At 36.8% G+C, this 72,089-nt stretch overlaps 1 long non-coding RNA gene and 1 pseudogene across 1 annotated transcript, besides 1 other annotated feature; one reads left to right on the plus strand and one right to left on the minus strand.

Moving 5' to 3' along the window:
• Positions 1,076-7,896, plus strand: FMO7P (flavin containing dimethylaniline monoxygenase 7, pseudogene; annotated as a pseudogene).
• LINC01675 (long intergenic non-protein coding RNA 1675) lies at positions 2,103-16,370 on the minus strand. The gene is made up of 3 exons (NR_146890.1): positions 16,192-16,370; positions 3,212-3,300; positions 2,103-2,535 (listed from the first exon to the last, which is right to left on the minus strand). It is a non-coding gene; the product is annotated as a long intergenic non-protein coding RNA 1675 (long non-coding RNA).
• Positions 16,373-16,542: an enhancer, noted in NCBI's record as "active region_2026". NCBI's record gives its function as "activates an Ori minimal core promoter by ATAC-STARR-seq in GM12878 lymphoblastoid cells {active_cell/tissue: GM12878}" and the evidence as "EXISTENCE:reporter gene assay evidence [ECO:0000049][PMID:35858748]".

Here is a 72,089-nt window from a genome sequence, read left to right on the forward strand (position 1 = left end):
GTCTCTTTGCTAAAACATAGCAAGAGTCACCTTTACTCCAGTTCCCGACAAGTTCTTCATCTCCATCTGAGACCACCTCAGCCTGGATTTCATTGTCTGTATCATTATCAGTATTTTGGTCAAAGCCATTCAACAAGTCTCTAGGGAGTTCGAAACTTTCCTACATTTTTTGCCTTCTTCTGAGCCCTCCAAACTGTTCCAACCTCTGCCTGTTACTTAGTTCCAAAGTCGCTTCCACATTTTTGGGTATCTTTTCAGTAGCACCCCACTCTACTGGTACCAATTTACTCTGTTAGTCCATTTTCACACTGCTGATAAAGACATACCTGAGACTGGGCAATTTACAAAAGAAAGAGGTTTATTGGGCTTACAGTTCCACATGGCTGGGGAGGCCTCACAATCATGGTGGAAGGTGAAAGGCATATCTCACATGGATGGCAGCAGGCAAAGAGAGAGCTTGTGCAGGGAAAAATCTCATGAAACTTATTCACTATCAAGAGAACAGTACGGGAAGATCTGCCCCCATGATTCAATTACCTCCCACCAAGTCCCTTCCACGACATGTGGGAATTCATGATGAGATTTTGGTGGGGACACAGCCAAACCATATCAGGAGCTCACCACCAGTACTCAGCTGAGACAAGAGCTGGGAAAAAAATGCACTGGCCAGAGCACAGCTGCTTAGGACACTAGGGGATCTGTACAGGAATTCCCCAGAAGGAAGCATGGGTGGGTGGGCACCTTGAAATATGGCAGCAGGTTACAGGAAGTGCTTCTAGTTAGATGCCAAGCTATTCTGTGCTTTGCCTCTGAACTTGCTCATATTGCCTCTATTTTTGAAATTGTACATAGATAAATCCCCAAAGGAATCATATTTGTTCAATGCTTAGCTGTCTTCCTAGCATTTTACTAAGCTTTTTACTTTCAATGTGGTCCTTACAAAAAGTAGATAGAGCCAGTATTACTGCAACCCCATTTTCCTGACAGCTCACTGAAGAACAGTCACTTGTTCAGAGAATGCAAGTCCCAAATAGTGAAGCTAGGCCAAGTACATGGGCAGACAGAAGAAGGAAAGCCCAGCATCTACCAATCTTTGACCATCAACACTTAGAAGTAAATGACCTGCTTCAGTGACTTCTCATACTCCATCACTTTCCAAATAACATGTAAAACCCATAGCTCCTGCAGCATTTGAGGATATATGCCAAGCACTTTTAAAAACAGTTTTATTTTGAATTGATAAACAATTATTCTATACATATTTGGGTCACAATATGATGTTTCAATACACTCATAAATTGTGGAATGATCAAATCAGGCGAATAAGTGTGTCTATCACCTCAAATATTTATCATTTCTTTGTGGTGAGAACATTTAAAATCATATTCTTTAGTTATTTTGAAATATATAATACATTGACCTTGTGAAATACATCTGTTTCTGGGTAAGCTTTAAAGTTTTTTATAATTATTATTATTTTGACCTTTGAGCGCAAAGCTGATGAGGGCAATTGTCACCTTTCTCCAGAAATGGGCACATAAATACAATATTTTTCATGAAATTTCAGAAGATTAAATCTCCTGGTTTAGAAATACTGCTCACTGATTTAGAGGCAATAGTGTGTTTATTTGCAAAAGCTTATTCCCTATATAGCGGTCTTTTGTGAATATGTGTGTATATCAACAATACAACTTTCTCACTTGGCATTTTCTTTGCAGAAAGGCAGAGTATTGTTAAAATTCCCTTTTCGGAGCCATCTCTTTCTGGATTAAATGAGTTAGTGCAGATAGAATACTTAGATTGGTGGCTTTCCTAAGGTAAACACTAACCATTAACAGTCATTATCCTCATTTCTCTACACTCATGGAACCTTAAATTTGGAAAGGCTATGCCATATCTCTCTAGAAATTCATTTTTTCTGATAGATGGATATCTAGTCCCTGCTTGATTACTTCCCACAACAGGTTGCTTACAACCTCACAGGAAAATCTAATTTAGTGTTAGACAGCATTTGATGACTCTGTGGCATAATCCCCAAAACAACAACTGTTGAACATGTATGTGTCCGTACATTTATCCATCTCTCATGTGTCAGTTTATCCCTATGTTCTTCTATTTGAAAGACTTAAAATCAAGGGTGTATTGGCATATATATCTGCTTCGTAAGCTATATTACCAAGGGAAAAAAGGTCAAGCATCAGCTATAAAGAAAAAAAATAACTTATTTATTACACATCACTCAATTTTCACAAAAATTGTGAAAGAACTTTAAATGAGATGGTAAATCTCACCAAAGATTTTTACACATAGGAAGATCTAAAAAAAAATGATTACTCAGAATTCACTTTTCTTGAAATCTGTGAAGTAAACAGCATGATCTCTGTTGGTTCCAATCCAGTCCTCTGGTTTCAGAAGGAGGTAGAAGGAGCTGGCATGTGACACCCATATTTGTCCTTTGGTTCTCAGATAAAGATGTGCAGTATGAGGAAGCATCCTGGTTTCTCTTGCACTGGCCAATGGAACATTGTGGTGAGGCTGAGGGGAAGCAAAGGTCATCTGTCTCTGGCACAGTTATGGGCTGCAGTGGTCATCAGACTGACCCTCATTTACCTAGGTATGTAACTTTCCTATCTTGGGGAATCCTAATGGTGGAGGGATGATTTATGCAAAGCAAAGGAAATGCCTCTCCTTTATAACAGTCTGTGGTTAAGTAAAACAAATTTAAAATTATCTTGACAATGTCAAACAATAAGTCACTAACCCAAATAAATAACCCCTTTTAGAAGAAAACCTGACTTCTGTAGAGATTTCAGTTTTATAAAGGAAAAAGCCTGTTAGAATCAGAATGTCCAAGCCCAAACCAAAAATAGCACTTACTTTTCAACAAAGGTATCTATCTGTTTTACCCCCCTCTAAGTGTTGTCAGACTACACTTAAAGGATTATGTTCTGTTCTCATTTTAAATTTATTTTTAAAAATTTATTTATTTATTTTTTATTGTACTCTTTGAAGTGTTTCACTTTGAAGGAATGGTGACAAAAGGGAACTTCATTAAAGGAGAACAATAAGAATATTAAAGAGATAAATGCAGCTTGGTGAACATTTAAAAACCACTAAAGTTATTTAACCTGAGAGGGACATTCACTGGGGGAGGAGGACACTCACGGAGGGAGGAAGAGGAGCAGGATAGCTGTGTTTGACCACAACTCACCATCATATAAAAGATGGAGTCAACACGATGTGTGTTCTTGTTGAGCAAAACAAGTAGTGGATAGAGGCTCCAGGAAGGTCGACTTGGATCTAAATAAGAAGGGATTTCCAACAAGAAGTAATGATCTAAAATGAAACGGTCTGCCTTGTGAAGTAGTAGATTTCCTAATTAAGGAAATATTTAAGCAGAAACTAATGATCATTAATGAGGAGTTTATAGATCAATGGTTCTCAAACTTTAGTATGGCAAGAATCACCCAAAGTCCTTGTTAAATCAGATTATTAGTTCCAACTCCCCAAAATTCCAATTCAACATGTGTGGAGTGGGTCCTCTGAATTGAATTTGCCTTTGCCTAAGTTCTCTGGTGCTGCTGCTGCTGCTACTGCCGGTCTGTGGGTTAATTTTGCATAGCAAGTCTCTGCTAATATATGATGTAAAATTGGACCAGATGGACTCATTTTCCAATTTTGAGAGTCCATGATGATAATGATAGAAAAAACATAGTATGCTGTATGGATTTGGGTATTACCAAAATGAACTTGCTCTGTGAAAATGTATATAAAATAACTTCATGTGTTTACTATGGTAAATAAGATTTCTGTTAGTATCAGTTAATGTTGGTGTAACATAGAGCAGTGGTCTCCAATCTTTTTGGCACCAGGGAAGAGTTTTGTGGAAGACAATTTTTCCACAGAGTGGGGTGGGGTGGGGATGATTTGGGGAAGATTCAAATGCATTACACTTATTGTGCACTCTATTTCTATTATTATTACATTGTAATATATAATGAAATGATTATCCAATTCACCATCATGTAGAATCAGTGGGAGCCCTGAGCTTGTTTTCCTGAAACTAGATGGTCCCATCTCAAGGGATAGGAGACAGTAACAGATCATTAGATATTAGATTCTCATAAGGAGCATGCAACCTAGATCCTTCACATGTGCAGTCCACAATAGCGTTTGCACTCCTGTGAGAATCCAATGCCACCACTGATCTGACAGGAGGCAAAACTCAGGCAGTAATGCAAGCAATGGGCAGTGGCTGCAAATACAGATGAAGCTTTGCTTGCTAGTCCACCGCTCACCTCCTGCTGTGCAGCCCAGTTCCTAACAGGCCACAGACCAGTACCAGTCCATGGCCCACGGATTATGGATCTCTGACACAGAAGGACCAGTAGTAAAAGAAGTTGAACATGGTACTATATATAAATTCTAGTTATAAAATGGGTTTACTGTTAGACTGCACAAATGCAATGCAAAAGCTAAAGTAACCTTTGCATTTCTTGAATCTAAACAATTATTTTCCATTTATTTTCCTTAAATAGAGATTGAGAAATTCAAAGGCAAATATTTCCACAGTGAGAAATATAAAATTTAGAGGGATTTATGGGAAACAGAATCCTCATGACTGGCATTGGAAATTCTGGCTCTGATCTGGCTGTGGTGCTCAGCCACACTGCAAAGCAAGCCTATTTTCTTACAGCTGCATCTTGTTGTTGTGGTAATCCTCCACCTGCATGGAGAGGCACAAAGTATAGGATAACCAAGATTCAGGGGTTATTTTTATGGCTTCCCACTGAAAACACCTTATCTACACACAAGAGACAACAAAGGATTAAGTGTGTTGGCTGGGCCAAATGGATTCCCAGTAATCAGATCAGAAATATTCAGGTCGTTTGCTCTCTGCCAAGATCTCTACTAGTTAACACAGATATATTGTAGATGATTACATGGTTATTAAAAAAAATTACATTATAGGACTCCAGGCATTTGTGATCCCATTTATGGTTAAAAAAAAAAAAACCTATATATCTATGGTTATATGTGCATATGCAATTTCAAAAAAGATTCAAGTAACCGTTAACAGTGGCTTCCTCTGGGCATAAAGAATGGATATGCATGTGTGTGGCGGGGGGGTGAGGGGGTTATATATATTTTGTTAACAGATCGAGAGTGAGATTACAATACTTAACTAGTGAAACAAAATATTCAGCAACTTTGATAATTAATTCAGACCATCACTCTGCTACTCCTAATGACAAGGTTTAGAAATATAGCTACAACTGGCAAAGAAGATTTGGGGAGATTTAGAGTGATCTAGATAGGCGGTTTAAATACTGCAAATTTTCCAAACTGTTATTTGACAATGCACTGACTTTGAAGTCTCTGAACAATCTGTGAACAGTAGTTGTGTTCATTTAATGTGGTTAACAAGGGGTAGATAGATCAGCTGTTGGCTATGTGCTAAACAATTTCACAATAATTAATTTGTACCAGGGGAGCTAAGACACCAAGGTAATTTACCTAAACCAAGGGTCAGTTTTGTCAATGTGCAAGTCCGCCCTCTGCTGGCCATTCTGGGAAAATCACAGCTATTTTATAGCAACTGTAGTTATCTCTGATGGTCCAGATCATTCTTTCAAGAGTACTTATTATTCACCTACTGTGTGCCAGGTACATTATCATACATGATACAAGTGTCTGTTGTATGATTCTCTTTACTTTTTTGCATGTGTAAAATATTTTATCACTAAAAATATCCAATGTAAAGAGCAAAAAAAGTCTGAAAAATACGACAAATAAAACAATATTATTTTAAAGAAATTCTGATAGTAGTTCTTTGAGCCAATTAAATGAGGTTAAATTCCTGTAATCAATAAAATATTATAGCATCTTAAAGCTTGGCATTGCTGAAGAAATTATTTAGTTCAACCCCCATATTTTACAGCCAAGAAAACTGAGGGTCCAAGACATTAATAGTTAGTGTAAAGGAAGGCAGGAAATTACTTAAAAGGCTCGTACTAAAATCGACATCTCCTTCCTAGAAGATTTGCTTACATTTCAACCTAAGAATAAAAGAAATAATCAACTTTTTTTTTCTTTTTACAGATGTAAGCAATGATCACTGACTTGACAAAGGAAATGCATAGGGATTAATTTAAATGGTTTGTGTAGAGATATTTATTTAGGGTTCATTCACACAGAAGCAAATTGCTTAAGCATGAAATTGGATGAGGATACTAGAGAGTGAATTGAGAAGTAAAAGTGAGGGAAGCTGATCCCAGCCCTTTGCAAATTTAAGATTTAGGATCCCCAGCTTGGAAATGGTTATGCTAATTAAGGACTGAAGACTGGCAGAGTTTAGAAGATCAAGAAGGTGAGAGAGCCCAGGAGCACCAGGCACTGCTGGGGTTTAGATAGGTAAAGGACAAAGTACTTGATCTTGTGAAGCCTATAGATTAGCAGGAAAAGTACATAGTCACACCACCAAAGATTGTAAAGTGTTAGTTTTCCAAGTCTTTTTTTTTTGAGACGGAGTCTCTCTGTTGCCCAGGCTGGAGTGCAGTGGCGTGATCTCAGCTCCGCTCACTGCAAGCTCCGCCTCCCGGGTTCACGCCATTCTCCTGCCTCAGCCTCCCGAGTAGCTGGGACTACAGGCACCCGCCACCACTCAGTATTTATTGGCCCTTACTTTACAGATAATTCTAACCATGGGTTGTCTGGTTTGACAGGCCAGAACCACAAGTGAGAAGGGAAATACTGCTGGCTGCAGATTCAGTGACAAGAGCTATAATAATGAACAACACAGGGAGGAGTCATTAAAACTGCATTATAGCATTTGAGCAGTAATTAAGGTGCTTAATGATCAGAATAAGCAATAAAAAAGGTTAAGTTATGTTCGTTGCACACTGTTTAAGAAATGAGACAAGAGCTTAATCAATTTTAGAAATATTTTAATCAAAACAAAGTGAAAAAGTAAAGAAATTGTAAAAGAAGTATTTTCTTAACTGTATAAATGTAAGTTTCCTCAACATCCTGATAATATGACAGTGCCAGACAAATGAGACTTTGCTATATGCTATATGATTGTGTGCCAATCATCACCACTATGTGAAATTCAGCTAAATATCTCAGAACAAAGAGAACCAGGGGTTGTGATAAATGCTAGATCAGAGCTGAGAATGAGTCCCCAGAGCCAGCTTTTATAGGTGCCTCTGTCTTGTGCTAGTGTAGACAGGCTGTGCTTAAGGCCCTACCGTGGAAAGACAGGTGAAGATGTTTCCAGTGGAAGACCAGAGCTTTGCCTTCCTGGCTTTTTACTTTTCTTAGTATGAGATCAACCTCATATAGGGAGAGTGAAGGAAGAGGAAAGGAGGAGGAAAAGGAGAACCCTGGAGTCCAAATCTTTCCTAGAGACCATTTTTTAATACATCTGTAGAAACAGAAGGGGAAAAAAGAGTATTCAATAACATTTTCCAGAATGAATAAATGGATAAGTAAATGAAGTGAGACAAATACTAATATGAGCCATCTTCCCCAGTTTTGAAGATTTCTCAACTCTCAATGACAGTGAGAGCTTAGCGACAACCTTCCCAAAACATCCATTTCTGTCAGAATAATGATCAAACCCAATGTGAAAGAATTCACGGAAATAGCTGCCACTTTTTAACACCGTAGCACTGTGGAGAATGTTGATGTCATCTTTGCCAAATAACACACCTTCTCATTTCCTTTCTTTGAAGATTCTGTGAATATCACTGATAACCAGATATTCCTATACAATTAGGTATTCCCACTTCATGTGGAAAAAGTGACTTTGGTTGTTGTTGTTAATGCAGCCATCGGGAGCTGTAATGCCAACAAGGAAATTCCAAACTCTCTGGGCCACCTGAGTGTTAAAAGGTAACACAGTTAAAAGGAATGAATTCTTGTGGCTTCCTTTTTGCTACAGCCAGCCACCTTGAACCAAAGGAGCATTAAAATTGAGTCAGTTTAAATGAAAGAATGGGTCAATTACAACCGAAATTACTGTTCACTAACTTTGTTTAAAATAATTTTTTTATCCAGATAAATTTTATTTAGCTTAAAGGCAATAACAGGGACACATCTTCCTTTTTTAAAATTATTTTTGGAGAATTTAGAAAGGCCCGAAAAGCCTAAAAAATTGTTATCAAGGGTGGGAAACTCATTCATAACAATTTTTACAAAACTGAGAGAATCCCCCATCCTGGTACACACTTTCTGGGCTCTCCCACAGCACAAAACCAGGATAGTCCAGAATCAGCCGCCAGCATCAGCATCACTCCAGGGCCCTGGGTTCCATTTAGAACTTGTACTAAAATTATTTTGGGGATGAGATTTCTCCTTCATTCTTTTTCTTTTTATCTATTTTGTGGAACAGACAGTAATTGAGGAGCCAGAGAAGGAAAAACATGCCATTCTCAGCAATTCTCTTTAAAAATATAGGAATAAAAACTCCCATTTATATTGCTAACAGGGAAAGAAAAAAGTCAGGTCTTCATTTTCTTTCTAGAACTCTTCTTTTAGGTCCTTTCAATTAGCTTTGGAGAAGCTCAGAACTCGCACTCCCACGCTTTTACTTTCCTGGAACTATACTCCTTGGCCTTTCCTAAACCTTTCCTTATCCTGTGTTTGCCTTCATAGGACTGAACACAGTCCGGTCCTCCATGGAGAGGATGGCTGACATGGTCCAGAGAATAGAGGCCACAGGGAAAAGTAGGGTCCTTCACCACAGGCAATTACTGAATTTATGGGCTTAGGGGTGTGTGGTCAAATCCATAAGTCAGATTTTAGATAGAACTTCTAATGTCAGGAAGGCAGTTTTCAGGAATGCTAAAAAAAAAAAAAAAAAAAAAAAGAAAGAATACAAAACTCCTTATTGCAGACACTTACTCTGCCCTTGGTTTTTATATTCAGGTATAATTTGACTATCTTACAAGCCAAGAGAAAACTTTTTTCATAATGCAGAAATGATAGAAATAAAGAAGAAATTCACTTATGAAACAAATATGAGTGCTTACTGTGTGCTGGGAACTGTGTGGAGGAAGTTAGCCTGATTGCCCCAGGTAGTGTAATAAATGTGGTTCAGCATTTGAACCTACCAGATGCCAAAGCCAGTGTCCTTTGCTGTACATCATACTGTCTTCCATTCGTGCTCAACTGATGTTTTTCAGGAGTTTATAAACTGAAATATTTAAAACCCTACCAATGTGACATGTTTTTCTTTATTGCTGATTGCTTGCTGAAGCAAGCAAATTGTTCTATTGTACATAGGCAAAAGACGTATTTTTCTAACTACATTTATAAATATTTATAACAGAATGCCTTCTTGCAAGTTGTTTCCTTAATGTAATTTACAAATTGCATATTACAATGAGTGAAGCCAGAAATATTTTTCAATCAAACTGTATTTCCTAATGTGAAAATGTTTATCATCTTGATCCATTTAAACTATTTGAATAAAAGAATATGCATGTTAAAGAATTTTCAGTTAAAAGCCTTTCTTTGAAAGATTAGTATCATATACATCATCAAGTCCCAATTTCTGGCTCACAAGTGGAATCTGAGGTAATAATAATAAAAATATATTTTAACATTATAAAAGATTTGAAAAAGCATCTGTAATTTTATCAATCTTATTGAGCGTGTTAGTGTCATTCAAATATATCTGGTTCTGTTTCTGATCACCTAGTAGGATTTAGCTTCCCTGTCCCCTTTGGAGTTGACATGCCAATGTGACTTGCTTTGGCCAAATAAATGTAAGTAGAAGTGACATATTTCACTTCCATGTACAATCTTTTAGATATAGTACCAACCATATCTTTCCTCTGCCAACATTGAGACAATTAAGGAAGGATGTGTAAAGATGGAACCTTCTTCAGCCGGAGTACCAAAATGATTACAATGAGCAGAGTCTGATCGGGTAGCATGAGCTTTTGTTGTGAGTCACTGATATATAGGTATTGTTTGTTACCATAGCATAACCTAGCTTATCCTGACTGATATACCGACACAACCAATGGTTTCTGTTTCTTCATGTTCCCATCCACACTTTGTCCATATAGACATAGAGTTTTTACGTGGACATAATAATAGTATATAATATACTTTTCTTTGTTGTACACTTTTCAAAATATTATATTATAAACATTTCCCCAGCTTTTTCATGGACAGCATATTTATAATTTTAATAGTTATAAAACAGCCTACCATATTAACATTCAACTACTTATTAATTGTTCATTATTTGATCTTTTTATACATATAGCGTTTTTTCTTTTTCAAAAGTACTTTCTTGGGCTAAAGAAAATAAATAAATGTTTTTCTTTCAGTTTTGCAGTAAGGCATTTACAGTCAAACTTACCCTTTTCTTGAAATTGGTGCAAGAATTTTAGTACTAATGAAATTAAGAAAAGATATTCATGCTTTTCTCTTTATTTTGTCGTCCTTTGAAATTATGGTGCTAATTAGTTTAAAAGATAATACCCAGAATATTCTGGAACCACATCCAAAAAGATATCTTTCTGAGATTAAATCAGGTCACACTCTAAACCTGACACCCTGATAAAATAAATTACTTGATCATAGAATTTTTTTACTTACTATACAAGTTTGTGCCCCAAAGACAGATGAATTGTTCTTGCTGAGATTAAATTAGCAGTGTTTCATCCTCATGCTGAAGAAGAGCCGCAGTATTTCTATAGACTCTTTTATTAGTGATAAATATGTTTATACCACATTAATCCTTATGAAACCCAGGCTGGTTACTCTGCCAAGGGGAAAAAAAAAAACTCTGCTTTCTTCACTTTACAGTGATTATTTTTTGATGAATAATTTTATTTCTTTTCACACATAGACTATATATCTGAGGTTGTCTTCCACTTTTATGCACCCAGTATTTTATATTTATCTAACACTGTTTTCAAAGGCACTCAAAGGGCTTTTTAAATATTATTCCATAAAACACTTATAGAATGATGAAGTCAGCACTTTACACAAACATTGGAAACAGCCAAAGCCACCATTTGTGAAATGTTTAACTACTGCTAAGGTTTCTTCTCTTTTCCTTCTCCTGTTCTTTCCTTTCTCTTTCTCTCCCATCTTATGAATTATTTTCAGTTTTCCCTTAAGTTTCAGTGACACCACCACCAACATCCTGACAATAAAGATGAGGACTGGATAGAGAGGTGGGGCACTTTTTTCTCCTAATGCTCACTAATTTACGAGTGCCAATTATAGACTAGAGACCTACTGACCCTATCTGATCGGCAGCTGCACAATGATTCCCCAAGCTTGAAATTATCTCCAGCTTCGAGATGAGGAAACTCAGTGTGTAAATGGTGCTCCTGAGCAATTCTGAGCGAGCCTGCATTGGTCACGTAATCTTTCTAACACCAGATTCTTATGTCTAAAATGAAGCTAGTCATTCCTGTTTTACCATTCTCAAAGAGTGGCGAGGAGAATCAGATGAATAATGTATGCAAAAGTGCTTTGAAATTGTCTAGGTGAATACAAAGCCACATCAGTCTAATAAAATATAAATGATCATATTGTTAAACACCCTATCACTGCAGGAGAAACCAAAATATTTATTTTAAAAGCCTATTTCTCCAAATGAGAAATCTTATATCCTACTGCAGGAGAAGAGGATGTGGCAGAAAAACCTATTATTTTGATAAATATATCAAAGATATTTTGTGCTGAAAGGCATTTTTCATAAACAAAAACAATTGTTCTTTAGAGGCCCAGTTCTTAAGTAGTTTTGTGCCACCTGCCCCAGGTACTCCCAGCAGCTCTCAGGCACAGGATTTGCCTGCCAGAAGTCCTGGCTTCAATTCTTGGGTTACTTCTCTTGTGACTTTGAGAAAAATTACCCTATTGTTTGAAGTCGGCTTCACAGATAAAGTGACAATACCAACAACGTGCATGCCTAAGGATCAAGTGCAAAATTGTACATTGAAAACACTACATAAATTTAAAAATAAACCAGCCCTCATAGCATCTATTTCCATAAACTCAAAACAAGATTTTAACAAGAATGCCACTAGCTGACTCAGGTACATTTCTAAGTGAAAAAGAATTTGATCACCATCATATGTTAGTAACAAGAAAAGTATTCAACCATCATAGCTGATAGGAATGTGGAGGTCAAGTTTGCCTTCATTTTACAGATGATGACTTTGGGATGGGGAAGAGACTCGGCCTGTGTTGTAGGTGAGACTTGTTGCAGAGCCTCACTAGAAAGGAGTTCAACAGCTCAGGGTTCCTCCACTTTGCCAGCCTCACCCTGAGCCAACTGCCCACATCAGCCCTCCCACTTCTTGCCCCTAACTCACTTTTCAGCCCACCCCTCTTCCCCCTGAGCACCCACCAACGAGGCTCTAAAATCACCAGTGAACTTTCAACTGCCAAAGCCAATAGGCACTTTCTGATTTTAGTCTTTCTTTAGCATCTGCCACATAATTGCTCCTGCCTTCTTTACACTGTCTCTTCCTTGGTCATTGATGTTCCCATAGTTGCCTGATTTCCTCCTACCATTCTTGTCATACCTAGTTTACTGATTTTCTGAGTCTTTTTCCTCTGTCCACCATCAAATATTAGTGTTTATATATTCATTTTCACACTTACTTAGACCTTAGTTCATGCCAGGCACTGCTGTCTTATAAATATACATTCATTTTATATAACACATGACAACCTTAGAAAATAGATTGGGGAAACTGAGGCACAGGAAGGCCGATCAATTTGGTGTGCTGCTTCCTACCATGTTATGCCATCTCTGAGATTACTAGAGCTCCCCTTGTGGCCCTCCTGGCTCCTGACTCAGCCTGTTCTCATGAGGTATGGTCTTAGTATGATCTGTATCCCAAATTTGTATGTCTAGACTTGACCCTTCTCTTGAACATCACATTCCAACAGCACATTGGATATGATAATCTGCATTTACCACCACAAGCATCACAAATGTAATGGCATCCAAACTGAATTCATCATCTCTCCATCCCCAACTTGCCCATTACTCTGTCTTATTATCTCAGGTGTGTGACGTTGGACAAATATCTTAGTGCTCTGGGCCTCAGTTTCTTCATCTGTATAATTACCAGGTTGAACTAAATAATCTCCATGAATGTTTTTACTTTAACATTCTTTAATGCTCTAAACTTCATGTCCCTGCACTGTCTCCAGGTTTTACTCTCTCTCTCCCTTTTAGACTTCCTTTATTCATTCACCAATTCTAAAAGCAATAATTGAGCATATTCTGTAAGCCAAACACAGGGCAGGACACTTGTTGAATAAGATAAGACCCCTGACCTCAGAACTGGAGAGAGGAATGTGAGTGAAGAAAGGCAGTTCATACACTCCAACAGGGTGGCCATTGTTGTCACATGTGTCCAAACAGAGGCCTGGAGGTTGGAGGGGTCACCACTGAGCCAGCCACCAAATCAGAGCCTGCCACCCAGCTTGTTGCTTCATTCTCCCTTTCTTCCACAACCAAGCAATCCAGCAGTCCCTGAGCTCTGTATCTCTGCCTCCTAAATGCCAGTGTTGTCTGCCTCCTCCATCTTTGCACGCCCTTACCTTCACTTGTCACTTACCCCCTTTCATTCTGATCACGTTTACTGCTTGATCTTTTCTCCACTATTTATAGGGTGATATTTCTAAAACCCCAACCTGACCATGGCACTGTCTTGTTTGAAAGCCTCCAGTGATGCTTCATGTCAGTAAGAAAAGTCTTCCTTATGACAAATACCACCTTCGCCAGCAGACCCCTGGGAACCTGTCTTCTCTCAGTACCTTGGCTTTTGTGCTGCACTCTGAGAATGCTTTAAGGACCTGTGGTTCCCTGCACATGGGTCTACTGCGGCTCACTTCTGTGCCTGTGCATGTGCAGATTCCTCAGTTGTTCTGACTCTTATCCATGTGATAAATTTCTATTGATTCTTAGAAACCTAGCTCAGATAACATCTCTTTTGAGAATCTTCTCTGTTCCTGCCTCTCTTGAAGTTATACATTTTTATTTCTTGTGACACTTACATTTCTTAAACGTATTTATGTTACTGCCTATAACATACTGCATTGTAATTATTGCTTAATGCTTGTCTCCCAGCTAGAGTATTGAGTTTGTTGGGTTTGGACGGTGCCAGGTTAATATTTGTTCCTTTAGCAATGCCTGGAGAGCAGCCTATACTAGGCTCACAGTAAAGGTTTGTTGACTGGATGACTGAGGGAAAAGCCACAAAAGCAAGGACTGGAGTATGTTAGAACATCCCTACAAGAGTCCAAAATCTGAAGTGACAACAATGCAGGCAGTTTTGGCTACATCATTGGCATAAAAAGAAAGGACAGCAGAAAGCAGCTCCAGGATTTGGAGTGAGAGGTGATGGTCCACTCCCATATATGCTGAGCCCTTCTGCACCTTCTCTTCTCACATGCATCTGTGTTTGCCCCAGGAGATGCATCAGATCACACTAGACTCTTTAGAGACACCTACAGAGCAATGTCAGCCACCTTCTCCCAGTGTTTTACTATTTGCCATTTAAGGACAGCATCAGGAAATGGAAATCTGTTTATGCAGCAAGATAGGTCTGTGAAGGTAGATAATTGACTGACTCAGGCCCTTAAATATATAATTCGAGAAATAAATCTTCTGCAAATGGAGGGTGTTCCGAAGGCTTTGTATGTTTCAGAAGGGATGGGCAATGTTTAATTTGTTGTCTTCCATTTCTCATGTCCTCCCCTTGCCTCAAGTTAGCTTCCTGGGAAATTCTCCAAACATCAGTCAGAAGCTGTCCTAAGGTGGCCCTTGGGTGAGCAGGGTAGAGAGTGCTTCAGCCAGCAATCTTTTTTGCTTGCTCACTCAGGTAGGCATCAAGCCAGAAAGACAGGTTGACCCCAACTGTAATGAGCTAAGCCTTTTGTAGAAGCCTCATCTTCTCTGTATGTTTTGTAGCAGAGATGGGCTAGCGTTTTGCCACTACTACAAATACTACAGCCACAAAACCAGAACTCTGATACCAGAAAACTGCTAAAATCAATAGCCTTCTTTATTATAGAGGGTCAGCTTCTGGATTTCCTGTGCATTATGCAGCCATGAGTGAAGCCCAGCCCCATCCTCTTCCAACTTCCCCACCATCTCCCACCGGCACCCAACATACACTCAAGGCTCTGGCCTCCATAGGACAACAGTGACCACCTTGTTGAAGTATATGAGCTGCCTTTCTTCACTTACCTTCTCCCCCGTGGAAATTCTTATTTTATTCAACCGTATATCCTCAGGGCTCAGACCAGGGATTGGCCCATTGAATATGCTCAATTATTGCTTATAGAATTGATGAATGGATAAAGAACATTTAAAAGGGAGAGAGATAGAGAGTAAATCCCAGAGACAGTGCAGGGACAAGAGGTTTAGAGAATTAAAGAATACTAAAGTAAGAATGTTTATGGAGACTACTTAGTTTAACCCATTATTTATACACATAAGAGAACTGAAGCCCAGAGAGATAAAGAGATTTGTCCAAGAATATTCATATGGTCAGCAGTTGTTTACATTTGAAGGGAGTAAATGTAAATCATTTAGGTCTTAAGCCAATTCTTTCCCCCTTCCCTCCCTGTAACCACTGTTTCTCAATGAAGGATGAAGGTCCATAGAATTAATAATTTCATCTATACCACTAATATTTATTGAGCCTATATCATGTGCCAGGCCCTGTTCTAGGATCTAGGAATAGGGAAATACACAAAACCAACAAAAGCCCTTATGTTTCTGGAGCTTACAGATTCTGGCGAAAGAGGTTTATATAAAGTAAAATAGACAATTATATAGTTAGAAGAGATTGTGACATGGGAAAGAAAAGGGCGTAATAAGAAAGAGGAAGAGCAGGGGGCCAGAAAGGGACTTGGAAAGTGGCATTTGAGAAAGAGCAAAGACTTGAAGGTAGAGAGGGTGCATTGGCACTATTTAGGGGAAGGATGCCTAGGTCCAGGGAAAAGCAAGGGCAAAAGCCCTGAGTCAGGAGTGTGCCTGGCATGTCTGAGGTGTGGCATGTTCAGTGTGTGCAAGGGGAAGAAGTGAAGGGTGAGGTCATTGAGAGAGAGAGAGAGAGAGAGCAAGAGAGAGCTAGAGAGCCAGTTAAACTGTGAAGCTCCTCGTGGGCCACTGTAAGCAGCCTGACTTACTCTGTGAGATGAGAAGCCACTGGGAGGCTTTGAGCAGATGAGTGACTTATGAGTTCAGCAGGTAACTCTGACTGCTATGTTTTGAAGAGATTATAGGTGGAAATAAGACGAGAAGTCTTCTCCCAATGGAAGGTCTTTTCTCGATCGAAGGGTTCCTGGTCTCACGGGCTTCCAGGAATGAAGCCGTGGGCCGCAGTGGCGAGTGTTACAGCTAGATTAGAGAAACCCGCGGACCCAAAGAGGGTGCGGTGGCAAGATTTATTAGAGCAAAAGCGAAAGTAAAATGAAAGCAAAAGTAAAGCTTCCACGTGGTGGAAGGGGACCTGGAAGGGCTGCCGTTTTTTTGCTTCTGTCTTATGCTTATGTCCCCTTATGACCCCTCGTCTTTTCCTTTTTCTGTCCTACATAACTAGCTTATTTTCAATCCGCTTGTGGGTTGACGGGCCTGATTGGTTAAAAACATCAGGCTGCAGCTAGAGCTTAAACTCCCTATATGATTGGTTGAGGTTTCAATCCCTTAGCTTGCAGCTGTGACTCATTTTGGCTTAGGGGAAAGTCCCCTTAGGGAAGTTCCTATTGGCCCAGGAAGTCCAGCCAACTTAGCCACTTAGTCCCTCACAAAGGGTGAAAGCAATAGGCCCAGTAATGAGACTGTTGTGCTAATTCAGGAGAGAGAAGATGGGGCTTGGGCAGGGTGGTGGCAGTGGGGGTTGAGAAGTGGTCAGATGCCGCATATTTGTGGAACAGCTGGGAAGATTTGCCGATAGACTGGATGTGAGATATGAGAGAAACAGGAATTAAGGATAATTCCAAGGCTTTGGCCTGAGCAGCTGTTAGGAATTGAGACTGGAGACAGTTCCTCCCTTGGGAGGGAAGATCAGGAGCTCCGTTTTGACTGTTAAGTTTGAAATAACACATTTAAAGGTCTAGTATATAAATCCATATACATGGCAGAGAACTGGACGAGAGTTATTAGTGTAGATGTCGTCAGCATAGGAAAGATCTTAAAGCCTGGTTTAAGACTGGTTACTATCACCAAGGGGTGAGAAGAAGGCCAAAGGGCTTAGCAGTGGGGCTCTCCAACATTTAGAGACTGGGAAATGCAGAACCAAGGAGAGTGAGAACAAACAGACAAGGAGGTAAGAGAGTCAGGAAAATGTGGTGTCCTGGAAGTGCGCAAAGAAAGTACGCCAAGGGGAGCCATTTACCAATGGTGTGAGACAAACATTGCTGATAGGAAAAAAAAAAAAGAGGATGGCTGGGATCTGGGTGTAGACTTAGCAGTGAGGATGTTCTTGATGCTCTTGACAAGAGTCATTTATGTGGAGAAGGGAGAACAAAAGCCTACTGAATACAATGGTGAGAGAAGGAGAGAATTAGAGACAACTATGAGCACCAGCAGTTATTTCAAGGAGTTTAGCTAAAACAGGAGCAGAGAAATTGGGAGGTGAGTTGATCAGAAAACAATGGAGGTCAAAAAATGTATTTAGCTTTTTGTTTTTGATGAGAGAAATAAAAGCATGTTTGTCTACTGATGGAAATGATCCAGTAGAAAATAGAAGGTTTTGGATGTGCCTGTAAGTAAAAATGTGAGAGTGACAGTCTTTTCATTCAATAAAATCCAATTCAATTCGACTCAATTCAATTCAACTCACTTCAATTCAATTTCAACAAATATTTATTGAGAATTTACCCTTGGCAAAGCACTATTCTTTATGGATACATTTGTGAACAACATAGGCAGAGAACATTGTCAATGTCTGGCAGGGGAAGTCAAATAATAAGTAACAAACATAACAGATAAGTACATTATATAGGATGTTAGAAGATAATAAATACTAGGGAGAGGAAAATGTAGAGCAAGCTGCTACTGAGGATTAGGGTCACCAGGCATGAGTTGCAATTTTAAATAATGTGGTCAGTGTGGGCCTTATTGAGAAGTCAGAGTCAGCTATGTCCACATCATTGAAAGAGCATTCCAGACAGACGGAATAGCCAGTGCACTTTAAGCCGGAGCAGTACCAAGGAGCACATCAAGATAATTAAAAATATATATGCAGACAACTCTTATTAGCCTTGGGTTGGCTAGAGAGAGAAATAGCCAAGGAGAATTCCAGTTGGGTTGAGAGAAGAAAATAAGAGACACTGACAAGATCATAATGTGAGACAGGTGGGAGGAAGGTTGTCCTGTGTGCCAGGAAATGAGGAAGAAGTTCTGAGAGTGCTAACACTTTAAAAAGGAGAGGTTTCAGCTAAACAACCCACACCAGCTCCTGTCCCAACAATTGTCTTACTGTTTTTCTGGTTGGGACACCTGAGTTTGGCACCTGAACCTACTCCATCCAGACACACCTGTTTGCTTATCCCTCTTCCTGGCATGAAGGACCTACTCTTTACTTGCCATCCCTGAGGCACCTCGGCAGCATGGAGGTTTCGTGCCCCAATATCCTAAGAACCAACAAAACCTCCAACCAAGTTTCTCTCCTGAGTGGAATGGAAAGGACAGAAAGTAGAGACAAAAAGAGGCATCCAGATTAGTCAGAACTGCTTTCCTTTACCATTCACTGATGGTCTCCATAGGTCTCTTGCTGAAAAATTCAATAAAGGGAGTGCTCCTAACACTTTAATATTGGAAATCTTGTTAAAATGCAGATTATGTGGCTATTACTAAAAAGTCAAAAAATGACAGATGCTGGTGAGGTTGTAGAGAAAAAGAAACACTTATACACTGTTGGTAGGAGTGTAAATTAGTTCCACCATTGTGGAAGACAGTGTGGTGATTCCTCTAAGATCTAAAGAAAGAAATGCCATTCAACATGTATACATGTGTAACAAACCTGCATGCTGTGCACATGTATCCTAGAACTTAAAGTATAATTAAAAAAAAAAAAAGAAAAGAAAGAAATGACATTCAAGCCAGCAATCCCATTACTGGGTATATACCCAAAGGAATATAAATCATACTACCATAAAGACACATGCACATGTTTGTTCACTGCAGCAGTATGCACAATAGCAAAGACATGAAATCAACCTAAATGCCCATCAATGAGAGATTAAAGAAAATGTGTTATATATGCATCATGGAATACTATGCTGCCATAAAAAAGAATGAGATCATGTCCTTTGCAGGGACATGGATGGCACTAGAGGCCCTTATCCTTAGCAAACTAACACGGGAACAGAAAATCAAATCCTGCATGTTCTCACTTATAAGTGGGAGCTGAACAATGAGAACATATGGGCACATAAGAGGGAACAACAAACACCAGGTCCTGTTGGAGGGTAGAGGATAGGAGGAGGGAGAGGGTCAGGGAAAATAAGGAATGAAAATAACTAATGAGTACTAGGCTTAATACCTGGGTGATGAAGTAATCTGTACAACAAACCCCCATGACACAAGTTTACCTATGTAACAAACCTGCACATGTACCCCTGAACTTAAAGTAAAAGTTAAAAAAAAAGGATAAATACTTGAGGTGATGAATACTCCATTTATGTTTATGTGATTATTATGCATTACATGTCTGTGTCATAAAATCTCATGTAACACATAAATATATATACCTACTATGTATCCATAAAAATTTAAAAATTAAAATAAAAAACAACTGTCTTGTTGCAAAAAAATGCAGATTCTGGAATTTATCCATTTCTTCTATGTTATCCAATTTGTTGGCACACAATTGTTCATAATACTCTCTCATGATCCTTTGTATTTCTGGGGGTATCAGTTGTAATGTTTTCTTTTTCATCTCTAATTGTATTTATTTGAGTTTTCTCTCTTTTTATTTTATTTTATTATTATTATACTTTAAGTTTTAGGGTACATGTGCACAGTGTGCAGGTTAGTTACATATGTATACATGTGCCATGCTGGTGTGCTGCACCCATTAACTTGTCATTTAGCACAAGGTATATCTCCTAATGCCATCCCTCCCCTCTCCCCCCACCCCACAACAGTCCCCAGAGTGTGATGTTCCCCTTCCTGTGTCCATGTGTTCTCATTGTTCAATTCCCACCTATGAGTGAGAACATGTGGTGTTTGGTTCTTTGTCCTTGCGATAGTTTACTGAGAATGATGATTTCCACCTTCATCCATGTCCCTACAAAGGACATGAACTCATCATTTTTTATGGCTGCATAGTATTCCATGGTGTATATGTGCCACATTTTCTTAATCCAGTCTATCATTGTTGGACATTTGGCTTGGTTCCAAGTCTTTGCTATTGTGAATAGTGCTGCAATAAACATACGTGTGCAAGTGTCTTTATAGCAGCATGATTTATAGTCCTCTGGGTATATACCTAGTAATGGGATGGCTGGGTCAAATGGTATTTCTAGTTCTAGATCCCTGAGGAATCGCCACACTGACTTCCACAATGGTTGAACTAGTTTACAGTCCCACCAAGAGTGTAAAAGTGTTCCTATTTCTCCACATCCTCTCCAGCACCTGTTGTTTCCTGACTTTTTAATGATTGCCATTCTAACTGGTGTGAGATGGTATCTCATTGTGGTTTTGATTTGCATTTCTCTGATGGCCAGTGATGGTGAGCATTTTTTCATGTGTTTTTTGGCTGCATAAATGTCTTCTTTTGAGAAGTGTCTGTTCATGTCCTTCGCCCACTTTTTGATGGGGTTGTTTGTTTTTTTCTTGTAAATTTGTTTGAGTTCATTGTAGATTCTGGATATTAGCCCTTTGTCAGATGAGTAGGTTGAGAAAATTTTCTCCCATTTTGTAGGTTGCCTGTTCACTCTGATGGTAGTTTCTTTTGCTGTGCAGAAGCTCTTTAGTTTAATTAGATCCCATTTTTCTATGTTGGTTTTGTTGCCATTGCTTTTGGTGTTTTAGACATGAAGTCCTTGCCCATGCCTATGTCCTGAATGGTATTGCCTAGGTTTTCTTCTAGGGTTTTTATGGTTTTAGGTCTAACGTTTAAGTCTTTAATCCATCTTGAATTAATTTTTGTATAAGGTGTAAGGAAGGGATCCAGTTTCAGCTTTCTACATATGGCTAGCCAGTTTTCCCAGCACCATTTATTAAATAGGGAATCCTTTCCCATTTCTTGTTTTTCTCAGGTTTGTCAAAGATCAGATAGTTGTAGATATTTGGCGTTATTTCTGAGGGCTCTGTTCTGTTCCATTAAGCATTCCCTTTGAAAACTGGCACAAGACAGGGATGCCCTCTCTCACCACTCCTATTCAACATAGTGTTGGGAGTTCTGGCCAGGGCAATTAGGCAGGAGAAGGAAATAAAGGGTATTCAATTAGGAAAAGAAGAAGTCAAATTGTCCCTCTTTGCAGATGACATGATTGTATATCTAGAAACCATCGTCTCAGCCCAAAATCTCCTTAAGCTGATAAGCAACTTCAGCAAAGTCTCAGGATACAAAATCAATGTGCAAAAATCACAAGCATTCTTATACACCAATAACAAACAAACAGAGAGCCAAATCATGAGTGAACTCCCATTCACAATTGCTTCAAAGAGAATAAAATACCTAGGAATCCAACTTACAAGGGACATGAAGGACCTCTTCAAGGAGAACTACAAACCACTGCTCAATGAAATAAAAGAGGATAAAAAGAAATGGGAGAACATTCCATGCTCATAGGTAGGAAGAATCAATATCGTGAAAATGGCCATACTGCTCAAGGTAATTTATAGATTCAATGCCATCCCCATCAAGCTACCAATGACTTTCTTCACAGAATTGGAAACAACTACTTTAAAGTTCATATGGAACCAGAAAAGAGCCCGCATTGCCAAGTCAATCCTAAGCCAAAAGAACAAAGCTGGAGGCATCACACTACCTGACTTCAAACTATACTACAAGGCTACAGTAACCAAAACAGCATGGTACTGGTACCAAAACAGAGTCTTCTCTCTTTTTCTTAGGGTAGCTAAAAGTTTGTTGATTTTTTTTCTATCTTTTCAAAAAATCAAGTCTTAATTTTGTTGATTTTTGTATTTTTTAAACTCTCTATTTCATTTATTTCTGTCCTGCTTTTATTTCCTTCCTTCCAGTAATTTTGGATTTAGTTTGTTTTGTTTTTCTACTTCCTTGAAGTACAACATTAGGTCGTTTATTTGACTTTTCTTTTTTTTGGTGTATGCATTTATTTATATAAACTTCACTCCTAAAACTGCATTTGCTGTATCCCATAGGTTTTGGAACATCGTGTTTCAATTTTGTCTCAAGAAATTTTTAAATTTTCCTTTTAATTTCTTCATTAACCCATTGGTTATTCAGGACCATGTTGTTCAATTTCCACATATTAGTAAAGTTTCTGAAGTTCCTCCTGTTACTGATTTCCAGTTTTATACTATTGTGATCAGAAAATATACTTGATATATCTATATTCTTAAATTTGTTAACACTTGTTTTGTGGCTGAATGTGTGATTTATCCCAGAGACGTTTCATGCGCAGTTGAGAAGAATGTGTATTTTGCAACTATTGGATGTAATGTACTATAAATGTTGGTTAGATCCATTTGGGCTAGAGTGCAGTTTAAATCTGATAATTCTTTGTCAATTTTCTGTCTGGATGATCTGTCTATTGCTGAAACTGGGGTGCTAAAGTCTCCTACTATTACTGTATCACAGTCTGTTCTCTCCCTTTAGATAAAATAATATTTGTTTTGTATATTTGGGTAGTCCAACATTGGGTGTATGTACTTATAATTGTTACACATAAATTCTCAGACACATACAACATACCAAAATTGAATTATGAAGAAATAGAAGATCTGTAACAGATCAATAATGAGAAAGATGAATCAGTAATATAGTCTCCCATCCAAGAAAATCCCAGGACCTGATGCCTTCACTGCTGAATTCTACCAAATATTTAAGGAAGAATAACAATTCTTCTCATACTATTTCAAAAAATTGAAGAAAAGAAAATACTTCCAAATTCATTATTATATAAGGCCAGCATTATGCTGATACTAAAACCAGACAAGGACACAACCAGAAAGAGAAAACTACAGGCCAATATATCTGATGGACATAGATGCAAAAATTTTCAACAAAATAATAGCAGACTCATTTCAGCAGCACAGTAAAAGGCCATGATCAACTGAGATTTCTCGCAGGAATGCATGAATGGTTTAATATATGCAAATCAATAAATGTGATACATCATATTAACACAAAGAAGGACAAAAGCCATATGGTCATTTTAATAGACACAGAGAAAGCATTTGACAAAATTTAACATCCCTGTATGATGAAAACTCTCAATAAATTAGGTATATAAAGTACATACCTCAACACAATGAAAGCCATATATTACAAATCCATAACTAAAATCATACTAAATGGGGAAAAGTTGAAAGCTTTTCTTCTAATATCTGAAATGAGATAACAATGCCTGCAAATTTTCACCCCTTCTATTCAATGTAGTACTGGAAGTCCTAGCCAAACAATTAGGCAAAAATAAATAAATAAATTTTTAAAAAGTATTTACATTAGAAAGAAGGAAGTCAAATTGTCCCTGTTTACAGACAATATCATCTTATATAGAAAATCCTAAATATTTCACTATAAAAAAACTGTTAGAACTAAAAAAAATTCAGGTAAGCTTTAGGATGCAAAATCAATACACAAAAAATCATTAGCAATCACTGCAAACTATCTGAAAAAGAATTCAGAAAAAGGATTGTATTTACATGAGCTACAAAAAACACCAAGATTTCTAGCAATAAATTTAACAAGGAGGTAAAAATCTGTATACTGAAAGCTATAAAATAACTGATGAAAGAAATTGAAGAGGACACAAATACATGGAAAAATGTTCCATGTTCATGAACTGGAAAAATTAATATTTTCAAAACATCCATACTGTCAAAAGTGATCTATAGAACTAATGCAATCCTTATTAAAATAACAATGAAGTTTTTAACAGAAATAGAAAAAAGTCCTAAAGTTTGTATGAAACCACAAAAATCCCTGTATTAGGCCATTCTTACATTGTTATAAAGACCTGAGACCAGGTAATTTGTAAGAAAAGTGGTTTAATCGGCTCATGGTTCTGCAGGCTGTACAGGAAGTATAGCACTGGCATCTGCTTCTGGGGAGGGCTTGGGAAGCTTAAAATCATGACAGAAGGTGAATGGGGAGCAGGCATCTCACATTTCCACATGTGGAAAAATATTTGTGAACTATACATCTGACAGTGGGTTAATATCCAGAATATATAAGGAACTCAAATAACTCAGTAATATAAAAACAAAAAATTTTATTAAAAAATGGGCAAAATATTCAAGGAACAGACATTTCACCAAACAAGACATACAAATGGCCAACAGGTATATGAAAAAATGTTCAACATCACTAATCATCAGGGAAATGCAAATCAAAACCCCAGTGAAATATCACCTCACTCCAGTTAGAAAGACTATTTTCAAAAAGCAAAAGATAGCAAGTATTGGTGAGTATGCAGAGAGAAGGGAACCCTTACACACTGTTGGTGTGAATATAAATTAGTACAGCCATTATGGGAAAAAGTATGGAGTTTCCTTAAAAAATTAAAAGTAGAATGACCATACAATCCAGCAATCCTGTTACTGGGTATATATCTGATATGATTTGGCTGTGTCTCCACCCAAATCTCATCTTGAATTGTAGCTCCCATGATTCCCACTTGTTGTTGGAGGGACCTGGTGATAGAGAATTGAGTCATGGGGGGCGTTTTCTCCCATACTGTTCTCGTGGTAGTGAATAAGTCTCATGAGATCTGATGGTTTTATAAGGGGAAACCCCTTTTGCTTGGTTCCCATTTCTCTCTTGCCTGCCAACATGTAAGATATGCCTTTTGCCTTCCACCATGATCATGAGGCCTCCCGAGCCACGTGGAACTGTGAGTCCATTAAACCTCTTTTTCTTTATAAATTACCCAGTTGTGGGTATGTCTTTATTAGGAGTGTGAGAAAGGAAATTAAATCAGTATGTCAAAGAGATATCTGCACTCCTGTTTATTGCAGTGTTATTCACAATAGTGAAGATATGGAATCAAACTAAGTGTCCAACAATGAATGGAGAACAACCCTACAAACCACTGCTCAAGGAAATAAGAGAGGACACAAACAAATGGAAAAAAATTCCATGTTCATGGATAGGAAGAATCAGTATCGTGAAAATGGCCATACTGCCCAAAGTAATTTATAAATTCAATGCTATTCTCATCAAGCTACCACTGACTTTCTTCAAAGAAAAAGAAAAAGCTACTTTAAATTTCATATGGAACCAAAAAAGAGCCCGTATAGCCAAGACAATCCTAAGCAAAAAGAACATCCTAAGCAAAAATACTAAGCAAAAAGGCATCACGCTACCTGACTTCAAACTATACTACAAGGCTACAGTAACCAAAACAGCATGGTACTGGTATCAAAACAGATATATAGGCTAATGGAACAAGACAGAAGCCTCAGAAATAACACCACACATCTACAAACATCTGATCTCAGACAAACCTGACAAAAACAAGCAATGGGGTAAAGATTCCCTATTTAATAAATGGTGCTGGGAAAACTGGGTAGCCATAGGTAGAAAGCAGAAACTGGACCCCTGCTTACATCTTATACAAAAATTAGCTCAAGATGGATTAGAGACTTATATGTAAAACCTAAAACCATAAAAACCCTAGATGAAAACCTAGGCAATACCAGTCAGGACATAGGCATGGGCAAAGACTTCATGATTGAATCACCAAAAGCAATTGCAACAGGAGCCAAAATTGACAAATGGGATTTAATTAAACTAAAGAGCTTCCGTTCAGCAAATGAAACAATCAGAGTGAACAGACAACCTACAGAATGGGAGAAAGTTTTTGCAATCTATCCATCTGACAAAGGGCTAATATCGAGAATCTACAAGGAACTTAAACAAATTTACAAGAAAAAAGCAAACAACCCCATCAAAAAGTGGGCAAAGTATATGAACAGACACTTCTCAAAAGACGACATTTAAGAGGCCAACAAACATGTGAAAAAAAGCTCATCATCACTGGTCATTAGAGAAATGCAAACCAAAACCACAATGAGATACCATCTCACGCCAGTTAGAATGGCGATCATTAAAAAGTCTGGAAACAGGATGATGCTGGCCTCATAAAATGAGTTAGGGAGGATTCCCTCTTTTTCTATTGATTGGAATAGTTTCAGAAGGAATGGTACCAGCTCCTCCTTGTACCTCTGGTAGAATTCGGCTGTGAATGCACCTGGTCCTGGACTTTTTTTTGTTTGTAAGCTATTAATTATTGCCTCGATTTCAGAGCCTGTTATTGGTGTATTCAGAGATTCAACTTCTTCCTGGTTTAGTCTTGGGAGGGTGTATGTGTTCAGGAATTTATCCATTTCTTCTAGATTTTCTAGTTCATTTGCATAGAGTTATTTATAGTATTCTCTGATGGTAGTTTGTATTTCTGTGGGATCCATGGTGATATCCCCTTGATCATTTTTTATTGCATCTATTTGATTCTTCTCTCTTTTCTTCTTTATTAGTCTTGCTAGCGGTCTATCAATTTTGTTGATCTTTTCAAAAAAAAACCAGCTCCTGGATTCATTGATTCTTTGAAGGGTTTTTTGTGTCTCTATTTCCTTCAGTTCTGCTCTGATCTTAGTTATTTCTTGCCTTCTGCTAGCTTTTGAATGTGTTTGCTCTTGCTTCTCTAGTTCTTTTAATTGTGATGTTAGGGTGTCAATTTTAGATCTTTCCTGCTTTCTCTTGTGGGCATTTAGTGCTATACATTTCCCTCTACGCACTGCTTTGAATGTGTCCCAGAGATTCTGGTATGTTGTGTCTTTGTTCTCGTTGTTTTCAAAGAACATCTTTATTTCTGCCTTCATTTCGTTATGTACCCAGTAGTCATTCAGGAGCAGGTTGTTCAGTTTCCATGTAGTTGAGCGGTTTTGAGTGAGTTTCTTAATCCTGAGTTCTAGTTTGATTGCACTGTGGTCTGAGAGACAGTTTGTTATGATTTCTGTTCTTTTACATTTGCTGAGGAGTGTGTTACTTCCAACTATGTGGTCAATTTTGGAATAAGTGCCGTGTGGTGCTGAAAAGAAAGTATATTCTGTTGATTTGGGGTGGAGAGTTCTGTAGATGTCTATCAGGTCTGCTTGGTGCAGAGCTGAGTTCAATTCCTGGATATCCTTGTTGACTTTCTGTCTCACTGATCTGTCTAATGTTGACAATGGGGTGTTAAAGTCTCCCAATATTATTGTGTGGGAGTCTAAGTCTCTTTGTAGGTCTCTAAGGACTTGCTTTATGAATCTGGTTGCTCCTGTATTGGGTGCATATATATTTAGGATAGTCAGATCTTCTCGTTGAATTGATCCCTTTACCATTATGTAATGGCCTTCTTTGTCTCTTTTGATCTTTGTTGGTTTAAAGTCTCTTTTATCAGAGACTAGGATTGCAACCCCTGCCTTTTTTTTTGTTTTCCATTTGCTTGGTAGATCTTCCTCCATCCCTGGAGACACAACAAAAAAAGATAATTTGAGACCAATATCCCTGAGGAACATCGATGCAAAAATCCTCAATAAAATACTGGCAAACCGAATCCAGCAGCACATCAAAAAGCTTATCCACCATGATCAAGTGGGCTTCATCCCTGGGATGCAAGGCTGATTCAACATATGCAAATCAATAAACATAATCCAGCATATAAACAGAACCAATGACGAAAACCACATGATTATCTCAATAGATGCAGAAAAGGCCTTTGACAAAATTCAACAACGCTTCATGCTAAAAACTCTCAATAAATTAGTTATTGATGGGACATAACTCAAAATAATAAGAGCTATCTATGACAAACCCATAGCCAATATCATACTGAATGGGCAAAAACTGGAAGCATTCCCTTTGAAAACTGGCACAAGACAGGGATGCCCTCTCTCACCACTCCTATTTAACATAGTGTTGGAAGTTCTGGCCAGGGCAATTAGGCAGGAGAAGGAAATAAAGGGTATTCAATTAGGAAAAGAAGTCAAATTGTCCCTCTTTGCAGATGACATGATTGTATATCTAGAAACCATCGTCTCAGCCCAAAATCTCCTTAAGCTGATAAGCAACTTCAGCAAAGTCTCAGGATACAAAATCAATGTGCAAAAATCACAAGCATTCTTATACACCAATAACAAACAGAGAGCCAAATCATGAGTGAACTCCCATTCACAAATTGCTTCAAAGAGAATAAAATACCTAGGAATCCAATTTACAAGGGACATGAACGACTTCTTCAAGGAGAACTACAAACCACTGCTCAATGAAATAAAAGAGGATGCAAAGAAATGGAAGAACATTCCATGCTCATGGGTAATCAATATCATGAAAATGGCCATACTGCCTAAGGTAATTTATAGATTCAATGCCATCCCCTTCAAGCTACCAATGACTTTCTTCACAGAATTGGAAACAACTACTTTAAAGTTCATATGGAACCAAAAAAGAGCCCGCATCACCAAGTCAATCCTAAGCCAAAAGAACAAAGCTGGAGGCATCACGCTACCTGACTTCAAGCTATACTGCAAGGCTACAGTAACCAAAACAGCACGGTACTGGTACCAAAACAGAGATATAGACCAATGGAACAGAACAGAGCCCTCAGAAATAATGCCACATATCGACAACTATCTGATCTTTGACAAACCTGACAAAAACAAAAATGGGGAAAGGATTCCCTATTTAATAAATGGTGCTGGAAAAACTGGCTAGGCATAGGTACAAAGCTGAAACTGGATCCCTTCCTTACACTTTATACAAAAATTAATTCAAGATGGATTAAAGACTTAAATGTTAGAGCTAAAACCATAAAAACACTAAAATAAAACATAGGTAATACCATTCAGGAGATAGGCATGGGCACGGACTTCATGTCTAAAACACCAAAAACAATGGTAACAGAAGCCAAAATTGACAAATGGGATCCAATTAAACCAAAAAGCTTCTGCACAGCAAAAGAAACTACCATCAGAGTGAACAGGCAACCTACAGAATGGGGGAAAATTTTTGCAATCTACTCATCTGACAAAGGGCTAATATCCAGAATCTACAAAGAACTCAAACAAATTTACAAGAAATAAATAAAGAACCCCATCAACAGGTGGACGAAGGATATGAACAGACACTTCTCAAAAGAAGACATTTATGCAGCCAAAAGACACATGAAAAGATTCTCATCATCACTGGTGATCAGAGAAATGCAAATCAAAACCACAATGAGATACCATCTCACACCAGTTAGAATGGCAATCATTAAAAAGTCAGGAAACAACAGGTGCTGGAGAGGATGTGGAGAAATAGGAACACTTTTACACTGTTGGTGGGACCATAAACTAGTTCAACCATTGTGGAAGTCAGTATGGCGATTCCTCGGGGATCTAGAACTAGAAATACCATTTGACCCAGCCATCCCATTACTGGGTATATACCCAAAGGATTATAAATGATGCTGCTATAAAGACACATGCACACGTATGTTTATTGCAGCATTATTCACAATAGCAAAGACTTGGAACCAAGCCAAATGTCCAACAATGATAGACTGGATAAAGAAAATGTGGCACATATACACCATGGAATATTATGCAGCCATAAAAAATGATGAGTTCATGTCCTTTGTAGGGACATGGATGAAGGTGGAAACCATCATTCTCAGCAAACTTTAGCAAGGACAAAAAACCAAACACCTCATGTTCTCACTCATGGGTGGGAATTGAACAATGAGAGCACATGGACACAGGAAGGCGAACATCACACACTGAGGCCTGTTGTGGGGTGGGAGAAGGGGGGAGATATACCTAATGCTAAATGATGAGTTAATGGGTGCAGCACACCAACATGGCACATGTATACATATGTAACAAACTTGCACGTTTTGCACATGTACCCTAAAACTTAAAGTATAATAAAAAAATAATAAAAAGTCTGGAAACAATAGATGCTGGCGGGGATGTGGAGAAATAGGAACGCTTTTACACCGTTGTTGAGAGTGTAAATTACTTCAACCATTGTGGAAGACAATGTGGTGATTCCTCAAGGATATAGAACCAAAAATACCATTTGACCCAGCAATCCCATTACTGGGTATATACTCAAAGGATTATAAATCATTCTACTAGAAGGACACATGCACACATATGTTTATTCCAGCACTATTGACCACAGCAAAGACTTGGAACCAACCCAGATGCCCAACAATGATAGACTGGATAAAGAAAATGTGGCATATGTACACCATGGAGTACTATGCAGCCATAAAAAAGAATGAGTTCATGTCCTTTGCAGGGACATGGATGAATCTGGAAACCATCATCCTCAGGAAACTAACACAGGAACAGAAAACCGAACACTGCATGTTCTCACTCACAAGTGGGAGTTGAACAATGAGAGCACATGGACACAGGGAGGGGAACATCACACACTGGGGGCTGTTGGGGGGTTAGGGACAAGGGGAGGGAGAGCATTAGGAAAAATACCTAATGCATGTGGGGCTTAAAACCTAGATGACGGGTTGACAGGTGCAGCAAACCACCATGGCACATGTATACGTATGTAACAAACCTGCATGTTCTGCACATGTATCCCAGAACTTAAAGTAAAATAAAACAAACAAAAAAAGAAAATGTGGTGTCTATACACAATGAAATCCTGTAAAAGCCATGAAAAAGAATGCAATCCTGTCATTTGCAACAACATGGATGAGCCTGGAGGACATTATGTTAAATGACATTGGTCAGATACAGAAAAGCAAATACCTCATGTTATCACTCATAAGTATAACCTAAATAAGTTGATCTCATAGAAGTAGTAAATAGGACAGTGGCTGCCAGAAACTAGTGAGGGTAGGGAGGATGGAAGGATGAGAAGAGGTTGGTCAATGGGTACAAAGTTACAATTAGAAAGGAAGCATAGGTTCTGGTGTTCTTTTGCACAGAAGGGTAACTATAATGAACAATATGGGAATCTATATCTCAAATTAACTAGAAGAGAATATGTTTAATGTTCTACTACAAATAAAAAATATGTGTTTGAGGTGATGAATATGCTAATTACCCTGATTTGATTATTAACACAATAATACATGTATCAAAACATCACATTGTACCCCAGAAATATGTATAATTGTACGTGTTCAATAAAAATACAAATGAAAGAAAAACATGCAGTTTCTAACTCAGTAGGTCTGGGCTGGGCCTGAGAATCTATTAATAAATTTCTAAGAAGCTCCAAGATGATGCAGGTGCTACTTGTCCTCAGACCACTTTTTGAGTAAAAAGTGGCCAGGCGATCTTCTCTTCTTTTGTTTTATTTTATATTATTTGTTCATTTTTTTTGAGATAAGATCTTGCTCTGTCTCTCAGGCTGGAGTACAGTAGTGAGATCATAGCTCTCTGCAGCCTTGAACTCCTGGGCTCAAGCGATCCTCCTGCCTCCATCTCCCAAGTGGCTGGGACTACAGGTGCACACCACCACACCCTAGCTAATTTTTAAAATTTTTGTAGAGACAAGGTCTTACTATATTGCTCAGGCTGGTCTTGAACTGCTGAGCTCAAGCAGCCCTCCCATCTTGGCCTCCCAAAGTGCTGGGATTACAGGCGTGAGCCACGGTGGCTGCCCAATCCCCTTTTCTTTAGTGCAGTCTTTGCACAGAAATCTAAGGCTGTCGAATAAGCTACATTCAAAAAGCATCTGCTCGTGTAATCCCAGAACTTTGGGAGGCCAGGGCAGGAGGATCACTTGAGATGGGGAGTTCAAGACCAGCCTGGGCAACATAGTAGTACTCTGTCTCTAACAACAACAGAAAAAAAGCCAGGTGTGGAGGTATGGAGGTGTGCACCTGTAGTCCTTGCTACTTAGGAAGCTGAGGTGGGATGATGTTTTGAGTGCCAGAGTTCAAGGTTACAGTGAACTATGATTATGCCACTGCACTCCATCATGGGCAACACAGTGAGACTGAGACCCTGTCTCCTAAAAAAAAAAAAAAAATTCATCTGCTTGTATTTGCCTGGTATATATTTTCTTGTACCTCTGCTTCCAATTTCTCTCATTAAAATCATTCTCTCTTAGTGTTTTTTTTTTTTTAAACAAGCAATCTATATTGTAATTGAATTCTTTAAAACATACAATTGATTATTCTCTTTTTTTTTGAGCCAGGGTCTCACTTTGTCACCCAGGCTGGATTGCAGTGGTGTGATCTCGGCTCACTGCAGCCTTGACCTGCCAGGCTCAAGCAATTCTCCCATACCAGCCTCCCTGGTAGCTGGGACTACAGGCCCCCGCCATCATGCCCAGCTAACTTTTTGAATTTTTTTGTAGAGATGGGGTTTTGCCATGTTGCCCAGGCTGGTCAAACTCCTGAGCTCAAGTGATCTACCCGTCTCAGGCTCCCAAAGTGCTGGGATTACAGGACTGAGCCACTGCACCTGGCTACTCTCTACCTTTTGATAAAAGGAATTAAGTTGGTAAGTTGGTATATAGTTCATTCAATTACGTGTATTGAAATTGATTCTATTTCTATATCAATTATTTTATACATTTTATTTTATTGTTTTTTTCTTGTAATCTTTTTTTCTTTTACAAGCTTGCACAAATTTTTGTTTAATACCCTATTTTCTCTTTTTTAGTTTGAAAATTTTCATGGTCAAATATCTAAAATAAAACTTTTAGATTTCTAACTGGGCAGAGATACATCAATTAACAGATTGAGAAGACACACATTTGGTGTAAGAGATGTAAATATATTAACAAATTTTGCTACAAGAAGTAGATAAATGCTAAAAAATATAAAATATTTGACTAATACAATTTAATAGACATATTTAGTTGTACCCTACAAAAAGATACTGAATTTAAAAAAAATTTTATGTTAAATACATGAAATTCAACACATTTTTAAAAATCAACAACTACTCTATTTGAAAGTTAAGGAGCACAATCCTAAAAGATCCTTGGATCAAAGAAGAAATCAAAATCAAAAATTTAATTTGTAAAGAAAGTAATGAAAAAAGAACGTATTAAATCCAAACCTTCAGGATATAACTTTAAACTCAGCTGTAATACCTATAATATCTCTTAAAAAATAAAGAACAATGGTTCAATTTTAAAAATTAGAACAAAAGCAATAAATAAACCAAAAGGAAACCAAAGAGAAGGGAATTAATAAAGACAAAGCTGAAATTAGCATAAAGCATAAATCCAAAATTACTTGTTGTATAAATAAAACCAAAAGTTGATTATTTGAAGAGAACTGTAAAACAGATAATTCCTGTGTTAGAAGAATTAGGCAGAAGTATAGTATTAAATTTTTTTAACTTTTATTTTAGGTTTTGGGGTACGTGTGAAGGTTTGTTACATAGATAAACACATGCTATGGGTTTGTTGTACAGATTATTTCATCACCCAGTTATTAAGCTCAGTACCCAATAGTTATCTTTTCTTCTCCTCTCCCTCATCCCACTCTCCACCCTCAAGTAGAGCCCAGTGTCTGTTGTTTGTTTCTTTATATTAGGAATTTTTAAGTGGTATATTACCTCAGATATTGAAAAAACTAAAATAATTACAGAAAAGTGCAATTATCTGGCAAAAAATATATATTTAAATTAAAGTAAATAGATAACAACCCAAATAAAAAATTAAATATTATATGATTTATTTATAATAATATTAAATATTATAAATAATATTTATTCATAATATTAAATATTATAAATAATTAAATATAAAAATATTAAAATTGACCCAAGGAAAATATAAAACTAAACAGATTAATAATCACAAAAGAGATTAGACATGTAATTAAAGAACTACCATTTAAAAAGCACTGTATACAACCTCTGCACAAGGCAGCTTGGCAATATCTACCTAAATGACATAGGCATATACTTTCTGACAGAGCAATTTCATACCTTGTAACTTTTAGACATATAGCATATACGTGAGCTCATATTTTTACACATGTGAAATTACATAAGTCTAAGGTTATTCATTGAAATATTGTTTAAAATATTAAAATGTGGGAAACACCCTGAAAGTCCTAAATGTGACATTGATTCAATGAAATACTGAAGAGCTGAAAAAATTTTACAGCTTATACTTTTAAATGAAAACACAGGATTCAGAATAATTTGTATATAATCTATGACTATTTCTGTAAAAGTGGTAGTAGATGGGAAGATATCTATGTGTGCTTGTTCCTATAAGTATAAAAAAGTCTCTGGAAGTGTACACACTCACACACACAGACACACACACACACTGCATTGGCTTTCTATGATGATGGCAGTGGGACACCAAGAGATGGGTGAAAAGGAGACTTTTCACTTTATATTGATAGTTCATTCATATTTTTTAAAAACATTGAGCCATGTAACTGTATTACCAAATCAAAAAACTAAGTAAATATTAAAAGATACCATTTCCAGATTGGTTTTCATGACTTCCAAGTAAATATAAAACCATAGTTTTCTATCTTATTTATCTCAGAATATAAAAAAATTCCCAATTTTTGAAAACGCTAGTACATTCTTACTACCAGATAAGGCAACTTATAGAATATAAAGGCTATAGACTAATTTAATGTAAAGAAATAGACACAAAATTTTAATAAAATATTAGCAAATGAAGTCATCAGAGGATTAAGAATAAAACATACTATGACCAAGCAGCAGAGGAACCAGGAATACAAGAATTCTTCAACTTTACAGAATCTAACAATATACTTTATTTCATCAGCAAGTTAAAGAAGAAAAAAAGCGTATTATATTAATAGCTGCTAAAATGGTATTTTTAAAGATTCTGTGGTATTCATAATAATTTTGAAAGCACCATTTGAGTAGAAAATAAAACAAGATGCAGAGTTATACATGTTATGATACAGCATTTATATAGGTTTAAAATGCACAAAGCAATAATTTATGGCTTGTAAAGCTATGTATAGTAAAAGTATAAAAGCATAGGTGGAAAGGAGGCATGCCAATTTTCGAAAAAAAGAACGACAAAATTATAAGATCTGTCTTCATTAACCCTAGTTGTGAACAGAACTGACCTTGACCCAAACTACCTGTGACTGCGTCCCCAATCTACCACTTACTGGTTGTATATGTGACTTATGGCAAGTTATTTAACCAACTTCTATTCCTCAATTTCATGAGTGTGAAAAGTGTATAATAATAATGCCTACCTCATAGGTTTGTTATCAGTATTAAATGAGTTAAGATTAATAAAAGAGCTTGGAACAATGCCTGGTACAAAGTAAAGATCCAATAAATGATAGTTGTTATAGTAGATGTTGCTGTTGTTTATCATTTATTATTATCACTATCATCACTATTAATTCAGTCTTAGCTAAAAATTACAATCAAAGTCAGAAGTTCTATAAGCTTAATTGGAATTTAATAAGGAAACTTGTAAGAATGGGTGCCTAGTGATACAGATGCTTTGGAAAAAAAAGCAGTTTTAGCAAATACACTTTGTCATTTAATTAAGGAAAAGGATAGTGAACATTTACATACAAGGATGACAAATTTTAAGTTTAATATATACTCAGTCTGTATCTTATCATTATGAGGTTAAATTTATAAATCTACTTGCTAAAAGCAATGAATTTTCCTATAATATTGAAGGTTTGTTTTAATATTTCTAAGGACTGTAGTCTCTCTCAAAATATCTTATTATATGCAATATTTTTGGACTGCAGTTCACTCTTGGGTAATCGAAATCTTGGAAAGTGAAACCATGGATAAAGAGGAACTACTGTACCTTCTCCATTTTGCTGTGAAACTAAAACTGCTCTATAAAAATAAAGTCTTAAAAATGTAAAAAAAAAGGAATTTTAAGAAACCTAATAAAAATTATGTTGCAAGTAAAACTAAAAGTTGAGATTAACTTTTAAAAGCAATGTAGAATAGTGCTGTTCCTTGGTGGGTGGTATGCTTTGAAATATCTTTAAAAAGTAAAGGCAGTGGATAGACCTTCACACACCTGGTTTGTCCATCTGCTGACTCCTCTCTTTTTTTTTTTTGAGACGGAGTCTCTCTCTGTCCCCCAGGCTGGAGTGCAGTGGCGCGATCTCGGCTCCAAGCTCCGCCTCCCGAGTTCACGCCATTCTCCTGCCTCAGCCTCCCAAGTAGCTGGGACTACAGGGGCCCGCAACCACGCCTGGCTAATTTTTTTGTATTTTTAGTAGAGACGGGCTTTCACCGTGTTAGCCAAAATGGTCTCGATCTCCTGACCTTGTGATCCACCCACCTCGGCCTCCCAACGTGCTGGGATTACAGGCGTGAGCCACCGCGCCCGGCAATCTGACTCCTCTCTTAATTCACAGCCTCACTCACCTCTTGGGGCATGAAGATATATGTTGCTTTGTCAGTGAGCCTTTCCTTTATCAATTCTGTTTTTACACATGGTGTTTCTTCATCTTGGGTCATCTGCCCACCCTCTCATCTACTGGCTGTATCCCATTAGCACTTCAGGTACCAGCAATGCTGTCTCATTCCTCTTCAGAAAGCCTTCTGTGAAGTCCTAAGTAAGTTCAGAGCAACTTGTAATTATTCCAGTGGGCTCCTCTTAGTGTGATAGCTGCTTATTTATAGGTCTTTCACTATAGTATAAGCTCCTTGAAGACAGGGACTATGTCTTTTCTACTGCTTTGTTCCCTCTGCCTGCCTATCACAGCGATCAGTAGGTGTCAAGAATTCAATACTTATTTATTGAAGAAAGAGTGAGAGAAAGGAAGAAAAGAAAGAAGGAAGTGACCATAAATATTTCACCTAAAGAAGGCCGAGTTTGGTGGTTTCGTAAAATCTAAGATTACCATATATCACTTATCATTAAAATGGGACAGTTCTGAGAGTGACAGGGGCAGGAGGGGGCACTATTAGTAAAGACACTGAGAAAACAGGGACAGAAAGGAGCTACCTTCCGCAAACTGAGAGTGATATTGACTACTTGAAGGTCCATAAATATCCTATTCTATGTTGCCATTCATTTACCTGTGCTGTTTCTTCTACGAAGATTGCTATTCCTTCTCTCTCTCTTTTTTTTTTTTTTTTTTTTTTTTTTTTTTTTTTTTTGAGACGGAGTCTCACTCTGTGGCCCAGGTGGGAGTGCAGTGGCGCAATCTCGGCTCACTGCAAGCTCCGCCTCCCAGGTTCACGCCATTCTCCTGCCTCAGCCTCCCGAGTAGCTGGGACTACAGGTGCCCGCCACCACGCCCGGCTAATTTTTTTGTATTTTTAGTAGAGACGGGGTTTCACCGTGTTAGCCAGGATGGTCTCGATCTCCTGACCTCGTGATCCGCCCGCCTCGGCCTCCCAAAGTGCTGTCCTTCTCTTACCTTTGTCCACCTGGCAATCATCTGTCTTAGTGTGTTTTGTGCTGCTATAACAGAATACCCAAGACTAGGTAATTTATAAAGGACAGAAATTTATTTTTTCAGCTCTGGAGGCTGGAAAGTCCAAGACTGAGGTGCCCACATCTGGCAAGGGCCTTCTTGCTCTGTCACCCCATAGTGAAAGGCAGAAAGGCAAGAGGTTAGAGAGAGAAGGGGAGGGAGACAAATGCATTATTTTACAGGAACCCACTTCATCTCTAACTACTCCACTCCCATGATAAAGGTATTAATCACTTCATAAGAGTAACATCATTTCTTGTGAAGTTCTTCACAGATCACTCCCAGGCAGAATTAATCATTCTCTTCACTACTGTATCTATGTGGCTTTCTGGAAAAAAAAAATGTTAACATTTGACATATATCATCCCCTTCAAGGGTTTTCCAGACACAAGTATTCCAAAAACAAAAGCAGTGATGTCAACTACCTGTCACTTAAGAAGATATTGTCTTACTTTTAACTAAAATATATATGTTATATTAGGTTTGCGGTTATAAAACAAGGGAAATTGTACCTCCCAGAGAACATTTGGAAATGTCTGAAGACATTTTTGGTTTTCACAAATGCTACTGGCATCAAGAAGGTAGAGGCCAGGCATGCTGCCAGATACCCGGCAATGCACAGGACAGCCCTCTCCTCCACCAACAAAGAATCAGCTGGCCTTGACTGCCAATATTGCTGAGGTTGAGAAATCCTGTACTGAGTCACAAAATGAGTCCACTGTGGCTTCAGCTACATGTAATTGTCTCATCTTATATCTTCCTCTGTTGCAACTCCTAAACAGTCATCTAGATCTGGAACCTGACTCCAAAATGTAGCTTAGAGTGAACTCAGAGGTTGTCATTCTAATAACAAACACCACAATAAACTGTGGGTTTTCACCCGATTCTTTCTTTGTAACTGTATATATTTAAGGTGTACAACATGATGTTTTGATATACTTATCTTGATATATATATATATATGTGAAGTAATTACTATAGTTAAGCAAAATAACATATCTATCATCTCATATAGTTACATTTCCTTCTTTTGTGGTATCAACCCATTCTTAACCTTATTGTTTAGATTAATTTTATAGTCTCTACAGAACTGGTAGGCTTTCACAAAACATGACTGCTGCTCCCTAATTCAGTGGTTAGTCAAATCACATGATAGAATTGCTCCTTCAAATGCTGGCAAGCAAGAAGCATATGATGAAAGGAAAGCCTGGGATTTGCAGCTTCTCTTTTCAACCTTAGATAAAATCAACAGACATGGGAAAGAACTGGTAATTTAAAGGAATGATATACTACTACTCCTCATATTTTGCTGAGATATGTACCCAGGACCATTTTCCTGGATGCAAACACTGGGTTGTTATACCACCCAAGAAACACAGAATGGCAGATGCCAAGCTTTTATAAGTATTTTTTTGTATGCTAAGTGTTTGTAATAAGCTTGTATATTTCAATGCTTTTGCCAATATTACACTTTGTTGTTACTTTTAGCCATTACAATACATTTTACAGTACTTAAAAATTACCTGTTTATATATTTCCCTTTGCTGTAAATCTTGTGTTTCTTGATGGTAAGAGCTATATATCCCATCTCTTAGGCTTTGACACAGGGCTGCAGCATAGTATACATAAAGCAGAGGCTCCTTGTGCTGAATAGTTATGATAAGGATAATTTGGATCTAGGCTCAGTTTAAGAGGCCAAATTAAACAGTCAATTAAAAAAAGAATACATAAATGATGGTTCAGTTGTCAACCTGGAGTTTAGTTGGGCTCCACAAAAATAAGTTAGGTGCTTGAAAGATCAGAATTTGTTTTTGCTAAACCAAGGTCAGGAACATCTGAAGTCAAAGTTGGTAGCTATCAAGTAAATTCTCTCACTTAGAGCTTAGCATCAGAGGTAGGCTGAGAGTTGGACCTTTATCAGAGAGGGAGGCCACATATGATGGTATCGTCTATTATTCTTCACCTAGGTGTAAAGAGTAACTCATGATGCTCAATCTGTCTGCTTCTCCAGAGAGTTCTGATACTTCCAGTCAGTAAATCATAAAATACTATTGCATACCTGCTATACCAGGCACTGTATAGGGAGCAATGAACAAAAGAGAGGCCCTGCTCAATACAAAACTTTACACAAATACACACACACACATGCACGTGCACACACACACACACATACAGGACTTATATACCGTATATACAAATGATGCACTTGCTGGGAAAGCCTAGTCTGAGAGTGGGGATTCAGAAATGGGTGGAATCTCCAAAGTCTTTTGCCCCTAACTTTGTCACTGACTTTGCTTCCTAACCAGAAGTCAAATCTAAAAGTGAATCCTTCATTCTTGGATATGATTTTTTCCTTTCCCTTGAGCTTCTTTTTTAATAAGCACTATTACTAAATCTAATCCAAACTATTTTGCTAATATGAAATTAGTTTTGGCAACATGCAAGAAATATTTACATATTGGCATCTTGTTCAACCTTTTTTGTTTTGTTTTAGCAGATGTTCCAGGGTTTATAAAATATATTTTTAACTTTTTCCACTCTCAAATAATGTATGGTCTGTAAATATAACTCACAATACATGTTGTCTCCTTCTGTCCTTTGTGCTGTTCTTGTTATACATTTCACTCTGATATATATTTACTCCAATATATTTTACAATACATTGCTATTAGTTTTGCTTTCAACCATCAATTATCTTTTAAAGATATTTTTAAATTACAAAAATATCTTTTATATTAATCTCTAAATTTATCATTTCTGGTGTTTTCTTTTGTGCATCTAATTTTTCATTTGGTAGAATTTCCCATCTTCCCAGAGAACTTTCTTTAACATTGATTTATAGTAAAGATCTGCTGGTGAGAATATCTCTCAGCTTATGTTTGTCTAATAAATTATTCATTTAATCTTCATTTTTGAAAGTTATTTTAACTAGATATAAAATTCCAGTTTGGATTTTTTCCTGTGTGTCCTTTGGCGATGTGTTCCATTGTTCTCTGACTCACATAGTTTCCAATGGGCAGTCTGCTATCAATTTTATTTTTATTCTTTAATGCAATGTGTTATTTTTCTCTGACTACTTTTAAGATTTTTTTATTGCTGGTTTTCAGCAATTTGTTCATAGTTTACCTAGATGTCATTTCTCTCAACTTTCTTCTTCCTGGGATTTATTGAGCTATGGGATTATTGCTTTCATTAAATTTGAAAAATTACTATTATATTTTGTTAACTATTTTTAAACTAACTTTGAATCAATTTAATTCTTTTAAAGCTAACTTTTAATTTTGATTAGCACTAATCTGTAGTAGGCTTTAGCCTAGGGCTAAATTAACCCCACTACTAAGGCAATACCCATATAGGACTCTATCCAATTCCTTACATATTGCAAGGTCCCTCCATTGTAGCTATTGGGATTGAGGACCACCTTGAATTGTGACCTCCAGGAATTTTGGACTTAACTGCTTTCATATTTTTTTCATCAGCCTCATGGAGTTTTATCCCATGCATATACAGATTAATATTCAGACAAAGATTCAAGGACACACTTCAGCAGACCTTTAGAGTCCTCTCTCTGTTCAGCTCTTTCCTCTTTAACTTTCTGTCCACAAATTCTGGTTGTCTCAGCCTCCTTGAACTCTGATCTTTGTTTTCTCACCTCAGCAAGACCACTGCCTTGTCTCTGGTTCTCCTTTCCATCATTGTGGCCTGGAAACTGCCTTTACATAGTATGTGACAGCAAATATTCCTCATCCGTTTCTCTTTTCTCACTGAGCGGTAGCTCAATATCTGAAAAGTAATTGTTTCACATATTTTATCAGGTTTTCTAGTTATTTATGGTGAAAACACTATTACTATTGTAGTTAATCCTTCATTAGTGGAAGCATAAATCCAAATGTTTTATTTTTTACTTTTATAATTTCCAGTTGATCTTTTTATATAATCTACTCCTTCAGTAAAATCTGTATAAGCAATATTATGAATTCAACCCAATCTCTTTTTTTGCAAATATAAAATTGTTTCTTGCTTACATGTAAAAGATGTTTAATGGCAATTAAAAAAAATCTGTTAATCAAAGTTATATATATATAAGGCTCACATTTCATTACATCTCTGAGTTATGCATTAACCATAGAGCATTTGTTATAAACTATTTTAAAACTATAAACACCAAACATTCTATTGTTTTATTCATGCTTTCTAAACAGTATTTACCTAAATATTCATGTCTATATAAATTCTTTATAAAATTTTTCTTCCCTAATTTGCTTCATATAGAGATTGTGTTCCGTATATTTTTCTGCATATTATATACCACCGTGTCAACTCACTCACTTATACACTCATTAATTAGTTCATTAAAGTATTTATTTATTCACTCAGAAGTTTTTATTAAATGTGTACCATGTGCTGACACTATTCTAGACCCCAAATATAAGAAAATAAGAGACAAACCACCCTATCCTAGAGTATTTTTCTGCTGATTGAAGAAGGTAGAAGGGGAAATATCCCCTATGATCATTGCATCATTGAGGCTTGAAAGGGTGCATCTGACAATGAAGCTTTTCTGAAGTAAGTGACATCTGAGCTATATTTGGAAGGAGAAGTTGAACTTAGCTGGGAATCAGGTATTCCAGACAAAGAACAACAGAGAATTTAAAGTAAACACATTGGCTTTTATGGGAGAGGAGTGTGGAAAGATATGTCTGGGCAGTTAGTGGCCAGCTGCAAATCTGGAGAGATCTTCACTCCCATGCTTGGTGGCTGACGCTGCTGTCGGTTGAGGTCTCTCCAAATACCCTAGGCCTCTTCGTACCATGCTGGTTTCAGAATAGTTGGATTTCTTATATGGAAGATTAGGCCTCCAAAATAAGTGAACCAGTGAATAAGACAAAAGCTGCATCACTTTTTATGACTTAGCTTCAGAAATCAGGCATTGACTTTCATGTCATTCTATTGGTTATAATTGAATTATAAGCCCACACAGATTCAAGGAGACAAGGCATAGGCCCCACCTTAAAATAGAAAGAATATCAAAAAAATTGCAGCTATTTATTTAAAACCATCACAGCAGTCATGAAAGAGGCTGTTAAATGCAATGTTATGAGGAAAGATTCTGAAGTTAGATAGGCAAGGGTTTCCAGCTCTATCAATTTCTGGATGATTGATTTCCCGTGAGCCTGTTTCCTTGCCTATGAAATGGAAATAATGCTTTCATAATTGGGTCATCGTGAGGATTAAATGAAATTATGTTCATGACATGTTTATTACAATGTTTGGCACCTAGTTAATGCACAATTAGTAATACCTCCTTTCCCCCAAGTAAATTAAATCCAAATATTTGGCTACCATAATAATCTATGCTATAGTAATACCTTTGACTATATACATAAAACACATTTTCTGCCTTATAGTAATTTTTGCTGTTTTTAAAAGATACTTCCAAAAGTTTCCTTGAAGTCAGATTTTTGAGAAAGTTAGGAAACTTCTGGAAGTGTCTTAAAAATAAGAACAAAAAAAAATTACAAAGCAGAAAGTATACTTTATGTATTAAAGATAGGAGAAGAGAAGACTGAGGAAAAAAAGAGGTTAATACCACAGTCAAAGCAACGCTTTACAGTCATGATTCTGGGCAAAGGGATGACAAGAAAAGCATTCACTCTCTGGTCTGGTATACATCTCAGGGACCATGGCTTTCCTTGTGGAGCAGATCCCCAGTGCCTCAAAACCACCATAGGGAAGTTGCTCTGCTTTCAATGGCAGACCACTGTATCATCCCACATAAGCAGAACATTTCAACTTTGGCAGAAATTCTTTTTAAAAGTGTGTCTTGAATGGAAAAAAATTAAAAATCTAAGCTCAAATAAGATCTAAAACCATATGTTAAATGGGGATGAAACAAGCTATGTTAGACCTTATGTAAGAGTTTAAGATTAGGAGAAGGAAAAAGTTAACCACCCCCCTGCCCCAACACCCCACCACCCAAGGAAAGTCAGCCGTCTTAAACAAATAGGAGGAATGTTGCCGTGGAAGGAATATGCACTGTGAATCCTTTATTGGGCTGTCAAATTTCGGTCAACATGCAAAATTAATTTCTGTCAAACTAAATACCTATACTGTTAAGGGAGTAAATATCAGATAGATGATGAGAATTTTAACATACTTGAGACATGAAAGGCACAATGCAATAGGTAGCCGGTACCAAAGAAAGATGATAACATGTCTAGTGGAACATGAGGTGACTCTGCTTTGTGAGAGCATGAGGGGTCAGTCAGGCAGCAACATTCTGCTCCAATAGTACTGCTAGTGGACAGACAACCAAGAGACTGATCTGCTTAGAAGGGCATTGGTATACTATAGCAATGGCTTATTTTAAGCTTATTGAGTTGTTTAAAAGTACAACTGCTAAAAATCCTAGTCCTAAATCATGCCATGAAACATATAAAACTTGAAAAACCACTGGAGTCTAACAGTCTTGAGTTTTTAACAAGGATTCCACGATTTGCTCATTATGTAACTTGTTGGGACTTTGGACACAATATTTATTTCTTTATTTGTAAAATGGAGGCAATAATACCTACTTCCAGAGGTCTTGTGAGATCTAAATGAGACACAAAATATAGGAAAAATATATCTACCTGACAAAGTGTCTAGACCATAGTAAGTATCCAATAAACAGTAGCTATTGTTTTATTAGTGAATTAGATCTGAAGCACCTTGATGACTTAATAAAAATGACGATTTTTTTATTCCTTGCCAGGGGATTCTGATTAAATAAATATATAGTAAAGCCCAAGGCTTCTCTATTTATTAATTTTAACTTCCCAAGTGATTCTAAAGCTCAACCAGGTTTGGAAACCACCAAAATAGATAAGCTTATATGTTGTAAAGCTAAATTTGCAGGTTCTGCTGTGTTTTCAAAAATATCCTTAAGTAGAGCATTTTTATTTAAACCATATCAAGGCCAGGCATGGTGCCTCACTGTAATCCCAGCACTTTGGGAGGCCGAGGCGGGCAGATCACCTGAGGTCAGGAGTTCTAGACCAGCCTGGCCAACATGATGAAACTCCGTCTCTACTAAAAATACAAAAATTAGGTAGGCATGGTGGCAGGTGCCTGTAATTCCAGCTACTCAGGAGGCTGAGGCAGGAGAATTGCTTGAACCTGGGAGGCGGAGGTTGCAGTGAGCTGAGATCACTCCACTGTACTCCAGCCTGGGCAACAGAGTGAGACTCTGTCTAAAAAAAAAAAAATCATAATTCTGTGAGGTTGGTATTCATATTCCAGCTTTATAGGTTAAAGAAGAGTTATTGCTCAATTTCTCACTCATAATAGTAACAAACGCAGAGCTGAGTAATTCTTCCAACAGTAGTCTAAAGCTTTTAATTGCTTCATTTTGGATATTTGCTTTCTGTTGAAACATTAATTGATGGGTTTAGCTGTCTTTAAGGTAAGACACATAGTATGGCTATCAATAATCTATAAATGATAGTAAATTTTAGAGTCATATTGTGTATGTGTGTGTGTGTATGTTGATTACTTAGGATGTAATAAAAAAATTAACTTGCAGTTTGTACCTTCCTGCATTCACGTCAGAAGCTTTCAAAGAAATTGAAGAGGTTTATTTTGGAGACTTACCTTCTCCATATTCCATAAAATCTTCATGTCTCTAGTTCAGAAATTTTTCACCTTGTCTATTCTTAAATAATTATAAAAATCATATTACCCAGCAAATAAACTCACTGGTTTTAATTAACTAAAGAAATATTGACAATAATTTTAAAGGGCTTGTAAGATTTAATGTAAAGCTATTAAGGCATGGTTATAATGTCACAATCCATTACCATGAAATAGAAGGAAACGCTTTATTATATAAGCCACAATCTATTTGTTCATCATTTATAAAGCAAAACTGAGTGAGCACCTCAGGGGGCATGAAAATAGGAATTTGGGATGGATTCAATTCATAGAACCTCTCCCACAATTAGATGTACCACAAGGTACTTCAGACATTTGTGTTTCTAAGGAAGCAAGCCAAGATGAGATGCTGGGAGTAAGACAGCTTGAGGGTTTTCCGTATACTTCACCACACTTACTAACATTTTTATTCATGATGTGTCTTCAAACTTTGGATTTCTAAACTCTATTACTTTACTATATATCTGATACCAAGCTCTCACTCAGGTAAGTCTGAAGACAACCCTAGGTCAAAACTCTGCCTACTTCTTTTTTGCCCCCAAGGATTTGTTTCCTTGAGTTTCTGTTTTAGACCTGTTAATATCCATTTTATGTCTAACTTAACTATGAAATGAAGTATACAGTCCCCAAAATAGGTAAACTACATCTTTTTGCATTTGTTTTGAGATCTTTTATTTTGGGAAATGGTCAAGGGAAAATGGCAATAACCCAGTTACTAGGATTTAATAAAGCATGCCCGGTTTCATAGTCAATATCCCTGATCCACAACTCCTACATTCATTCTTAGATCATATTGGGAAGTCCTAATGGGATCCTGCTCCCCTTAAGAAGGTTGAAGCTCATCAAAGTACACTGTCCTTATCTTTATCAATTTTATGTACACTTTATCAATTTTATGTATTCATCATTTGTCAATACTCACTGAGTAAATAGTAATACATAGTTATTACTGCCTTCTATGTGTTGGCATTTTTCTAGGGGCTGCTAGGAGGGAAAAACTCTTCAATGCCAAGATCCTCTTTCAGGTTATTTTTGGATAATTTAATTTTGCTTCATTTGGGGTTTCTAAAATGTTTGTGTGTTCACTATGGACAAAAACATTTTAACATTTTTGGATCTCATAGTCTTTAAAGAAAGATGAATGTTTTAATATTCGTCCTTAGAAAAGTGCACATTCACATGTACGCAACCTTTGCATACAACATCAGGAGGTTCGTGGGCTTCCAAAGCCCATCCATGACACTTCAAAGAGCCATGTGTTTCAGGTTTAGACCCACTGATGGACATTTATGCATATCATTTTCTGAATCTCAAAGAAGAGTTCAGGACCAAAGGAGACAGGACAAGGGACAGTGAAGAAAGGCTTGCAATAAGAAGATGAGGGATAATTTTATTTGAGCTTTTGATTCTGAGAACAGCACTGAGAGTAATTTGGCTACTGTACTAGTAACACAGAGCACATTTCTGTCATTGCAGAGAGTTTTATTAAACAGTGTTAAACCCTAAGTAATTAACATCATTTGGAATTAATATAAACTTGCATTTCACAGACATGGAAAGCAGGAGGTGTCACATATAAACTTGTGAGGCAGAAGCTAGAGTATGCAACTCAAGGTTTAGGAAGTGTTAAAACCAGATGCGAAACGAGTTGACAATAATTGCTGTAAGGCCTGAAAATGTGTGGCTAAAAGTTCCAAAAGAACATGAAATGATTGCAATCTCTTTAAAGTTTCTCCACCACCTTAAAAATCCACCCATCTTTGAAATGTATGCCAGGTGACTCTACCACACATTCTTCCTGCTTTATGCTGTCATCTACTAATCATCTAAAGTCAAGGCATTCTACTCATTCTCTGAGGATTTTGACACCTGTGTACAGTTTCCTTTGCATCCTGACTTTGGGATAACTCCAAAACTTACATGGAAGATCTATATAATATCCCAATTCTATATTACTTGCCCCCCCCCCCATGTACAATGATGCTTTGTATTTTATTTCACTCAGTGACTCTGACAGCCGCTTTGTGAATCACTGATAGCTTTCCAAACTCCAAAATCACCAACTTCCTCCCTTAGTAATGCCACTTATCCTTCTACCTTGCCTGCTTAAATATCCTTCTGCAACTTTCAACATCTTTGAGGCTTCTAATTCATAAAATACTCCACTTTCTCTTTCTGCTGCTCCTAATCTGTCTTCACTTCCTTCATTCATTCTAGTCTATGGTATAACTTTTATAATATCCTACAAATACACTAAAAATCTTTGCTCTTCTTTTCTTTTCCACTTCAACCAAACTTCCATCTTCTTCCTGCTTGCACCTGGGCAAAAACATTGCTGGAGAAAGTTACACAACTAGGTAGACTAGTTCTATTAAAAATTTATGGTCATGAATATCAATTGTATATTTCCTTCTGATTACATGACTTACCCATGAGGAATAAAACCAGGTTGTATGCAAAAGAGAATCAGTTGGATAAGTGTTAAGAAAAAAAGATGTTTTTCATTAATCATTGAAGATAAAGTTGCTAGATGAAATAGAGGATGTACTATATATATATATATATATATATAAAAATATGGAAAATTATTTATATATGTAAATAAATTGACAAAAGTACAAATTTCGTCGTTATTTAACTTCTCCTTATTCCACTTGTCTCATCTATAAAATAGGATTAATAATGTTAACCATCTCACAATTGTCTCTAGAATTACACCTGGTATGTAACAACTGCTCAACAAAATGCAGCTATGATCAGTATCAAATTATTTTCCATGACAGGAGTTTTCATAGGGTTAGGTGGAAAAAGTACAAGGTTAGAGAAAAGGATTACCAAGGATGCAGAAACAGATACTAAGGGCACCAAAACTAAACTTTGCCTCATTTATGGAATGTAGTGAACACTAAATATATTGCCCATGATAAGGAGTTTAGACTTGCTTATTGAAGTAGCCCACACATTAAAATAATAATAAGAAGAAATGGGTTGAAGATTATATTGTTGGCAGAAGTTTTATGTTGGACTAATCTTAGTTTGCACTTTCACATTGAGCATGAGTGGAAATTGGGAAGCTCATCTTATCTTCCAACACCATCATTCTAAGGGAACAAGCAGAAGGAGCATGTCTTCAGGTCTCAGAGGCACTTGCAAATCCCCACAGATATCTCTGCTTATGTTGAATTAGGGTACCCAGGAACTTCTTATCACTTAGAGAATGGGCCTGATTGCCAAAATAACATTCAGGCTATCTTTAAAATATTTGATTATCTGTAGAGTAATTTTCTCCTCATTTAAAAAGCTTGAGTGTTTACTATCTTTAATGTCACCAAGTTGTTGTATTGTCATTTTGTTTTAAATAATTCAATCATTAAGGAAGAACTTTCTATTAATTTTTTATTATAAAAATCATCAATGAGAAAGAATTGCCTATTAAAATGTTATTTTTCTTTTTTTTTCTCTTGTTTGTTTGTTAGTATTTGAGACAGGGTCTTGCTCTGTCACTCAGTGTGGAGTGCACTGGCTCAGTCATAGCTCACTACAGCCTCCATCTCCTGGGCTTAAGAAATCTTTCCCACTCAGCCTCTAAGGAGCTAGAACTACAAGCACATACTACTAGGGCCAGGTCATTTTTATAATTATTATTTTTGTAGAGACAGAGTCTCACTATGTTGCCCAGGCTGGCCTTGAATTCCTAGGCTCAAACAATCCTCCTACCTCTGCTTCTCAAAGTGCTGAGATAACAGGCATGAGCCACCATGCATGGCCATAATTTTATTTTTCTATGATAAAAATGATATAAAAACATTATAACATTTTAGGCATGTGAGAAAAATATTACACATAATCTTACCACTCTACCTCATGATTATTAGCATTTTGGTGTTCTTATCTCCATCTTTTGTCTTACATATTTTTAACCTAGCCATAACTAAGATAGACAGGAGTTTCGCATTCTGCTTATTTCTGAATATCTAAGCCTTTTTCTCCCACACAACAACATAACCCACTTAACCATTTCTTTAAATGTTATTATTGTGATGGCCAATTTTATGTGTCAATTTGGCTAAACTGTGGTGTCCAGTTGCTTGGTCAAACACTAATTTAGATGTTGTTGTGAAAGTTTTTAAAAGACGTGATTAAAATTCACAATCAGTTGACTTCAGGTAAAGCAAATTACCCTCCCTAATGTGGATTGATCTTATCCAATCAGTTGAAACCCTTAAAAGTAAAGATCAAGATCTACTAAAGAAAAGGACATCCTGCCTCAACACTACAACATGGAAATCTAGTCCGAGTTTTTAGCCCACTGGCCTTCCCTATAGATTTTGGATTTAAGGCTGAGACATAAACACTTACCTGAATTTTCAACCTGCCAGCCTGCCCTACAAATTTTAGAGTTGCCTGTCCACAAAATTGCATTGTTCAGTTCCCTAAAATAAATACCTCTCTCTCTCTTTCATGTTTATGTGTGTATATGTATGTATTTATACTTGTATATATCCTATTGGTTCTATTTATGTGGAGAACTCTGACTGATACAATTATATTCTATTGAGTTCTTAAGTTTATTGAACTGCTTTGCTATTGTTGGATTTTTAGTTTTTTCAAAATTATGCTACAAAAAATAATACATCAATAAATATATTTATATCCTTGTTCATATTGTGGATTACTCTATCTTAGCCTAGCTTCTTAGAAGTTGAATTATAAACATTAATAGTATGCCCACATTGTTGGCATACATATTTACTTCTGCCAACAATATAATCTTCAACTCATTGGTTACGATTTTTTAAATGGGAGCCAGTTCAATAAACAAATCCAAATCCCTTACCATGGGTTACACATTCAGTGCTTACTCCATGCCAGACTTTGTCTAGCTACAGGGAGCTTGCAAAAAGTGAAAAATAAAGAAACATAAAATTTAAAAGAAAGAAAATGTGAGAATGTAGCCCTCCAGGCAGAGGGAACAGAAAGTGCAAAGGGAAGTTCTTTAAGTAAAAACAAGTTTGGTTGAAGAAAGAAGGCCAGTGTGGCTGGTGCAGTGGAGGGAGTACAGGAGATTAGCCTGGATGGTAAGGCTTTGGTAAGATGTGTGGGTTTTACTTCTTTTGGTAAGAAAGGGCTGGATCTCAGGGACTCTTCCTTCTTTCTTTCTTCTTCATCCCTTTCTTTCATCTCTACAACTTTCTCTTAAGACATAAGGAAGGGCTTATGTCTTGATAATTTAACAGTGTGAGGCACAGCTTGAATGCCATTGACTTTTCTCCTCTTCCCAATTTCCACTGTACCACAAAAGAGATGACAGTATTTGTGGGCTGCTTTAGGGACGGATGAAGAGTTAGTTTGGGTACTTTGGAGAGGACTAGAGGATGAAGGTCAAAATGATGGTGGAGGTGGTGTTCTATGACATGAAGGTAATTTTCTCCCGGAGGTTTCCAAAACACTTTTCACAACCTGCAATGATGAATTTCCTTTCCATCAATTCCCATTCAGCCCTTATAAGAGGTATATATTCCCTCTATTAACATAATATTGAACCTTTTAAAAAATAAACTAGTGATTCTTGCCTTTTGATACTGAGAGTCACATCCCTTCTTTAAGCTATATTGCTGAACTTTCTGTATTAACTGACAGTAAATGATATAATTCACTTCTTTTTTCTTTCTTTTCTCTATGTCTAATTAGTAACCTTCACTCAGGTAAGAGGAATGGTTGACAATGAAAATACTGGATGTCTTCTTATACATGACCTAGAACTTCTTGCCTCTGCATAGAGCACAAAATGTTGTCTGCATATTGCAAATAAGAGAAACACCATGAAGGCTATTTGGTGGCCCAAATTTATGCTTGCTAAAGTGAGCAAAAGTTTGCTTGGCATGCACCTATAGAAAGAAGGGGAGTGAACACTTTCCCTGCCTATTCTTGATGCAGAAGCTAGACCAAACTGTAAGCCAGACTTTATGAGCTGTAACTCTACTAGCACAAAGAAGAAATGAGGAGAGAAAGAGCTGGGACTTTCCAGTTCTCTTCCCACTCCAGGCCAGCAAGATGATCACTGAAGTTATCACACATATTTTTAAATATATATATTTCCTTCCGTTTGGACTGAACCTAGAGATTCAGACATTTTTCCCTAAGAAATCTTAGGCAGAACACACTTCAATGCCTACTTAACTGTAATCCAATATTCAATGTTGCAGAAATTATTAGTTGTTCACCAAAATCTATTTGTTGGTTCATTTTAAAATAATATTCCTAAGTTTTAAATGGGTCCATGATTACTTGACCAAAGATTTATTTCCTAGCCTCCCTTGAAGCTAGGTATGGCCCATAGGAATAGGTTTTGTCAGATGTGATGTCAGCAGAACTAATGGGAGTCACTTTTTGGTTGTATCCTTAAAGAGAATAAGCAAGTTGGCCTCATTCTTTCCTTCCCTCCAGCTGGGACACAGATCAGCTGATGAGAGCTATAGAAGCCAACTTTGACCCAGGGATGAAATTCACGCGTTGAGGATGGTAAATTTGTCCTGCTAGCACTGGACTGCCTACCTCTGGACTTTTATATGACAGAGTTAAATTTTAACCTTATTTCAGGCACTCTATTTGTAAGTCCCCTTTTAAAAAACAGGTTATACTCTAACTAATACATAAGATAGTGCTGGAAATGGGGAACTCTCATTGCAAAAACCTAAAATATGAGGCATTGTTTAGGCGATTAGGCAGAAGGCAGTGAAAACACAAGTATTGTGGCTGAAAAGATACACAGGAATTATGATCCTTATTACATCAGAGCAAAATATTTGTTGAAAGTGACAGCTGTGAAGCCTTGGAAGTGTGACCATGTTCTCACTGATCACTTTTCCTTTAGTTCCAGGAGAAGTGACTGGAAAATATCAGAGTTTATTAGCTGCCTTGTCATTCTTATCAAAGTTCTTCTAGAGAAAACTCAGGCAAGAATCAGCCATTCTCCAAGGAAACAGAGAAAGGGATATAGCTCTGTTAATGGAAGGTCTCTCTTTCTGGGGCCAGAAATGTAAATATACTGAGATGGCAGCTATGAAATTGCTTCTTTCCCATCAAATTAAGGCAAAGACTGTGCCTTTCTCAAGTGCCTCCCACAAGTCTTTTCTGGGAGACAAAGGAAGCCAGCCCAGAGAGGCACACATCAGATGAAGGGTGTTGCCTTTCCACCCAAGCTTGTTGTCTCTGATGGCCTCAAGACAGCCACGACTGAGTAGAGGAAGGGACAGCCTGCACACAAAGACCAGTGAATAACAGAAGAGTCATCAGGCTTAAGAATACTAAGAAGCACTTTGACTATGATTATTTGTATGTCCCTGTTTTATGTACAGTAAAACAGGTGGATGCTAATATGCTAAAAGCTTATGAAGGTTTTGAAGGTATTACAACACCGAAAGAAAAAACACATAAACATTGTTTACAAAGGTCTATGTTCAACTCTAAAGCAGCCCATGGACTTTCAAACCCATATCACTAGGAAATGAGCTGTGAAATCTGTGCAGCCTCTGAAGCAGGTGTATTATTCAATGTCCACTCCAGACATGGCTGTGGAGGACAGCAGATAAGAAAGTCCCCCAGGTTGTAGAGAAGGGTCTACACAAGCCACCTTTTCCAAAGCCAGTCCAGGAGTTTTCATAGTTTCTATTTAGCAGATTCAGTATTTGTTATAGTCTGGTGAATGATGTCTGTTCCTATTCTTTCTTGTTTAGAAGAGTTCATAATTTGGCTTTTCTATTTCTATTCCACCATTATATATTATATATGACAGAAGACAAATTTATGGGTGTGAAAAGAAAATATCTTGGTCCCCCCAAATCACAAAGCTAAGGGGAAAAGTCAAGCTGGGAACTGTTTAGGGCAATCCTGCCTCCCATTCTATTCAAAGTCAACCTTCTGCTCACTGAGACAAATTCATATCTGATTTCCTCCTTTGGAGAGGCTAATAAGAAATTCAAAAAATGCAATCTTTGTCTCTTATCTACCTATGACCTGAAAGCCCCCTCCCTGCTTCGAGTTGTCCTGCCTTTCCAGACCAAAGCCATGTTCATCTTATATATGTTGATTGATGTCTCATGTCTCCCTGAAATGTATAAAACCAAATTGCTCTGACTACCTTGGGCACATGTCATCAGGACCTCCTGAGGCTGTGTCACAAACACGCATTCTCAACCTTGGCAAAATAAACTTTCTAAATTAACTGAGACCTGTCTCAAATTTGGGGTGTTCACATTTGGTAACCATGAAGGGATTCTGAGTGGAGGTTCCCCTGACTTTTGACAAATCTCCCATCAGTGCTTGGTACCAGCATGAGCTATCTTTATGGTCAAACCAATAAGACAATTTGCTGAGGTCTGGGAGCACCCCCTCCAGAGAATCCCTGATCTCCCAAAATTTGGACGAGATCTAAAGTTTATTTTGCTGTACATTTTTCTTTGGAGTTTTACTTGCTTCCAACAAGGAAGGCAAGTTTTAGCTGCTTCCTTAATGATGGAAGGCAGGTAACTCCTTTATGGAATTTGAGCTTGCTTTCAACAGGGAAGATGAATTTGGGTTTTTTCCTGCTTCTAACGTAGTAAAGAGCAGTCTTCAGCCTGACACCCATCCCTGGGTAAGTAACTGAATTGGAGTTTGTCTTGGCTAAAGTTAAGATTAACAACTAGCTGGTCTTAATTTCTCCTTACCACTAGAGTGCTCAGTAATCATATAAGTTGTGTGATCATTTGTTTTGCTTAACCATTTTTGTTTGTTTCTGTTTTTGCTGTTTCAATCTTTTCCCGTTAGGTTTGATCAACTCTATCTGACTTGATCAAATCTGAAGAAAAGTTCCAAATTATAGGTGACAAGGCCTCTGAAGTGGCTAAATTCCCGCACACACCAAAAAAGTGGGGGAGAAAAACAGCCAGCAAAAGGAAATAGAAAAGAGGAAAGCTTTTTTATTTTGACTCCTAAGGGGCTTTATTTACATAACAAGGCCCCCTTTTTGCTAGCCAGGCCAAACTAAAAGAGCAATGGCTGTACTTCTGAAATAGCAATCTGTCCTAGCTGAAATGTGGTAATGAGATTTGAAAATATTTTTTAAAGAAACTCAATAGTTAAAAGCTTAATTAAAAGCTAACATTCAAGATGTATGTGTATGTGTGTATATGTGTGTGTTTGTATTTAAAAGGCCTTCATTTTTTGGTTTTTGTTTTTCTCTTAGGACCTTGTCTTTGTTTTTTTAGCAAAAGTTTTTTCTTCTCATTTGACTGAGTTCTGTTTTCTTCACTCACATCTGCTGTCTTTCCTTTCTCTCTCACTCTCTGCTGCATGGGGGACCTAAAGTAGTTTATAATAGCTTGGAGTTCCTTAAAGAAAACCAATAAAGCACCAGACTCCCTTTAAGGGAGAACCTGTTTTTCCTTATGGAACCCCAAGAGTGTAAACCGACAAGTTAGTCTCAGCTCTTAAATTGCTTACTTTTGTATTGCGTTACCTGTTTTTTGTTTTGTTTTGTTTTGTTTTTTACCAACATAGTTATTGCAACAGAGGTTACTCTTGGGTTTTTAAGGAAGAGTGTGGTTTAGACACTTAGGAATGTCATTGTTTAAAGAAAAAAATTTTTAAGTGGACTCTAAAGGCATCATGTGGCCTAACCTCATAATAATTCTCCCTTTTTGGAGATCCAGGATTCAATGTGGGCTCTGCCCACAGCTCAGAGATCAAGTTAAAAGATGGGTCGTCCCTAACTAAAGAAAATCGGTATCCTTACACAATTCTACGAGAGATTTCTATAATTTTTATGTTTCATTTAGCATCCATCTTTAATCTCCCTCTAGCACCACCAGACTTTTTTTCTCTCTACCTTATGAAGTAAATTTTACTACTTGATTTTCAACGGAGTTGTTTCCTTTAATATGCAAATTTAAGGCTATTAGCTGACAACTGTCTAGGATGTAAAACAGGTTATTAAGAATCTAAAAGTCTAAGTTAGGAAAAAAAAGCATTTTTATAAATCTATAAGATGTACATTTATCAGTATGCCAAATACGTCTATGTATTTATGTGTTGTGTACAATGTTTCACTGATGAAAATATACAAAAGAGCTCTAATTAATTAGCTTAAGAAAATAAAAGTGTTTGAATCAAATACTTTATCAGAAAAAAAGAAAGATTAGTCATATGCTTTTTCAAGTTTACATAACTTAAGTAAAATCTTTAATAAATAAGCTAGCTTTAAAATTATTGGTAAGGTAATACTAGAAATATCTTACCAATTGCCAGGATACATTTTTGTTTGCATTTATTGATCAAGCAATTTCATACTTACCCTGCCAAATAATATAAGGTGTCAAATTTTGGCATAGGGGTTACAAAACTATAAACCCAGCCCCAAACCCAATGATCTTTGCTTGTGTAATCTTTAATAAATAGGAAATTGATATTGGTTTAATAAAAATAGCTACATCTTGAATTTAGTAAGATTACTATAACTTCTAATCTTGTGGCTTTAGGCAGTCTAGTCCACAGGCAGTAAGGTTTGTTATCGTCTTTGTTTCAAAGGTAAACAATAAACTAAGTTCCTCCCAAAGTTAGTTCAGCCTATGCCCAGGAACGAACAAGGAGACAGGCATGAGGTTAAATGCAAGATGGAGTCAGTTAGGTCAAATCTTTCTCACTGTTTCATTTATAATTTTGCAATGGCAGTTTCATAATTTTAAATAATAACACAGTTTTCATAAATTAGGTGAATGATTAAAATAAAATAATCAGTTAAATATAATAGGATAAATACCTGTAGCTATATTAAATTAAATAATAGATATTTCATTATTTGGATATTTTCTAATACAAATTTATATGTAGGAAAATATTCTTTCAAAAAAGCAAAAAAATGTATGTCCTTTCAAACAAGGCGAACAGTTTGTGTCTCACTGAAAGCTTATTTAAATGTCATAAATAAAACAAGGTAAAAGGAATCAGGAAATTTAAAAAGATGTAAAGAAAGTTATAAAAATAAAGAGGATTTGTCTTGGTAAGACAGCTTAAGGAAAAATAATTTTATATGAGAAAGAATCTTGTATGGTAAATTTAGTCCTAGAGTAAAACGGTTGTTTAAGAAGGAGGGATGTTCAGAACAAACCAGAAAGTCCAAGCATGTCATTAATAGTCTGTATAAATCACAATAAAATGTTTTATTATTTTTAAAAAGCCAAGAATTTTTGTATGATCAAGTTGTCACATTATTATTAGGTTTTAGTTTGCTTAGGGAAAAACTGAGGTTAAAATTTTTTTTAAATTAAGGTTATTATATCCATGTATCTTTCTGTATGTGCTTTTTTTTTTGAGACAGAGTTTCACTCCTGTTACCCGGGCTGGGGTGCAATGGTGTGATCTCGGCTCACTGCAACCTTCGCCTCCCAGGTTCAAGCGATTCCCCCGCCTCAGCCTCCTGAGTAGCTGGGATTACAGGTGCCCACCACCATGCCTACCTAATTTTTTGTACTTTTAGTAGAGACAGGGTTTCACCATTTTGGCCAGGCTGGTCTTGAACTCCTGACCTCAGGTGATCCACCCACCTCAGCCTCCCAAACTGCTGGGATTACAGGCATGAGCCACTGCACCCAGCCCTGTATGTGTTTTTAAAGTCCCTGTGACATTGAGTTACAGGGCTTTGGCTTCTCAGTCTGAAAAGCACACCAAGTCCTGGTAAATTTTAAACACTGACAGCAATTAAAGCCCCATCTTCAGGCCTGGTAGAAGATGCCAATCAATGTAAACTGCATTCCTGAATCACAGGGCCAAAAGTTAAAGCTCTTCAGCTCCTCGAGGCCCAGGAACTATCACAAAAGAGGTGAGCATGTGAGATTGTAAGGGCTGATTTTGAGAATAAAATAAGTTCAGTTTCTCTATAAATTGATCATTAATGTCAAAGGCACACTGATGCAAGACCAGAATGTGGGCTTCTGTGTCAGATTAACAAGGTTTTCCTGAAGCATTAACTGACTCCTTAAGGAAGGTTATAAAGGATTATGGAAGTTATATTTTATGACCAAGATGAAAATTTTATATATTGTTTACAAAATTTTGGAAAACAAATTAATTTGGCTTCATGCTGTTTTTATTAGTGCTTGTTTGGAAAATTAAGTCTCCTTTCTCAAAGAATGAAGGTTGTCTCCTTTCTTGGGGAAATCCTTTGTTAAACTTTGGTTAAATGAAATAGTTATTTTACAAAGACCTGTCATAACCTTTGATATTTCACAAATTTTCAAAAACCAAATTATAAAATATGTCTTTTGTTGACCTAATTAACCCTTTAAGATATTAATAGGCTCCCTAAAGTCCAAAAATAACATACTTGGCTTATTCGGTATAAAAACTATACGTATAGAAAGCATTGTCAAATATAAAATGGTATTTGGTTTTCTTTGGACTGCATTTGCATAAATATGTTATTGGTATGTGTTCCAAAATTATGGGAAAATCCTAAAATTTTGATATGACTTAGTGTGTGTTATTAGTAATAATTATAATTGTTATGTTAAATTATTGTGTGCCACAGAGGTAACAAATTTCTTTGTCAATTGTGTCTTTGACCATGGTTGTCCTAAAACTTTTTGTCATCCACAGACAATTGTTGTCTTCTTTTGGTTCTCCTTAGAAGGTGTATAATCAGATATAAAACTCTAAGAGGTGCTCTTGAATGCAGGTTTCTGATAACTTTGGAGATTGTGACATCAGAATAGAGAAAATACTTTCACGAATCACGGAGAGCAGAAATGTTCATGAATATCAACAGAACAGGGATTAACTGCATGGACTAAATTAATAGAAGTCTAAAATACTATTTTTAACTTTTTGCTTAAAATGTTGCTGATCCTTTGTTTTTAAGAGTTAAGAAACCTTCTTTTAAGCTATTTACAGCTTTTAATAATTGAGTAAATTATACTCCTATAAACAAAATTTTGAGCACATTTGTTTCTCTCTATATGATTTCTCCAGAATTTGGAAACTATTTGTGAGTATTCTTAACTGATGACAATGACAATACAGTTATTTGCATAAGTGCAATAAGAATCCATTTTCATTTGTAACAGGACACAGTTGGAGAAACTGGTTACTTTATCAAGGCTTTGACTGGAGCGGTGTGCTTTTCTTTAAGGAATCAAACTTGACTTATGGAGCCAATAAAGCCCCTTGGAAAAACTGGCCTCATACCTTTGTCTACAGAGTCCCTGTACAGAGTTACTGACCTTTGGCAAGTGAAGAATGTCACGTTCTGAAAGGCCCAGGAGCCCCACGTTTATCTTGGAACCTCAAGAGGAGAGAAATTCATTCAACTCATAGATATTTAATGATACAAATTTATGGCTGGCCTTGGCTTTAAAAAAGTCTTATTTGAAATTCCTTTTATGGAAAAAAGTTTCATCAAAGACAATTTAAAAGCCTATGTAAAAATAATCATTCTTGCTGCACTGTATACAAATAATCTGGCCAACTATAATAAAGCAAATGAGAAACTGGACAGTGAAAAATTATGTTTCAACAACTGTAGTACATCTGTTGCTAGAGATTCTAGCCTTGCCTAATGTTTTTCAATTTTATTATTTTCTACTATTTGGACCAAATTCTAATTTTTCTTGGCTACAAGTTTTCAAATAATGTTTTCAGTTTTTTTCCTTCTTTTTATTTTCCATTTTTCCTAATTTGGAGTCACTGAAAACTAAGCTATGCTTTCTTGAAGACCTGTGGACTAAAGCTAAACAACTTAAATTTCAGTGAAAAATAACAGCAACATATTTACTTACATAAGCCACTTTCATACCTGCCTACTGATATATGGACTTCAGAGTAATGTGGCCTATATCAATTTTCCAGGATTCTTCTTTTGTTTGTTGTTGTTTTCCTCCCTTTTCTCCCTATTTTCTCTTCATAAGACATGATATTTCTCAACCTGCTAAAAATGAGCTTTCCTAATGAATTGGAACGTACCCATCTAGGAATAAACCATTCTAGTCATGAGAGATTGGATGAAACCTGAGACCAGAGGCTCATTTTCTTCTATAATGTTTTCTCCAAAATATTTTTGAAAAGAAAAAAGGGGAAATGTGAAAGGAAAATAAATGTTGAGGCCCCCAAATCACTAAGCTAATGAGAAAAGTCAAGCTGGGAACTTCTTAGGGCAAACCTGCCTCCCAATCTATTCAAACTCACCCCTCTGTTCACTGAGGTAAATGCATATCTGATTGCCTCCTTTGGAGAGGCTAATCAGAAACTCAAAAGAATGCAAACATTCATCTTTTATCTACCTATAATCAGGAAGCTCACTCCTCTCTTTGAGTTGTTCTGCCTTTCCAGACCAAACCAGTGTACATCTTACATATGTTGATTGATGTCTCATGTCTCCCTAAAATGTATAAAACCAAACTGTGCTCTGACAACCTTGGGCACATGTCATCAGGACATCCTGAGGCTGTGTCATGAGCATGCATTCTCAACCTTGGCAAAATAAACTTTCTGTATTAACAGAGACTTGTCTCAAATTTTGGGGGTTCACACAAATTTAGTTTTAAAATATTAATTGGCTTCATTTGTGATTCTAAAATTGGGCAGCACTTTATTCCATAAAATAGAATGAGCATATATATATATGTGTGTGTGTGTGTGTGTGTGTGTGTGTGTATGTGTGTGTGTGTGTGTGTGTGTATATATATATATATATATATATATATATATATATATATATTTCTTTCTTTCTTTCTTTCCTTTTTTTTTGATGGAGTCTTGCTCTGTCACCCAGGCTGGAGTGCAGTGGTGCAATCTCGGCTCACTGCAAGCTCCACCTCCTGGGTTCATGCCATTCTCCTGCCTCAGCCTCCTGAGTAGCTGGGACTACAGGCGCCCGCCACCATGCCCAGCTAATTTATCTTTTTTTTGTATTTTTTAGTAAAGACAAGGTTTCACCATGTTAGCCAGGATGGTCTCGATCTCCCGACCTCGTGATCTGCCTGCCTTGACCTCCCAAAGTGCTGGGATTACAGGCTTGAGCCACTGTGCCTGGCCGCTCTTTTATATATTTTTAGTAGTGAAACATTGTGTAAACAACATATAAATAGAATAGACATATTAGATATACTGATAGAACTATATCTTATACTAACAGATTCCTAAGACCTCCTTTTCCTCCTCCATCTTAGGCTTGCAAACTCTTGATAACCTGTTTCATTACCCTGGCAGTTGTTAGCTAAATAGTCCTAAATCTGCATATTGAAGGAAACAACTCTTAGATGAAAAATTAGATAGCAAAATTTACATCCCAAGTTACAAAGAGAAAAAGTCTGGCGGTGCTAGAGGGAGATTAAAGATGGATGACAAATCAAACATAAAATTATAGAAATCTATCATAGGATTGTATGAGGAGAACAATTTTATTTAGATTTGGACTACCTATCTTTTAACTAGATCTCTGAGCTCTGGGCAGTGCCCACACTGAATCCTGGGTCTCCAAAAAAGGGAGAATTATTATGAGGTTAGACCACGTGATGCTTTTACAATACACTTAGATGCTGGTTGTTAATCTACTTTTAGCCAAGTTAAAAGTAACCAATTCAGTTACTTACCTAGGGATGGGTCTCAGGCTGAAGACTGCTCTCTATCATCCTAGAAGCAGGAAAAAATTCAAATTCGTCCTCCTTGTTAGAAGCAATCTCAAACTCCATAAAGGAGTTACCTGCCTTCCATCATCACGAGAGCAGGAAAAACTGCCTTCCTTGTATTGGAAGCAAGCAAAACTCCAAAAAAGAAAAGGAGTTGTACACAAAATTAACTTTAGATCTTGGCCAAATTTGGTGAGATCAGAGGTTCTCTGGAGGGGGCACTTCAAGGCCTCAGCCAATTGTCCTATTGATTTGAGCCATAAAGATAGCTCAAGCTGGTAACAAGCACCAATGGGAGATTTGCCAAAGGTCAGGTCACTTCCACTCAGAATACCTCCATAGTTACCAGAATGTAAACCCCCCCGCCCCAACAGCAATCTGAGACAGGTGTTAGTAAATTTAAAAAGTTTATTTTGCCAAAGTTGAGGACACACACCCATGACACAGCCTCAGGTGGTCCTGATGATATATGCCCAGTGTGGTTGGGGCACAACTTGGTTTTATACATGTTAGAGAGACATGAGACTTCAATCAACATATGTAAAATGTGCATTGGTTCTGTCTAGAAAAGCAGGACAACTCAAGCATTGATGGGGCTTCCAAGTCACAGGTAGGTGAGAGATAAATGGTTGCATTGTTTTGAGTTTCTGATTAGCCTCTCCAAAGGAGGCAATCAGTTATGCATTTAGCTGGATGAGCAGAGCAATTACTTTGAATAGAATGGGAGGCAGATTTGCCCTAAGCAGTTCCCAGCTTGACTCTTCCCTTCAGCTTTGTAATTTTGGGACCCCAACATTTATTTTCCTTTCACATTTCCCCTGTTTTCTTTTTAAAATCTTTTGGAGAAAACATTATAGAAGAAAATGAGCCTCTGGTCTCAGGTTTCATCTGATCTCTCATGGCTAGAATAGTTTACTCCTAGATGGGTAGGTCCCAAATCATTAGGAAAGCTCATTTTTAGCAGGTTGAGAAGTCTTATGTCCTATGAAGACAAAAAACGGGGAGAAAGGGAGAAAAACAACAACAAATAAAAGGAATAATCCTGGAAAATTGATATAGGCCACATTACCCTGATCCCATACATCAATAGACAGATATGAAAGTGGCTTATGTATGTAAATAGATTGCTGTTATTTTCCTCTGAATTTTAAGTTGTCTAGATTTAGTTCACAAGGCTTCAAGAAAGTGCAGCTTAGTTTTCAGTGATTTCAAGTTAGGAAAAAGTGGAGGGAAAGGAAAAGAAAGAAGGAAAAAATTGAAAACATTATTTTCGAGACTTGGAAAAGTAAGAATTTAGTCCAAACTGTTGAATATAATAAATATTGAAAAACATTAAGCAAGACTAGAATGTAACAACAGGTATACTATAGTTTTTGAAACATATGTTTGTTTCTCCAGTTTTTCATTTTTACCAAAAGCAAATCATGGGAGTACCAATTTGCTTTATTATACTTGGCCAGATTATTTATATAAAGTGTCACAGAAATAATTACTTTTTACATAGGCTTATAAAATTGTCTTTGATGGAAATTTGTTCCATAGATGGAATCTCAGATAAGACTTTTTTTAAAGCCAAACCCTTCCATGGATTTGTATCCTTAAATACCTGTGAGTTGGGTGAATTCTTCTCCTCTTAAGGTTCCAAGATAACTTGGGGCTCCTGGACCTGTCAGAACGTGACAGGTCAGGAACCCTGTACAGAGACTGTGTAGACAAATGTATGAGGCCAGTTTTCCCAAGGGGTTTTATTGGCTCCATAAGTCAAGTTTGATTCCTTAAAGAAAAGCACACCGCTCCAGTCAAAGCCTTGGTAAAATAACCAATTTCTCCAATTGTGCCCTGTTATAAATGAACACTTGCACTTGTTGTTGCTCTTATGCAAATAACTGTATTGCTATAAGTTAAGAATACTCATAAATATCTCCAAATCTGGAGAAATCAGGTAGAGAGAAACAAATATGCTCCAAATTTTGTTCATAGGATTATACCTAATTGTTAAAAACTGTCAATAGCTTAAAAGAAAGCTTTTTTTGACTGAAAAACAAAACAAAGGATCAGCAATGTTTTAAGCAAAAAGTCAAAAAAATTACTTCAGTCTTTTATTAGTTTAGTCCATGCAGTTAATTCTTGTTCTGTTTGATATTCGTGAACATTTCAGCTCTCCATGAGTCTTGGAAATTTTTGTTCTATCCTGATGTCACAGTCTCCAAAGTGATGAGAAACCTGCATTCAAAAGCACCTGTTAGAGTTTTATAGCTGATTATAAAACCAATTTCTGAAGAGGGCCAGCACAAGACAACAATTGCCTGTTGATGACAAAAAGTCTTAGGGCAGCCATAGAAAGGCACAGTTGACAAGGAAATGTGTTACCTCTGTGGAACTCAATAATTTAACATAGCAATTGTTAATTATTACTGACAAAGTACACTAAGTCATATTAGAATTACAAGAGTTTCCCATTCCTTTGGATCACATACCAATAACGTATTTATACAAATACAGCCCAAAGAAAACCAAATATCATTTTATATTTGACAATGCTTTCTGTATGATTTTTATACCAAATAAGGCAAATATGTCATTTTTGGACTTTAGAGAACCTAATATTTTAAAGGATTAATTAGGTCAGAAAAAGACATAATTTATAATTTAATTTTGAAGAATTTGTCAAATATCAAAGGTTTAAACACTTGATATCACAACATAGGATCACAGGTCATTGTAAAATAAGTCATTTATTTAAGCAAGTGATAACTCAAGGATTTCCAAAAAAGGAGAAAACTTTCATTCTTTGAGAGGAGATTTAATTTTTCAAGCAATAAGCCCTAACAAAAACAGCATGCAGCCAAATTAATTTGTTTTCCAAAATTTTATAAACAACCTATAAAATTTTAATGTTGATTATAAGATATAGCATTCATAAACTTTTATAACCTTTATTAAAGAATTGGTTAATGCTTTAAGAAAACCTTGGTAGTCTGACACAGGGGCCCATATGCTGGTCTTCCATCAGTGTGTCTTTGACATTAATGATCAACTTATAGAGAAACTGAACTTATTTTCTCTCTCAAAATTGGCCCTTACAATCTAACATGCCCACATTTTCTGTGGTAGTTCCTGGGCATTCAGGAGTTGAAGAGCTTTGATTTTTTGGCCCTGTGTTTCAGGAATGCAGTTTATTTTGATTGGCATTTTCTACCAGGCCTGAAGACGGGGCTTTAGTTGCTGTCAGTGTTTAAAATTTACCAGGACTTGGTGTGCTTTTTAGACCCAGGAGTCAAAGCTCTGTAACTCAATGTCCCAAGGACTTCAAAAGCACATACCGAAAGATACACTGATGTAATAACCTTAAAAAAATTCATCTCAGCTTTTTTCTAAGCAAACCAAAACTTAATAATAATGGCACAGGAATTATTTTGATGAAACATAAAATCTGTTAGACAAGTTACCAAAAGGAAAAAGACCTTCATTGCACAGAATATTATGTTGGAAGAAAACATTTCCTTTAGACCTTTAAGAAAACATTCTTAAAAAATAAATTAAAATCTCATAATTTAATAGGAATAAATCAATCCCTTAATAAAATTTTATTTTTCTACTCAATTTTTTAGTGTATAAGTGTTTTTTCTACATCAAGCCCAATCTCTAGATAGGTCATTATAATTTTACTTTATAGACAACTTGATTATATAAAAGTTGTTTTTTTCTTAATTAATCCTCTTATTCTCACTTACACAGGCCATTCATGACATGTGTGGACTTTCTGGTTTGTCCTGAACATGCCTCTTTCTTAAATAACCAGTCATTTTATTCCAGGACTTAATTTATCATACAAGATTCTTTCTCATGTAAAATTATTTCTCTTTAAGCTTTCTTACCAAGAAATACCTCTCTATTTCTATAACTTACTTTATGTCTCTCTTATTTCCTGATTTGCTTTGTTTTATACAAACCTTTAAATAAGCTTTGAATTAGACAAAAATTATTCACCCATTTTATAAAGGACACATTTTGTTTTTTAAAAAGGAAGTTTTCCTACAATACATTGTATTGGAAAATACTCAAATAGTATTTTATTGAAAAATACCCAAATAGTAAAATGAAATATCTATTATTTAATTTAATTTAATTTAATATGACTTAATTATGACATTTGTCTACAAGTATTTAACCCGTTACCTTTACCTAATTATTTTATTTTAATTGTTTCCTTGTTTATTTATAAAACTGCAATAGTCATCATTTAAAGTTGTGAAACTCACCATTGCAAAATTATTAACTGAGACAGTGAAAAATATATGACCTAACAGCTCTATCTTGCTTCTAACCTCCAAGCTGTCCTTGTTCATTCCTGGGTGTAGGCTGAACTAACTTTGGGAGGACTTTAGTTTATAGTTTAGCTTTGAAAAAAGATAACAGTCTTTTCCCAAAACAAAACTCCTTACCGCCTGTGGAGTAGACTGCCAAAAGCCTCAAGATTAGAAGTTATGGTAATTTTATCAAATAATTCAAGATGTAGCTGTTTTCATTAAACCAGTATCAATGTCTTACTTATTAAAAATTACACCAGCAAAGATCATTGTGTTTTGGGCTAGGTATATAGTTTTGTAACCCCTATGCCAAATTTTGACAGCTTATAGTATTTGGGAAGGATAAGTATGAAATTACTTGATCAATAAATGCAAACAAAAATGTATTCTGGCAATTCTTAAGACATTTCTAGTATTACTTTACCAACAATTTTGAAGCTAGCTTATTTATTAAAGATTTTACCTAAATCATGTAAACTTGAAAAAGCATTTGACTAATCTTTCCTTTTTTCTGATAAAGTATTTGATTTAAGTGCATTTATTTTTCTTTAACCCAATTAATTAGAGCTCTTTTATATATTTTTAGTAGTGAGACATTGTGTACACAACACATAAATACATAGACATATTAGGCATACTGACAGAAGTATGTCTTATATTAATAAATTCCTAAGACCTTCTTTCCTTTTATCTTAGACTTGCAAACTCTTGATAACCTGTTTCATTACCCTGGCTGTTGTCAGCTAAATAGTTCTAAATCTGCATGGATGAAAATTAGATAACAAAGTTTACATCCCAAGGTACAGAGAGAAAAAGTCTGGTGGGGCTAGAGGGAGATTAAAGATGGATGCCAAATCAAACATAAAATTATAGAAATCTATTATAAAATTGTATGAGAACAATTTTATTTAGACTGTGACTACCTATTTTTTAACTGGATCTCTGAGCTCTGGGCAATGCCCACACTGAATCCTGGGTGTCCAAAAAGGGAGAATTATTATGAGTTTAGACTACATGATGCTTTTACAGAATACTTAAAAACAATGTATTTTTTTTTAAAGGCATTTGTAAGCATCTAAACTACACTCTTCCAAACCCAAGAGTAGCCTCTGTTGCAGTTACTATTTTAAACAATAAATCAAGTAACACAATACAAAAGCAAGCAGTTTAAGAGCTGAGATGAACTTGTCTGTTTACACTTTTGGGGTTCCATGCAGAAAATCAGGTTTCTCCCCCAAAGAGAGTCTGATGCCCTCTCCATTTTCTTTAAGGAACCCCAGGCTATTATAAGCTACTTTAGGTTTCTCATGCTGTAGAAGGTGCAAGAGAAAGGAGAGAAAGCAGACATAAATGAAGAAAACAGAATTCAGTCAACTGACAAGAAAAAACCTTTTGCTCAAAAAAAAAAAAAAAGACAAGGTCTTAGGAGAAAAAAACAAAAACAAAAACATGAAAGCTTTTTAAATACACACACACATGCACACACACACACACACACATCTTGGACATTAGCTTTAATTAAGATGACTTTTAACTGTTGATTTCCTTTTAAAAAATCTTTCCAAATCTCATTACCATATTTCAGCTAGTACAGATTGCTGCTATTTCAGAAGTACCAAGTATCAAATCAGAAAGGGCTTCATTTAGGATCCAAACCCAGTTTTTTCTGGTGGAAAAAAAAAGGCAAAACCCTTAGCTATGAAACTGCAATGTGGGGTGACAGCCATTGCTCTTTCAATTTGGCATGGATAGCAAAAAGGTGGCCTTGTTATGTAAATAAAATCCCTTAAGTAGCCAAAATCAGAAGGCTTTCCTTTATTTATTTATTTATTTATTTATTTATTTATTTATTTATTTATTTTTTTGCTGGCCATTTTTCTCTACCCACCACACCACCTTTTTGTGTTTATGTGGGAATTTAGTCACTTCAGAGGCCTTGTTCCCCATAATTTGGAACTTTCCTTTGGATTTGATCAAGTTGGATACAGTTGATCAAGCCCAGTGGGAAAAAGACTGAAACAACAACAAAAACAGAAACAGACAACAACAACAAAACAGTTAAGGAAAACAAACAATGGCCCAACTTATACCATTACTGAGTGCTGTAATGGTAAGGAGAAATTAAGCCCAGCTGGTTGTTAATCTTAACTTTCACCACGATTCAGTTACCCAGGGATGGGTCTCAGGCTGAAGACTGCTTTATACCATCCTAGAAGCAGGAAAAAAACTCAAATTCATCTTCCCTGTTGGAAGCAAGCTCAAACTCCATAAAGGAGTTACCTGCCTTCCATCATCTTGGGAGCAGGAAAAACTTGCCTTCCTTGTGTTGGAGGCAAGTAAAACTACAAAAAATGGAGTTGTACAGCAAAATGAACTTTAGATCTTAGCCAAATTTGGGGATATCAGAGATTCTTTGGAGGGAGTGCTTCCAGGCCTCTGTAAGTTGTCCTGTTGGTTTGAGCTATAAAGATAGCTCAAGCTGGTGCCTAGCACCGATAGGAGATTTTTCAAAGATCAGGGCACCTTCACTCAGAACCCCTCTGTAGTTACCAAAATGTGAACCCCCAAAATCTGAGACAGGTCTCAGTTAATTTAGAAAGCTTATTTTGCCAAGGTTGAGGATGCACACCTGTGACACAGCCTCAGGAAGTCCTAATGACAGGTGCCCAACGTGGCCGGGGCACAGTTTGGTTTTATACACTTTAGGGAGACGTGAGACATCAATCAATACATATACGATGTACATTGGTTCTGTCTGGAAAGGCAGGACAACTTAATCATTGAGGGGGCTTCCAGGTCACAGGTAGTCTAGAGACAAATGGTTGTATTCTTTTCAGTTTCCGATTAGCCTTTTCAAAGGAGGCAATCAGATATGCATTTATCTCAGTGAGCAGAGGAATGACTTTGAATAGAATGGGAGGTAGGTTTGCCCCAAGCAGTTCCCAGCTTGACTTTCCCCTTTAGCTTAGTGATTTTGGGGCCCCCAAATTTATTTTCTTTTTACAGACTATCATCTCTCACTCTCCTAGTTTCTTGGAAGGCCAAACAATTCAGTTTCAACTTTGTGACACAGATCTTCAGCATGAGTGACTCCATTTTCATTTAGATAGATGGGCTTTGTGCAGTACTCAGTCTAAACAAATGACCTTCTATAAATTATATTTAAGACACATAGGCATTTTACTTGCATGCAAGCATGTAACTCATCTTTTAGTTATGAGTAATAACTAAAAGATAACTTATTTGGTGAACACATATCCACACTTTACTACAAAGACTGTGCATCAGGAAGATCACCAGAATTTTGAGTTGAATGCAGGAATTGAATGATCTTTGGTTACTTTTCTTAGAGAAAGAAAGGTTTGAATATTTGAGTGGTGTGTTAATTTGGGTTCTTCAAAGAACATATGTCAAGATAGGATTAGACATGCAAGATTTTTATTGGAGGAATATCTGTGAAGAATAGGAGGAGCCAGCAGAAGTAGAAGAGAAGAGCTTTCAGACCAAAATACATTTATGACACCTGTGAAAGTAGAGGAAGAAGAAAGGTTTGTGTAGGAAGAGTCTCAGACCAAAAATCACTTCTATGAAAGTTTCAGCCAGGGCCAATGGTGAGTTCTGGAGGAGTCACCCATTGGAGAAGTCCTGCACCCTGCAGAAATAAACTTGCACTAATATCCCTGCTGTGGTTACTCATTGGCATTGGCATGAACACAGTAGATCCAGAACAATGGTAGCTGGGGTTGTCAATTTCCTCAACGAACAATATGTAAATGGAGCATTTTCATGGTTGCCACCATGCATTTTCATGGTGACCAGAGAGGTTGACTATGTCAGAAACAGTCATTTCTCAACTAATATAAAACTTCCTTTGATAATAGAAATTCTGATTTGTGGCCAGGTGCGGTGGCTCACGCCTGTAATCCCAAAACTTTGGGAGGCTGAGGTGGGTGGATCATTGAGGCCAGGAGTTCAAAACCATCCTGGCCAACATGGCAAAACCCCATCTCTACTAAAAATAAAAAATTAGCAAGACGTGGTGGCACATGCCTGTAATCTGAGCTACTTGGGAGGCTGAGGCATGAGAATTGCTTGAACCCAGGAGGCGGAGGTTGCAGTGAGCCAAGATTGTGCCACTGTACTCCAGCTTGGGTGACAGAGCAAGACTCTGTCTCCAAAAAAAAAAGAAAAGAAATTCTGATTTGTTGCCAGGCATGTGGCTGACTAACTGAAGACTACAAGTTCTAATGTCTCTTGCAGTTAGGTGTGGACATATAACCAATTTCTGGCCAGTGATTTTTGAGCAAAATGGATAGGTGCCAATTTTCTGTCACATATTTGCCTCATACCCACTTTCACATGGCTGCAATATGATCAAAATGGTGACAATGGAAACAGCAACCCTGGGACCAGATATGAAAACCATGTATTGGAGATGATAGAGCTACCCTATCTTTCCTGAATTGCCTGTGGATTTTTTAAATGAGGTATAAATAAGCGTACACCTTGTCAAAGCAACTTAGTCTGTATGCTAGCTCAATAAGCAAGCATACACCTCCATGAGTGGATAAATCCAGAAAAATCACCAGATTTAGGAAAAGCTACCAAAAATTTTAACAACAGAAATAACATCCTCGTTATGATTTTTTGGTTAATCAAGAAATTAAAGAATTTATGGTTAATTGACTTAAAGTATAATTTTTAAAAACAAGAACAATGGAAAAGAACATAATATCTATGAATCTATAGCAAATAGTAATGAAGAGAAAAATATGTAAAATTAAGGAGAATTGAACCAATAAATTTATGGTCACAATTTAAAATAGCAATGGAAGCAGTAAACAACAGATTATACACTACAGAAAATTCAATTAGTGAGACTGAATTCATATTTAAAAAATTGTCATGTAATTTTGAGGAACTAGAGTTATTTTTAAGTCAGAATAGAATCTATAAGAAATAAAAAAATCACATATATTTAATACACATATCATGAGAATGTTAGAATAAGAGAACAAAAGAAATAGAACATAAATGATTGCCACTAACATAATATAATAAAATGTTCTGAGCTAAAGAAAACCTATGCATACAGAATAAAATTGCTGAAGCAGTTGGGTGGGACTTTCAGAATGGCTATGTGAAAAGCTCAGCAAATCCTCTCCCCAGTGAAACAATTTAACTAGGGAAAATTATAAAACACCACTATTTAAAGTATCTCAAAATTGACTTGTTTATACAGAAAATCTATAAGTATGTATTCAAGAAAACTTACTAAATCTTGGTAAGAACAGCAGAATTCCAAGTTATTTGAGCTAAAACCTGTTTCTACCCTACTCCCAGCTCTGCGCTGGAAACTCTACTCTGAGTGGGTATAACACATCTCCTTTTCCCTCTAGCTCTCAGCTGTATGGCTGTGGTTTCACCTCAGGAGGGACAGGACAGTGATATCTCCCATTTCTTTAACCCTCTATAGCACCCCCTGCCTCATTCCCAACCCCAGCCCCAGTCCCCAGCTCTTTATTGTGGCAGTGGTAATAAAACTGGGACTCTTTTCCTCTACTTAGCTTTCACTTGTAGGATGGAGGCTCTACTCCAGGAGCAGCAAACCAAGAATAAGAAGGCCCCCATCTTCCCCTTCCCAGCTTCTGCCCTTAGAGCAGAGGTTTCAGGCCAGGATGAGCAGCCCAAGAAAATAGGAATACCATTCCCCCATAGCTTCAACTTGTAGTATAGTGGTGTATTCTGGGAGAAACAAGCCACCACCTTACCCACCTCCAGTGCAATGCCATAGAGCTTCAGCCCAGTACAGGGGATAATACAGAAGGACAGGCAGCTCCACGGCTCTGCTCAGTGAGCTGTTCTCATTAGGAACAGACTGTGGAGGAATTCATAGAGCATTTAAGATAAGGCTAACAGCTCCATGAAACTAGTAGAAAAAATGAAGTGGCAGACCATGCAGAAGTTAAGAGAGAGAATCAGAGAAAAAGACAGTCAAAATTGGCCCTGCTAAGATCACATTCATTTCCAGGGGATCTGGAAGGCTGTGTGCATGTACTAGGCTGCACCTCAAAACAACTAAGAGAGAGAAACTCTAGTGAGCACTTGAGAGCTACTATCAGACAAAACAGAATTTAAGACAAAAATGTTACTACAGACAGAGCAACATTTTACAATGATAAAAGCATACATTTATCAGGAAGATATAACAATTAAAAACATATGTATCTAAAAGCAAAACCTCAAAATACATTAAACAAAAACTGACAGAATTGAAGGGAGAAATGGAAAATTCAACAGTAGTAGTTGGAGACAAATACAACTCTCAATAGTGGATGAATCAACTAGAAAGTAAATCAGCAAGGATATATAAGACTTCAACAACAGTATTAATAAACTGAATACAGCTGATATCTGTAGAACATGCCACAACAACAGAAGAATATGTAATCTACTCAGGCACATAAAGAATATTCTCTGGTATAGATTGTATGCTGGGCCATAATATAAGTATTGACAAATGTAAAATAATTAAAATCATACAAAGGATGTTCTCAAACTACAACAGAATTAAATTAGAAATCAACAACAAACAGAAATGTGGAAAATTTTCAAACACATGGACATTAAACTACATACTCCTTTGTTCTTTCATTTAAAAAATATTTAATGTAGATTTCTATAACTTTTTGGGGGAACAGGTGATGTTTGGTTACATGAGTAAGTTTTTTAGTGGTGATGTGTGAGATTTCGGTGCACACATCACCCCAGCAGTATACACTGTATCCAATTTGTAGTCTTTTACCTGTCACCCACTTTCCACCCTTTCCCCCGA

The sequence above is a fragment of the Homo sapiens genome, chromosome 1 (assembly GCF_000001405.40).
Source record: "Homo sapiens chromosome 1, GRCh38.p14 Primary Assembly".
NCBI classification, from domain to species: domain Eukaryota; kingdom Metazoa; phylum Chordata; class Mammalia; order Primates; family Hominidae; genus Homo; species Homo sapiens.